Genomic DNA, 72089 nt, shown 5'->3' on the forward strand with positions numbered 1-72089 from the left:
GGTTCCAGTTAATAAAGATGCATTGAAATCATTTCTAGGAATGACTGAATATTATTCCAGATTTGTACAGGGTTATTCGCAGATCGTTCAATCCTTACGTGACCTCCTGAAGAAAAATGTTAAATTTATATGGTCTTCTGAACCGAATGATTCTTTCAATTTAATCAAAAAATCTATTGCTCTATCTCTGTTGATGTGAGTCAATCAGGTCTGGGTGCAGTTTTGTGTCAGTGGTTTGGTACATCTGAAAAGACAATAGGTTTTGCATCAAGATCCCTTTCATCAGCAGAAAGGAATTACAGCACAATAGAAAAAGAGGCACTCGCATGCTCATGGGCAGTAGAAAAATTCAAGAGTTATATTTGGGGTTTGCATTTCGTTTTACAAAGTGATCACAAACCTTTGCTGCACTTGCTGAATGGTAATGGATCAGGTAAAGCCTCAGCAAGGTTGGTACGTATTCTTTCAAAGTTACATGAGTTTAATTTCACCATTTGTTATATTAAAGGAGGACTCAATGTGAGGGCGGATTGCCTGTCCAGGCTCCCCTTGAAAGGAAATTAGCATGAAGCTAAAACTGATGAGGTTGAGTGTGTCGTGTCGTCTATTGATGATTCCATTTCACTTTTTCCTTTTCTGTCTAAATCTGATTGGCTTAAGGAGAATGAGAATGATCAAGTTCTTCAAGCTGTAAAAAATATGATTGTTTGTGGTTGGCCCAAGGAACGGTCATTGCCTGCTTCTCTTAAATCTTTTGCTCAAGTCTAAGATGATCTGTCCATTGTTAATGATGTTTTAATGCGGGGGGATCAAATTATTCCTCCATATTCCATTCGAAATAAATTAGTTGACTCTGCACATGAGGGTCATCTAGGCTTTGGCAGAACTTCTAGGAAACTCAAAAGAGGACTTCTGGTGGCCTTCTTTAGATAAAGATGTTGCCATTTGTGTTGACACATGTGATACTTGCCTTCTTTCAGATAAACGTTGGAAGTTAAACAAATTTCCCCTTCATTGTATGCCTGTGCCCCAGGAGGCATGGTTCAAAATTGCGATTGACTTTGCAGGTCCATTTGATATTCTTTCAAGCAATGAGCGCTACATTGTGGCTCTTATTGATTACCATTCGAAATGGGTTGACTTTGACTGTTGTGACTCACCTAGTTCCTTTGCCGTCATGAAATTTCTGGAGAGAGTGTTTCAAAGCGAAGGATCTCCCAGAGAAATTGTCACAGACAATGGGTCACATTTCTGCTCAACTGCCTTGCATGAGTACTTTAAAAGGTATGATATAAAACACCTCAAAGTAGCTCTCTACTCTCCTTCTGCCAATGGTCTTATTGAAAGGTTTAACAGTTTCATCAAAGAGGGTATACAGACAGCCATTGCATGTAATCTTCATGTTGAATCATTTTTAAGGAAAAAGATTTGGTCCTACTTAGTCACACCTCATTCCACAACAGGAATTTCTCCATTCAGACTTTTAAAAAAGAGAAATCCAAATGGTGTCATCTGTCCTAATTGGATTAAAGTGATGAAAAAAGAGGATTCTTCTTGCATGGCTTGTAGAGATAAACTAACTCTCAAGAGGAATGTTTTGACAAGCCAGGATATTCAAAAGAGACATTTCAATTCACCTTCTACTCTGCCCATTAAGGACTTTCAAATTGGTGATTGGGTTTTACTCAAAAATCCAAATAAGGTAAAAAAAGGTCTTTCAAAATTTTCATTACCAATTCAAGTCGTTAAAACTTCCAAAGGTTCACTTTTTCTTGAAAGGAAAGGGTGGTGGAGTCAAAGAGTAGTTGTTCAAATTTCAGATGAACAAGCAAAAAGAATGTTAATGCTCAAGTCAACTTCATGTGACCATGATTGCTCACACTTTCCTTTAGGTTCTACGTCTGGCGATGCTCACAATCCTGTTTCATCTTCTACTTTGTCAACATCTACTTCTTCACAAGTGTCACCTGTGAGTCATCCGTCAGTTTCTTCTTCAACTTCAATTTGTGATTCACATAAGTCCTCTCGCAATTGTTCTATTCCTGTGAGATTCAAAGATTACTTTATGTCTTAAAAAAAAGTGTTCATTTTAAAATCTTTTCATTTCTTTTATAGGAAGAGAGATGATGTAATGTGCTTAGTTTACATCAGTGTTATTGTAGTCTTCTTTCTATTTTTATTAATATGTCATTCAGAACCTGGTCTCGAACCAAGGTTCCTCGTGAATGTATTGTTGTATAGAGTGTATCTTCAAACATGTTTATGTTTGAAGATGCATCTCTCGTGGTGTGCACTTCTCCTGTTGGCTCAGCTGCAGACGTTGTGTCAGTTAGCGGTTGAACCTTTAGGAGAACAGCAGCACTACTGTGATATGCTGGGTTTGGATATTAAATCTTTCTACTTGGATTACCACCTGGTCAAGCTTCTTCCTTGAATTGTGTTTTCCCATGAAATCCAATACTTTACACTCTCTCTCCCACTGACCACGACCAGTTGCACATATGGCAATAGCAAAATTTCACTAACCTCACAGAAGAAGGGCCCTCCACCTCCAGTCTGTCCAGGCGGCCCCCGGTGTCACTCACTTCTCTCCGCGACGGTTGGCTACAGTAAGATATTTCATGATTCAAAGGGGGCGGTAATAACAATAGCTAGCACGTGGCGCCCGAGAAGATGAAAGCCGGCGGACGGTGCCGTAGTTATAAGCAGCGCTACCTCTAAAGATGATGACATGCTGCGCCGCCCGCAAACTATCCAGCCGCATCGAGCGCCCAAAATAAACTGCGCGCGCTTCTGCAGTGACGTCTCACCATGATGACATCAGCCTGCCAGTAAGAGCCGAGCCGGGGCAGTTACATTCAACCACGATACATTGTACTAAAGATGCCTTAGCTCAGCTGAATCCCAAGCCTGCTGGAGCTGCCACAGACTCTGTTTTAATCAGGCTTGACAGTCAGGCTTGACAGTGACAACCTCAAATACTGATAATGCACTTCGCTTTTAAATACGCTTATTTGCATGACAATCCTTTAACATGCGGTAATGCGGAAATGTAACTAAAAATGCGTTAGTGTCACACCGGATGTGTGACACTTGGCAGGGCTGCTGGTATAGGTTAACTATTAACCACACTCAGCTAGACAAATATCTATATAAATGGCTAAAACGAATAAAAGTAAATATGAAGTAATTATTACCACATTTTTACTTCTAGATAGTGTAAATAGGAAAAGCAAATTAATTGTTGCTGTTGATGCAGTTGGGGAAGGTGTTCATAAGAGGAGTAGACACCCAATCACTAGAATTTTATTCGAATTTTATGTAGACAGACAGAAGAATAGAAATGTGGGAAGGTGTGATATGAAAATAGAAAAGAGGGAATGAAATAAGAAATGGGAGGTTCAAAGAAACACCAAAACGGGGTTTGTGTCTGGCTGTAGTCTGGGTGATTCCCGGGTGTCCTGTGCTGCTGTTGGTTAGATTTAGTAACAACCTGTCTTGAATACTAAGGAATTAAATGGATTACAGAAAAAACTCTGGAAAAAAACCTGGTTGTAAGGCCAAGTGCAGTAACAGGAGTAGTCCAATGGCTGTAGCCCGTGTGAATGCTGCTTCCTGGAATGGTGTTGGTTAGACTCAGTATGTGGTCGAGGTATGGCAGGCTGCCACATCAGATAGCATTTCCAACGTGCCTTGAGTGGAGACTTCTTGGCGAATCTAGGTACTTTGGTAGGTACTTTATCGTATGCATTTTGCAGATACCTCATTTCTTTGTAATGAAAGTTCTCATAGTCTTGCCCACTCTTTTTGAAGACTTTTCTTGGGGGAGACCCCCTGAACCCCCCTTAGGTAGTTTAGGCTCACTCGCTACGCTCTCTTGCCACGCTGCGCTCCCACACAAATTTTACACGCCACAACTTTCAATTGTCACCAGCCGCCACTGAAATGCACCATAGCAAAGAAAGGGCAGTTATTTTTGTGTTTTGCCGATCTAAGCAGCGTCAATGGGCTCTTATTTTTGGACAGTATCGGGAATAAATCTGGAATCAGGTTTACTAAAGAGATAATCAAAGTTTGCTTGGCTCTTGATGGTAGAGATAACATCCCCTAATTTGTTCATGTAAAAACCCTCTTCAGCGGCAAGAGACAAAACCTCCTTCCTGGATGATCCAACAAGTATTTTACATTATAATAAAAACAACTGAAGATGCATCTTATACACTACAAGGAGTATACAATGGTTTCCAGTGGGAGTGTCAAAACAATGCTGCAGTAATATACTAGATACTATCTGTTCAATGACATACCAAGCTGCTTACCACTTGTAATTAATACATAGGAAAAGCTTTATCTTACAAGGCTATGGTTGGGTATTTTACATTTTGTAGTAGCGTTTCCAAGAATAGGTGTGTGGAAGAAGAACTTTCCTAAATGTCCCCATAATGGTACATCTGCACAATCAACTGAGCAATTTATCTTGTTTTGCAAATTTTATCAGGATATTTATCAGGAATCGATTTTAAAAGCCAGTATTTATTGCACATAAACTGTTTTAATGTAAGGATGTTTTTAATTATCTATGCACTTTAACCACAGCGAAATTATGTTTCGCAGTATCTACATTTTATTCTTATGCCATTATGAGAAGGAAAATGTCTGCTTATTTAGAAACATTGCACTACGAGTCGGAGTAATAACTCTATGCCTTCTTGCATAGTATACTATTTTGAAGTGTAATATTAAATCTCTTTGATACATATATGATTTTCCTATCACACCACTGTAATGTGGATGTCTATGTACATTATTTTATGCTTTATAATTTTTTATTTTCTTTTACATTTTATGCCTAGGACTGTATTTAATGTGTGTACCTTTTATGGATTTTTTTCCGAATAAAGATTATTTGAATTGAATTGACTTCGAATGGACTTTGTGCAGATTCAAGCGGTCCCCAAGTGGGAGTAGGTGGAAGCAGGAGTAAACTATAAATGCGATTCTGTTTTCACAACAACTACATGCTATGGTGAGTGTAAGGTTGTGTGCAGTCTAGTTGTTGGTGGGTGGAGTTAGGGGGAACACAGGAAGAGGAGGAGCGGTCACAGGAAAAGGCCAGTTAGAGTAGGGACGGGGAACAGTGAAGAAGTGCATTAAAGAGCTCGTGAACATCGAATACTGTGTAGTGTCATCATTGATAGCGCAACGCTACAGCTGGCGACGAGGGTGGGATGGCGCAGTCTGCCACTCCCTGAACCCTGACAATGAGTGACCCGTCCCCGGACAGCACGCCGAGAAAGTCGCCGACGCGACATGTGTGCTGTGCAGGAGACCGCCGCCGACAGTGTTCGGCCAGCGGTAAGCGCTCGACACTCCGCGATCAACCGATCGCGTGGAGCCCAAGCGGGAGAAGCCCAGTGAGTGAGGTGCTGGTCAGCACTGAAATTGCCCCGTCGAATTGCGCAGTCGAGCACTGGATCCTGGTGCCCCACCAAAATGCGCGAAGTCGCGTGGTGTGGATTAATAAAGAGATCGGGAGCCCACCCGATCTTACCTGCTGCTCCGAGGTCGAAGCAGCGTTTGGAGGTGCTGTCTGCTGGAGAGATCGGCGGCCGGTGAGTCCCGGTGGAAGCGTGAGCCTGTAGGAGTGAATGAGCCTAAAATCTCGTGGGAAACGAGATTTCTATAGCGGTGGCCATTTTGAAGTCAGGCGGTGAGCCTCAATCCCTATTCAAAGCATAGGGCGGCCATTTTGAAGTCAGGCAACAGCAAAAGCAAACAAACACGAGCAAAGGCAACAGTAGAAGTGAGCAAGCACGAGCCAAGACAACAGCAAAAGTGAACAAGCACGAGCCAAGGCAACAGCAAAAGTGAACAAGCACAAGCCAAGGCAACAACAAAAGAAAAACAAGCACGAGTAACTGCAAAAGAAAAGCAGACAACAAGCAAAGGTAACTACAAAGCAGAAAACAAGCACGAGCAAAGGCAAAGGGACCGAGTCAGGAATTAAAGATGGCGACGTCACCACAACGGAACGCGGCGGACACGACAGTAACCACGCCAATCACGACCAGTCTCTTGTATTTGCGTACTCCAGAACCACTGGCCCTAATAGCTGGAGGGGGCATGGGACCTAGATGGGAGGAGTGGTTGGAGGACTTTGAGGACTATATGAAAGGATCAAAGGTCACGGATGAAGAAGAAAAGTTAATTGCATTACGCAATCTGTTCGGGAAAGAAGTCAGTAAGGTGATCAAGGAATTGCCGCCTGCAGAAACTGGATCATATGTCAAGGTGCGAGATGCTCTGAACAAAAGATTTTTACATAAGAGAAATGTGGACTATGAAAGGTACATGTTTCATCAACCCCGTCAAGAAAAAGAAGAACTGACGAGTACGTTTATAATGAGACTACGACGATTGTCTCGGTATTGTGAGTTTGATACATTCTCCACAGACGATGCTATAAGATTGCGAATAATTAAAGCGTGCCCATCAGAAACCCTCAGAAGGTGGCTACTACGGAAAAGTCACAACCTTGATGAGATTGAAGAGATGACCCGATATATGATCAAGCAGAGGAACATGCTAGAAGAATGGAGGCGGGGCATGGTGAGAGGCGGGAACAAGCATATCGGGTACAAGCGAAGGACTCTCGCAGACGCTCTCGATATCGGCGGCGGACGTCGAGGCCACCGTCCCGCCAAGAGTACACAGGAAGCAGACGTCATGAGTCTGGCCGAAGAGACAAGAAGCGAGATCGCCCCCGAAAATGTTATCGGTGCGGATACGACTTTCCGTACACTGATGGCTGTCTAGCACTAGGTCAGCAATGTCGAAAATGCGGAAGGGAAAATCACTTTGAGGCTATGTGTGGAGAATATCGCAAAGAAAGGATGAAAGAGACAATGAGATCGTCTCGCCCTGCCACCAGGCGGCATCATGTGAAGGCCGTTCAGGATCGGCCGGAATCATCCTCTGGTTCCTCACGCTCCAGCAGAGAGTCTCACAGGTCTCAGTGGGAAAGAAGGTCCCCATCCAGAGGATCCAGAGGATCCAGAGGATCCAGGTCAACATCTCGTGAATCGGTGTATACTAATGAGTATGTCTGCATGGTAGCTGATCCAGATTAAGTAAAAAAAAGTTAGACATAAGTGTGGGAACTCATCCAACCAAGTTTGTAATGGATAGTGGGGCCTCACTGAACTATATCCTTGTGACTGAATACAACAAAATGAAACCGCCACCCACCTTGAGCCCGGCCTATGTCAGAGTGTTCACGTGGATGTCGAAGAAACCTCTCCGTTGCCTGGGGAAATTTGCAACCACCCTCAAGCACAAAAATACCTCTGTGCCGGCATATATCCACGTGATCGAAGGCCCAAAAGCTGATTGTCTCCTCAGTCTGCCCACTGCGGAGCGTCTCCGGCTGATTGAAATTTTGTACAGAGTAAGTGATGATCCGGACATCATACACAAGTTCCCCAAATTATTCACCGGACTTGGGAAAATGAACAAGTGCCAGATCCGGTTGCACATCAATGAACGGATACGTCCCGTCGCACAACATCATAGGCGAGTGCCCTTCCACCTTCAACAAGTGGTGGAAGATGAAATTCAAGAGTTATTACAAACGGACATTGTTGAGAGGACAGAAGGGCCCACGCCGTGGGTGTCACCAGTGGTCATCGTGCCAAAGAAGGGCACACCTGAAAGGGTGCGTTTGTGTGTGGATATGAGGCTTCCCAACACGGCCGTCGAAAGGGAGCGCCATCCAGGACCCCATTTGAGTGACAGGATTTCATCATTAAATGGCGCAAGAGTCTTCTCCAAATTAGACTTGAATAAAGGATACCACCAATTGGAATTACTTGAGAAGTCGCGATACATAACAACATTCGCCACTCATCTAGGGCTGTTCCGCTACAAACGACTTAGTTTTGGCATTTCATCTGCTGCGGAGATCTTTCAAGAAGCCATCCGCCAGACCATACATCACATACCAAATACACTAAATTATAGTGATGACATTCTGGTATATGGGTCAAATGTCCAAGAACATGACAAAGCGCTAGACCGGGTGTGCCATGCTCTTATGGAGGCCAACCTCACCCGCAACAAAGATAAGTGTGAGTTTCATCAATCCACTCTTAAATTCTTTGGTCATGTGTTTTCCGGAGCTGGGATGTAGCCTGGTCCCGAAAAGGTGATGGCCTTAAACGATACCAAAAGTCCGCAAGATGTGAGTGACATTCGTTCTTTTCTGGGCATGGCAAGCTATTTTGCCAGATATATAAAGGACTATGCCACTATCAGTCACCCGCTACGGGCCCTCACCAAACAAGGGCAGCCATTTAGCTGGACTCTCCAATGCGAGCAGGCTTTCTGAGAAATCAAACACGCCGTCGAATCAGCGGGCAACCTGGCATACTTCAGCGCCAAGAGAAATACTGAGATCACTGTTGACGCTAGCCCAGTGGGACTGGGTGCAATACTGGCTCAGTTTGACAATGAGACGGACCAGAGACACATTGTGGCCTATGCCAGCAGAAGTTTAGCGGACACAGAAAAAGCCTATTCCCAACCAGAAAAGCAGAGCCTTGCGGTTGTGTGGGCGTGCGAGCACTTCCACATTTTCATATATGGCAAGCACTTTATGCTAGTGACCAACCATCAATTACTAGCTACCATTTTCGGAAATCCCAGGGCCAAAATGCCACCTCGAATCGAGCGCTGGGGTTTGCGTCTACAAGAGTACACGTATACCATAGTGCACAAACCAGGAAAATCAGCGAATCCGGCTGATTATATGTCCAGACACCCTCAAGCATCACAGGTGTCATGTCCATCAGTGGCAGAAGAGTATATACACTTCGTAGTGGACCATGCCAGACCACTGGCAGTTCCATTGGAGGCAATATGTGAAGCCACCGCTCAAGATGACATCCTTCAAAAGGTGATGCGCCGATTGCAGACCAATCGATGGGGTCATGACAGTGAGGAGGAAGGGTGCGATCCACACGTCCGGCAAGAGATGCAGGCCTTTAGACATGTGAGCGAAGAACTATCTGCCACCTCAGAGGGGCTCCTACTGAGGGACCAACGGATTGTCATTCCGATGCAACTCCGCCAGGGTATCATCAACTTAGCCCATGAGGGTCATCGTGGAGTGGTCGCTACAAAAAGAGCACTCAGAGAGCGAGTGTGGTTCCCGCTACTTGACCAGATGGTGGAACTCACCCTAAAAGACTGCCCCCAATGCCAACTAGTCAATCAAGGAGATCCTCCAGCACCCCGACAGATGTTAAAGCTACTGAGTGGTGTATGGCAAGAACTCGCCATGGACTTTTATGGACCCATTCAGTCGGGCAAATATGTCTTAGTGATAATGGACGACTACTCCAGATTTCCGATAGCTCAGTTTGTATCCTCTACCAGTGCGGTGTTGGATGAAGTGTTTGCGGCCTGGGGTGTTCCTAAAGAACTCAAGACTGATAACGGGTCCCCTTTCAATGTGCACGAATTTGGAGAATTTGCAAAGCACCTAAATTTGATCCATATCCTGATGCAATGGCATAAATGGAGGTTAATTTCATTGTTGTAGTGCCCAATGACAATATTTTGCACAAAGTCTTTGATTCCTGATTGAAAGGGGGAAGATGGCGGCCGGCTGAAGGCGCTGGTCGCGAGCTCCGTGGAAGAAATCTCCAGGTAACTGCTATACACGCTTCCCGACCGACCCCGTAGAAGCGGAAGCAGAAGCAGAATGATCAGAATGTGAATGGCAAGGATTTAATGTATAAAGAAAACGAAAACGAGCAGCCCTAGTTTGGCAGCGTTCTGTGCCCGTTTCTTATTACTGCTACCGCCCTCTGATACTTGATTCTCCCCGCCGCCCGTTACTGGGAAATCCTTAGATAGCCTCCCCGTTACCTGCACTGCGAGAGTGAGAGCGAAGAGTCCGCCGCGGTGTGCAATCCCTGTCGCAGATGAGATGATTCACGTGTCCCCTGGAGCTGTAAATACAGAGAGGTGGAGGGGGAGCTCCCATGACAGGCTTGCGCTCGGACTTAGCGCAGATCTTGGTCCCGGTCCCGGCAGCGTTTCGGCTGCAGGCAGCTGTCACGTCAGGCGGGCTATGGAAGAGAGCTCGCGAAGCCGCCGGTGAAAGCAGAAGGAAAACCCTCACAGCACGATTCTCCTTCCGGGGCAAGAGTGGAAGAGGCGGCGGTGGCGGTAGCTGTGGCGAGCAGGGTCGCGCTGCATCAGTTTCAGTGCCTGTGGCGATCGGTTGCAGTATAACAGAGGGGAGAAGGGCTGCTGAAAAGTTTATTGAGGCAGCTCTACGAGAGACCTCTAAAGCATATATTGTTAACCACAGGACTATATCGGACATTCTTCACGACATACTCTACAACAAAGGGTATTGCTGGGGAGAAAATAAAATAAAAACAGAAAAATTTATATATTTTTGTTGGATGAATGAAAGAATCAAAGAAAGTTTCTGGCCCTTTCTAGTGGAAGAGAGAGGAGCGTACAGTTGCACAGGTGAAGCAGGTGAGGCAGAACCAGTTACACAAGAATTAGAACTAGAACCAGGACCAGAACCAGAAATTCAAGATAATAAAGCCCCACAATTCAAAAACATTGATAATATTCACAATTACCACACTACCTCAACACCAGGGATCAGTGAAAGTAACAAAAAGGAGGAACCCCCTTCGAACATCAATTATTTTACTAGATCCAGAGCGAAGAAGGGAATAGGAAATCTTCAAGGGCCTCTTTTTTCGGGACAAGAAGGATTGGAAGAGGGGAGGAAAAAATCAGCATACTGTCTCAGGAACCAAAGTTTAAGTAAACAGAGTCTATTATTGTCAACAAAGAGGAAGTGCATGACCCCTAAGAACACCAAAAAGGCTGTTCTCCCCTCACGATTAGAGGAGTTAACGGAGAGTATAAAAAGTAGAGGATCAAAAAAACGTAAAGAGAAGAGAATAAAGATTACTCCTTCGCTGAGATCATATTTTAAAGTACAGCAAGTGGTACAAGTGAGAGGTGGAAACCAAGATCAGGCTAATCACACGACTGATACAACAAATACAAAAAGCACATTAGGGACATTGCCTGTACAGTTTTCAAGTATTTCAGCAGGCACCCTGAACACTAACTACAAGCTGGGAAAAGAAGTTGGAGAGCTTGTAGGTAAGGAAGTTTTGATAGGAGGAAATATGCAGTCGGTATCTCCACCTGATCCTTTCTCAAATATGACCTTTTCAATGGATCAACCATTATTAACAACTCAACCAGCACAGCTAATTTCTTTAACTCAATCAAGTACAAGTGCCTCACCACAAATTGAAATCGAAAATGACAAAGAGTCCCAAGATCCCCAAGAGACTCACGAAGATGAGCATGAAAGCAGAGAAAGAGGTGCGACAGGAAACCTCTTAGAACTGTGTTTGGATAAAATGATGGATAAAATAATGGGGGAAATGCGAGAAAAATTCGCAATTTCTGAGTCGAATCAGAACAAAATACAAGAAGCAGTAGAAAGCCTAGATCAAAAAATAAATGACTTAGGGGTCAGAGTCACAGCAATAGAGAGCGAGTTAAGCTCACTAAATAAGAGAGTAGACAACACCCAAAGAGAGATAAGACACTTGAAGGACAACGATAAAATAGTCAAAGAGAAACTTGAATCTCTGGAAAATCAAGGACGGAGAAATAATATTCGCATTTTGAACGTCCCTGAGAACTCGGAGGGAACGGACATTAAGATCTCTACTAGAAGAATTTCTTCCGTGGACAAAAGACTACAACTTAGCGGAAGATATCCAGAGAGTACATAGAGACCCCTTTAGGAAAAGCAAAGAGAGGAAAACCCCGAGAAAAATCTTGGTAAACTTCAGAACATACACCTTGAAAGAAAAAATACTGAGCGAGGGTTTAAAAATTGGAAGTTTCAACAAAATGAGCTGGTCATTTCGCATCAGATCAGATATCTGCAAAATTACACAAGATCGGCAATGGGAACTGGGGCAGTATATGCAGGAGTTAAAAACACTTGGAGCAAATGTACAACTAAAATTCCCTGCCTCGCTCAGAATAATGTGGCGAAATAAAATGCATAACTTAAGGGACCCAAAGGAGGTAGAGAACCTTATTCAATTAATAAAAGATCAAATTGGAAGCGACAACTAAACAATGAATAATCACCAAACTAAGGGCTGACTAAAACACACTCGATATATTCGATATACTAAAATAAGAATGAACTAAAAATCATAAAGACGTAGAAAAGAAAAGACAAATAGAAAGTATATGGGGTGAAGCAACCACTAATTCAAACTCAAAGAAGAAACTACCTGGAGAAAACGGAGCACGAAAACCGGGTGAAATAACACCTGGAAGAAAAAAAGGAGGCTTCCCCGGGGAGGGAAACTGAAAAGGAATCACAAAATGCAGAACTGTAAATACACATGGGTGGGGAGCAAAATAGGGAAAAAAACAAAAAAAAAATCCTCAAAATTTGGAATATGAAAAGATTGGCAAGGGAGATATAAGATGCCTTAAATGCAAAATCAATTTAAAATGGCAAAAGAGAAATCTATAAAAATCCTAACATGGAACGTTAACGGGCTCAGAACACCATCACGAAGAAGAAGAATTATGGAATACCTCAAAGAAACAGAGAGTGAAATCATTATCTTACAAGAAACCCATTTAACAAATGAGGAATGGTCTCAATTAGTAAAAAGTCTAAACTGGATTGGAGCAAGTATACATACCACGCAAGAGTGCAATATAAAAGGGGTAGTAATTATTATAAAGAAATCTCTCAAAGCCAAAATAGAGGAGGACAAGGTGGACAGTAAAGGTAGATGGGCAATCGCTAAAGTCAGAATTGAAGATCATACATTGACTATTGTGGGATATTATGGACCCAACAGGGACGACGCGGAGCCACTCCAAAAACTTTATTCTGAGCTTTTATCGTACCCAGCTCCAATTATAATGGGAGGGGATTTTAATCTCATAGGAGATCCTAAAATTGATAGATCCCCACCAACAAAACAATGGAACCTACCAAAGATGAGGGAGTGGTTAGGGTTCTACAAAAAAGACTTATTGCTTGAAGACATGTGGAAATCAAAAGGAATAAAAAACTACTCATACACTTTCCATAATAAAAAATTAGGGCATAAATCAAGAATAGATTTTTTTCTATTAAACAAAAATTTGAGAGATAAAGTTAAAAGTATTGAACATTTACCCGCTCATTTATCGGACCATTCTGCCGTTCAATTAAATATAACATTACCGCAACTACATATGCCTAGCAGGTGGACAGTTGACCGCACAATCTTAAGAGACGACCGATGCGTGGAGGAACTTATATTAACTACTCAACAATACTTCCAAGATAATGCAAATAGCACGGCAAAAAGAATGATATGGGATGCTTATAAAGCGGTAATCAGAGGAAAATTGCTTAGTCTAGGCGCTCATAAATACAAACAAAAAAAACAGGAAATCAAAAAGTTGGAAACAGAAATCAAAGAAGATGAATTACACTTGGAATGTGATGTTCCACAAATACAAAGGGAAAATCTGGAAGAAAAACTTCGTAACTCAAAAGAAAATCTGACAGTTTATTTAGAGAATATAGTTAAAGAGAAATGGGAGAGCAGTAAATTAGCAAACCATGAGTATGGTGAAGGATGCGGAAAACTCCTAGCTTGGAAAATGAAAACAGATCAATCCAGAAACAATATATTAAATATATATAACCAAGATCAATCATCCACTCTCTCGGATGATGGTGCATTTAGAACGGAATTCTTTAATTTCTTCACCTCAATATATAAGGAAGACACAAATCCTACGGAGGAAGAAACAGGGAGGGAGAAATCAAAAATTATCTTGAGAAGATTCAACTCCCGTGTCTAACAGAAGAAGAAGCGGATTCGGTGAATTCCGAAATAACAGTAGAAGAAGTAAGGAGCGCCATAAGTCATCTAAAGAAGGGAAAAGCTGCAGGCCCAGATGCTTTGCCCAATGAATTTTATATCGCATTGGAAGAAACATTAATCGAACCTTTAACTGAAATAATTAATAAAACATATATAGAACATGAAAGGCTCCCAGACTCATGGAACGACGCTACGATAAGCATATTATTAAAACCCGGAAAAAACCCGAAGAACTGCGCTTCTTATAGACCAATATCACTCTTGAATTGTGATTACAAGATCTTCATGAATATAATAGCGAAAAGAGTATCTAAGGTTATGGCTAAATTAATTGATACGGACCAAAAAGGTTTTATTAAGGGAAGACAGATACAAGAAATTACACATGAGCTTATAGCAACAATTGATATAGCTGTACAGGAAAATCTGCCCCTTACACTCCTTACTTATGATGCTGCTAAAGCCTTCGACCGGGTTAATTGGGCTTTTCTAACCAAAAGCATAGAGAAAAGTAATTTCGGGAATAATTTTAATCACATGGTAAGTGAAATATACTCAAGCCCAAGAGCAAACGTAGCTGTTAATGGCAATCTCACGGAAAATATTGAGATCCAAAGAGGCACACGTCAGGGATGTCCCCTATCTCCGCTTCTTTTTAATTTATATATCGAACCCTTGGCATGCTCGATCAGAAATAATACTAACATTACACCTTTTAGATACTCACAATGGACAAGAAAAGTAGCGCTCTACGCAGATGATCTAATGGTGCTCACAGATAACTATAATAATTCTAATCTAGCAATTGAGGAAGAGATGAATAAATTTGGTAAAGTATCTGGATATCTGGTTAATATCGATAAAACGGAAATAATGAGCTGGAATTCACAATTAATTTCACCACTCTTGAAGGATAAAATAAAATACTTAGGAATCATCATAACACAAGATCTTGGAAAATTAGCAGAAACAAACCTTACACGCGTTATGAATGAAACGAGAAAACTCTTGAAAATCTGGTCAGGTCTACCATTAAGCTTCCTAGGTAAATCCAATATAATCAAAATGTCAATCATTCCAAAATTCACATACCTCTTTAACAACATTCCATTAGAATTTAAAAAGGAAGCCCTAAAAAAGATACAAGGAGAAATAGCCAGCTTTATTTGGGCATCCAAGAGCACAAGAATCTCATGGAATAAACTTAGGAGAAAGAAGGAACAAGGGGGCATTGCAAGTCCGGATATACATGAATATTACAGATCCTTTCAATTCAAAAACATCAGAGTCTTACTAAAAGCACATCAAGCATATCCAACATATTTGTTTCATTTGACAAAGGGGGAGGATTATTTCCTCTTCAAATTCGGCCATCCGAAATTTTTCAAAAAAGTCAAACTAAAGGTTCTGAACAATGCTGTTAAGATCTGGAACCAAATAAGATCAATCACACAGATCCCATACTATAGTAACTTGGCTCCAATATGGGAGTCCCCAGGCACTCCTGACTGTTTAAAAGATTCCTTATCAAAACCTATTAGGCAAGCTGGAATTGAAAAATGGGGACAACTTCTATCTGGGAATTCCTTGTTATCATGGGACCACTTGCAAATAATCGCAGATCATAAAATTTCGAGGTTTAAATATTACCAATTGAGTAGTTGGGCAAGCACCATTCCAAAAGGAGATTTAGACCCGGAGAATTTAGAATCAGAAATGATTAGCGAAACGGCAATAAAGAAAGAAGTATCAAAATGGTATTGGGCATTAATTGAAACAGAAAAAGAAGACCATACAACTGTTGAAAAGATATGGAAGAAAGACTTGCAAAATGAAGTTTCAGATCTTTGCCAACTTTGGAACAAATCAGTAGAAAAATGTTGGTCATGTGTAAAAGCCGCTCCATTAAAAAGAAACCACCTTTTCTCCATACATAGAGCGTACTGGACTCCTAAAAAGCTGTCAAAATTCAGAGGAGCTACAGTAAAATCATGCAGTAAATGTGGAGAGGAAAAAGCGGATGATATACATATGTTCGGTGGGTGCCCTGCGCTTATACCATATTGGCAAGAAATTGGTAAGACTCTAACTACAATGCTGGCAACTCCAATAACTGTGAGTATTATTTTAATTATTTTTGGGATACACTGTAATACTCAATTTAACCAGACAATGCTAGATAAACATCAAGAAAATTTATTATTTGTCATGATTCTCTTAGCACGTAGAGAGATATGTATTAACTGGATAAAACCATCTCCCCCAACACATGAAAGCTGGTTAAACACTGCAATAAGAATTAGTAACCTAGATAGAAAAAGGAAACAAAACAAAAATATGAAATATTGGGAGATCTTGGAAAAGTATATCGAATCTAGACAATAACTCATTTTTCTTTACCAGAGGCCCCTTAGCTGTGTTTTCCTTTGTTCTTTTGCTCTTTTTTTTTTTTTTTTTTCTTTTTTCATTTTTTTTCATTCTTTTTTCTTTTTGATTCCAATGATTAAGCGGACAATAATTCCTGGCATGACTGGAAGTCTGCCAATTATCTAATGGGTCAAAGTTCTACCGAAACGATGGAATTATTGAATAAGATGGAGGTATGCAGTGGAGAACGGATCAGACCATGTATGAGGCCTACCCCTTGAACCCCCCGTTAGACGATCGGGGGCGGCCCAATTTATAAAACTTGGCTCGTTGGATGCTGGTCTCCCAAATGCCTGTCATTCTTTCACTTCAACCGCAATATTTATTTATTTATTTATAATTGCATTTATCAAGCGCACAGCTACCCGGAGGTTTCCCGGCGCTAAGCAAACTGAGCAGAATAAGCAGAATGAGGGAGCGGGGAATATCAGACCAGGAGGGTTAAAGATTAAAAAGCCAAGTTTTAATTCCTTTCCGGAATTTCAGAAAACAAAGTTCAGAGCGCAGAGATTGGGGTAGGGAGTTCCACAGCGAGGGTGCACGCAGGGAAAACGAGCGTCCTCCCATTTTGGCTCTGGTGACACGAGGAATCCTACATTTGTTCTGAGTAGAGGACCTAAGTGTACGGGGGGGGATGTATTGCTGAACCAGAGCAGAAAGATAATGAGGGGCTCTACCTGTCATGATCTTGTGCATATAGCAGAGTGCTTTAAATTTAATTCTACTCTCGATGCATAACCAGTGCAGTTTACGCCTATGCAGTGAGACCGAGGATCTCGCAGGGAGGTGACAGATAAGGCGGACTGCCATATTCTGTACCACCTGAAGCCTCCTGGTCACCTCCTTGCAAGCACCGAGGAGTAGGATATTCCCATAGTCCAGGCGTGAGGTGACAAGAGCCTGGACTACAGATCTCAGGGTGTCGGCCGGCAACATCCACGTAATTTTCCTCAGCCACCTGATGATGGTGGTACAGGTGGCTGAGACTTTCACCACGTGTTGTTTAAAAGATAGCTGGTTATCGACGATCACCCCTAGATTACGAGCAGACACGGTGGGAGTAGGTAAAGGTCCCATCTCCGGTGGCCAATGTTGTGGGCCCCAGAGCGCGGTGTCTGAACCAAACAGGAGCAGTTCGGTCTTGTCCCCGTTTAATTTTAATTTGTGCTTCAGCATCCACTCGGATATTTGTTTCAGCCCGGATTGAAGAGAAGAAGAGGGAAGATTTTTATTGGTAGACAGTGAGTAGATGACTTGAGTGTCATCAGCATAAGAGTAAATTGTGAGACCAGCTTGTTCTGCCAAAAAAAGCAAGAGGTCTCACATACAGGTTAAAGAAAAGGGGACTAAGGATAGACCCTTGGGGAACACCGTGAGAGGAAGGGAGTATGGATGAAACAGAGGAAGAAGAGAAAACTTGAAACGTGCGATCAGAAAGAAAATTAGCAATCCAGGCCAGGGCGGAACCTCCAACGCCAATAGCCTTCAGGGTGGACAACAAGATGGAATGGGAGACGGTGTCAAATGCGGCACTCAAATCAAGCAAGATGAGGATAAAAAAAAAAAAGAACTCGCCATGGACTTTTATGGACCCATTCAGTCGGGCAAATATGTCTTAGTGATAATGGACGACTACTCCAGATTTCCGATAGCTCAGTTTGTATCCTCTACCAGTGCCACCAGCACTATTGCGGTGTTGGATGAAGTGTTTGCGGCCTGGGGTGTTCCTAAAGAACTCAAGACTGATAACGGGTCCCCTTTCAATGTGCACGAATTTGGAGAATTTGCAAAGCACCTAAATTTCAGGCATCGCAAGATCACTCCCCTATGGCCTCAGGCATGTTGGAGCGATTTATGGCGACTTTAAAAAAGACATTCCAGCAAGCCACCAGTGACAAGAAGGACTTACAAGTGGCTCTCAACGAAGTTTTGAGAGCATATCGAACGACACCTCATGCCACTACAGGGAAATGTCCTGCCACTCTCATGTTGGGACGACCGATCCGAACACGGATACCGATGTGGGAAGGGGCCCTGCGACCGGTGTCACCGACAAGAACACATGAGGAGCTAGTGGTGGCTGACCGAGGGCGCAAGAACAAAATGAAATCCTACGCTGACACTCGGAGGAGAGCCAGATCTTCATCTCTGCAAGAAGGGGACTGTGTTCTGGTCAAGCAAGAACAGCAGAGAAAGACAGATTCCAAGTTCAGAGCTGAACCTTTGATGATCACTCAACAGAAGGGTACAATGTTAACAGCTGAATCAGAGAACAGGAGAATTACCAGGAATGGGTCACACTTTCAAAGATGCACCCCTACTGTCAAGGATGCCCTCCACAAAATGACCGAGAGACTGGACACAGAGGAATCTGGTAGTGCAGCTGCAGTACAGATAGCTGGGACTCTGGCCGAAGCTGAATCTGAAGGGGGTGTGGTCCTACGACCCAGACAAGATATTCAACGACCTGTGCGGCTGATTGAAGAGCTATAACCAAGTCAGACTTTTTGCTAACAAAGGGGGAGATGTAAGGTTGTGTGCAGTCTAGTTGTTGGTGGGTGGAGTTAGGGGGAACACAGGAAGAGGAGGAGCGGTCACAGGAAAAGGCCAGTTAGAGTAGGGAAGGGGAACAGTGAAGAAGTGCATTAAAGAGCTCGTGAACATCGAATACTGTGTAGTGTCATCATTGATAGCGCAACGCTACAGCGAGGAGCCCAACAAAGATGAACAAGAAGAAAGAAGAGGGTATTTGGACAACGTGGCACACTTTTTGAGCAAAAAGACGAGGAAATCTATGTAATGCATACGTTTAGCAGGTAGATTTTACTTGACAAAATAGATAAACTAAACCGAATTTTGGGCAGAAGTCAGGCGAAGTCAGGCTATGCCTACTCATGTCCAGGCCATGTGCTTGTTGCATCTACTTCCCTCAGGAAGCCTCCTGGGCAGAGTAGCAGTAGCTGGAGTAATATCACAAAGTGCTCTTTTACTTGTGGTTTTAATTGCACCTTTTGCCCAGTTAACATTGAGCCCTTCAAAGAGAGAACATCTTGTGCAGAAGGTACTGCCCCATAACTTCCCTGGGAGCATCTTGCACTACCAGCTGCCCTTCATCTTTGTAAGAGAGTTAAAGCAGAGAAATGGTAGCCGGAGGAATGCCAGGTCTTGCAGATTCTGATTTCCGTAGGTCTTGGTAATCTTGGTCAGTGCCGGACTAAACCCTGTGAAGGCCCCTAGGCTGTCGAAATTTCAGGGTCCCCCCAAGCAAATTATCTTCTTATACCCAATGCACCAGATTTTTTTTCACAAACTGACAGCTGCCAGAAGATGAGCTTTTAAGAGACAACCTGTTATGTGAATCTGATGTCTCTGGTTTATGTACTTTAAGTTGTTAATGGGTACATTACATTAATACAGTATTTTCTCTATAGAGACTTTAATGTAACGTTTTCGTTTCTTTGAGTTGATTCATTTTTTTCTATCTTTTGGAAACAATATATAAGAAAGCTTGATTGTAATTTTCTTTAAAGATCAAATCAATATTATTTTGATCTGTTGTTGCAGGCCTCTAAAAGGAGTGGCGCCCATAGGCCGGTGCCTACTTTGCCTATTTGGTAATCCAGTACTGATCTTGGTGTCTGGCAACCTCTGGCTGGCAGTGGTGCAAGTGGAGGGCTGAATGCTGCTGGCAGAGATGGTACAGTGCCTGGCTCTCTTCCAACTCTATAGCACCTACCTCTTCAACCTCTCCTGCTGTGGGCTCTGTACAAAACCATGGTTTACTATATTTACTTGAATTAAGAGATGTAACAATTCTAGTTTTACAGTTAAAACTTTAACTCCCAGAATGCAATATCCCAGTCACATTAAATCTGAACTAAAATGCTTTGAACATTTGTGAATCAGTAAATATGCAATATATATATATAAATAAATATCATAATTAAAAGACTTGTTTTGCCTATTAAAATGGATTAAAAACCTTTTCAGAGTGTGGGGACTTTTCAGATTCCTGTAGGTGTTGGTTGTGTTGTAGATTTATCTATGGGCATCTTTCTTCGGCTGGCAAGCTTCTCTCTGGTGTGAGAGTTCAGATCATACCAGTACTTACGAATTCCCTCTGTACTGCCCTGGTAAACTCCAACGGTACATTTTCCTTTTTATTACCTTTGGCACCGACAATGATGAGCTACCAACTATTCTACCATTGTCCACCACACATTTGTGTATCAAAATTTCTAATTCAGTACCTGAATTTTTTTTTTCTTTTTTGCCACCATCGTCTTTTCTAGACTCCTGGCTGGTCATGTGACATTTGTTTCGAAATGGATGGTGACCAAAAACACAACAAATAGAGTCAAGGCCATATTTAACAAAAAATAATGCAGCGCCACACATCACTTTGCTGCGCTGTGCTGCGTTACAGGGAAAGGGCAGGAATGTGCTGTACTTATCACAATCCGGCACATTCCTGCCCTTTCCCAGCGCTGGTGCACAATGGGCTATCTAGCACCAATGCAGGCACCCTTGCACCGTGGTGCAAAGGTACCTGCGTTGCATGCATGATTGTTTTTCTATACAAAGGGACACCTTCCTGCACAAAAGGAATACCTTGAGGCATTTTCCTCTTTCTACGTGTGCTGCAGAATGCATCTGGGGAGGCAGAGCATTTTGGCGCATTCCTGGTCTACCAGTAATAGAAAATCTGTGAATTCACCAGAATCCATGGGTGCTGCATGGGGACATCAATGCAACACCCATGGAACTCCCTCCCAAGCAGAATAACGCAATGCAGCAATTTAAGCTGTGTGGCACTACTCCTGATTTATCAAGCCAGTGAGTGCCACGCAAAATGGCATTACGTGGCTTGATAAATCGCATTTTGAAGTTGCTTCACGCATGCACCATGTTGCGTGGTGCAAAAGCGACACAACACCTACATTGTTAGGGCCCTTAGGTTCTATAGGCTCTCCCTTTCTTTCTACTCTGCAGCCGGCTATAAACAATGCAGCTGTAGTACTTCCTGGTTCTGATGTCATCAATTAGTGCCTGCATGCAACATTCTGTATTCACACAATTATAATGATTCCTTATTAGTGAATCAGTGTTTTGTGACTGCTATTTTTACTGAATCACTATTTGGAATCAGTTTGTCTTAGTGTATAAGAAATAGGGATTTTTAAATAGCGACTTCTGAAAATGTGCAATTTGGGGATCAATATTAGTATGGTTTGCCACCTGTGCTTTTAGCATCAGGAAACGATTTGCTGGCAGGGCACTCTACAAAAACCAAACATAACACAAATCTTCAAAAACTACTTGTGTAGCAAGAATAGCTACCAACCATCCTGTGCAGCTCATCTTACCAGAAGGACCTTCTTTCCCTTTTGAGAATTTAGCATCTGCTTGCATATGGTAATTGATCTCAGCTTTAGCATTTAAGGAAACGTGCTGGGTTTTTATCAGCCAATCTGGCTTATTAGAAATGTTTTCTGCAGGAAAGCTGAGAAAAACTGCAAAATGTCAGATTTGTTTGGCCCTTTTGTAACTAACGATAATTTCACAGGCCTCAGCTGCTGGTACCCTGAATTGTTCTTGGAAGAAGGCGTAGATGAAACAGAGGGGGGTGATAATAATACAGTCATCTTTATGAATGAGTTCTACATGTCCAGGGATTGGAACTCTCTCTACTGCTGGCAGCAGTCATCAGAAGAAACCTACCATGAATATCTCATCCAGATGGGTTAAGGGCACATGCATGACTAATAACACAGCTGAAGATAAGCATAACTTATCATGTAGATGTTAAAAATTTCCCAACCTTGCATACATTCTCTCCATGAAGTGTTTTTTACACAGCATGTAGCCTATGATATAAATATAGCTATCTGAAAAAACCCTGAAATGCCAGCCAATTTCCTCTCTCCTGGGTCAGTATTTTTTCCCCTCCTTATTTTACTGCCCCTTGTTCAGCCCATGTTCTCTCATCTAACTGAGCAATTATCCTTGTTCTATTATTCAGACATTTTCCTATCTATTTGTTCATTTTTCTGCCCCTTGTTGTTCAGCCATTTTATTTGTTCTCTTATTCGGCCTTCTTCCTGCCCATTTGTTCAACATTTCATGTTCCTTTTTAAGCTATTTTTCTAAAGCCTTTGATCAGCTACTTACCTGTAACATGGCTCAGTCACTGTCATGCACCATGTTTAGCCCCTGTCCCCTTATAGGCTATCTTCATGTCCATTTGGTCAGTCATTTTACTGTCCCCATGTCCAGAAATATTCTTGTCTCCTCATTCCATCATTTCCTGACCCCTTCTCCAGCCACTTTCTTCGGCCATTTCTCTAGATCCTTGTTGATTTCCCTGCAACTTGTTCAACCACTTTCCTGTCCTTTTATTCGGCTCTCTTCCTGCCAATCTTTTAAGATATTTTCCTGATCCCTTGTTTAGCAACTGCTTTCCTTTCTTCTGGTTCAGTCATTTCCCATCCCTATATGTATGGTGGACTTGTGGGACAACCCGCGCCGCACGGCCACCAGCTGCTGTGTGTGCCCCCTGCCTGCCCTCTGCCTCGCTGCTGCCTCGTTTGCCGGCTGCCGCCGCTGCGAGTGTCTTTTGCCTTGTTTTGACGGTATATTGTGCTTGCTTAGTTTAACCTTCTTTTTCCCCTGTTTAACGCTTATTTTGTGCCTGTTTTATTGTATTCTCCGTGTTTGCTCTCCTTCCTTGTTGTCCGCCTACCTCGTCGCCCCCCGCCCTCCCTTCCCGCCACCGCCGCTTGTCCCCGCCCCTTTTGTCTTCTGTAACCCTCCCCGCTCCCGCCTCCCAGCTGCCCCGCCCACCCGCGCACTTGGCCTTAAATGGCGACCGTGCGACGCAGGTGAGTGTGACCCACTTGTGGGACACCCCCGCGCCGCACGGCCACCAGCTGCTGTGTGTGCCCCCTGCCTGCCCTCTGCCTCGCTGCTGCCTCGTTTGCCGGCTGCCGCCGCTGCGAGTGTCTTTTGCCTTGTTTTGACGGTATATTGTGCTTGCTTAGTTTAACCTTCTTTTTCCCCTGTTTAACGCTTATTTTGTGCCTGTTTTATTGTATTCTCCGTGTTTGCTCTCCTTCCTTGTTGTCCGCCTACCTCGTCGCCCCCCGCCCTCCCTTCCCGCCACCGCCGCTTGTCCCCGCCCCTTTTGTCTTCTGTAACCCTCCCCGCTCCCGCCTCCCAGCTGCCCCGCCCACCCGCGCACTTGGCCTTAAATGGCGACCGTGCGAACGCGCAGCGTTGACGCGCAGCGGGCGCGCCGATTGTGCGCCGAAGGCGCGCCAAAGGTAAGCCCGTCTGCGCCCGTCCGCGACCGGATCGCGACCAGCGGCAGGACCCCTGGCCCCCGAAGAGCCCGACCGACCCGCCTGACGTACTCAGCCGCCACCCTCTTCGCTCTCAACACCGGCCGACTTCCAGAATGCCACCAAGCCACTCCAAGACGCACCCACGGACCCTTCAGCTGCCACGCCTGCAAGTTCACCTGCATCCGGACCTGCCTCGCACCAGCACCCGCCAAGCCAAACACCAGCAGCAGCCACCTCAAGTGCATCCTGCTCAACACCCGCTCCGTCCACAGACACGCCATCGAACTCTGGAACCTCCTCGACACCACAGCTCCAGACGTTGCCTTCCTCACGGAGACCTGGATGAACGCCTCTTCAGCTCCCGACATCGCCATCGCCATCCCAGAGGGCTACAAGATCGTCCGGAGGGACCGAAACGCCAACCAGATGGGAGGAGGCATCGCCATCATCCACAGGAGCACCATCCGTCTCACGACCAGCACCGACAACACCCTGACCAGCGCCGAACACCTACATTTCCAGATCCACACCAACCCGAACACCACCCTCAGAGGCACCCTGATCTACCGACCCCCTGGACCACGCACGCAATTCAGCGAGGACATCGCCGACTTTATCAGCCCGCATGCCCTCCCCTCCGCCGACTACATCCTCCTGGGAGACCTCAACTTCCATCTGGAGAACAACAACGACCACAACACCAGCACCCTGCTCGACAACCTCGCCAACCTGGGACTCAAGCAACTGGTGTCCACCCCCACCCACCTCGCCGGACACACACTCGACGCAGTCTTCTCATCCAGCACAGACATCGACTTCAGCCACGCCACAGAGCTTCAATGGACGGACCACAGCTGCGTCCACTTCACCTTCAAGAGAACAACGTCCCACCATCACCAGCAACAGGCCGCCCGCAGAAGCTGGAACAAGATCACAGCAGACCAGCTCGCCACCTCCCTGAGCCAGCACCCTCCTGCCAGCTCAGCGAACCCCAGCCAGGCCGCCGACAACCTCACGAAGTGGATCAGCAACTGCGCGGACGAACTCGCCCCGCTGAGGACCCCGCCTAGCAGACCCGGCAGCAAGAAGGCCCCATGGTTCACCGACGAACTCAAGAGCTCCAAGAAGAACTGCCGAGCCCTCGAGAAAGTCTGGAAAAGGGAACCGACACCGGACAACAGGACCTCCCACAAACTTGCCACCCGGAAACACCACCAGCTGATCCGCGCCGCCAAGAAAACAGCATTCAAGGACCGGTTGGACAACAACGCACACAACTGCAAGGAACTCTTCAACATCGTGAAAGAGCTTTCCAACCCCAGCGCAGGAAACAACGACATCACCCCATCGCAAGAACTCTGCAACTCCCTCGCCTCATACTTCCACAACAAGATCACGGACATACACAGCAGCTTCAACAACCAACCAACGCACACCATGACCGACCAACCACCCCCCCCCCACCACCACCCTCCACGCCTGGACCCCGATCAGCACCGAAGACACCATCCGCACGATGAACTCCATCCACTCCGGATCACCGACCGACCCCTGCCCTCACCACGTCTTCAACAGGGCCGACGCTGTCATCGCACCCCACCTGCGAGACATCATCAACACCTCCTTCGACACCGCCATCTTCCCTGAGAGCTGGAAACACGCCGAACTCAGCGCTCTACTCAAGAAACCAACAGCGGACCCCACCGACCTCAAGAATTACCGCCCCATCTCGCTTCTCCCGTTTCCAGCCAAAGTCATCGAGAAGACCGTCAACAAGGAGATGGCCGCCTTCCTCGAGACGAACGGATCCCTCGACCCCTCACAGTCCGGCTTCCGAGCCAAACACAGCACCGAGACCGCCCTCATCGCCGCCACCGATGACATCCGAGCCCTGATGGACAATGGAGAAACAGCGGCCCTCATCCTCCTAGACCTCTCCGCGGCCTTCGACACGGTCTGCCACCGCACCCTAGTTCGGCGCCTCAGCAACATCGGAATCCAGGACAAGGCGCTGGAATGGATCATCTCCTTCCTCGACGGAAGAACACAGAGAGTCCGCCTACCACCGTACAAGTCAGAGGCTTCCGAAGTCATCTGCGGCGTCCCCCAAGGATCATCCCTGAGCCCCACCCTCTTCAACGTCTACATGAGCCCCCTCGCGGCCATCGTACGCAAACACCACCTCAGCATAATCTCCTACGCCGACGACACCCAGCTGATCCTCTCCCTGACCAACGACCCCACCGCCGCCAGAGCCAACCTGCACGAAGGGATGAAAGAGGTAGCTGAGTGGATGACGACCAGCCGCCTGAAACTGAACTCGGACAAGACGGAGGTCCTCATCCTGGGCTCCTCACCCTCCGCCTGGGACGACTCCTGGTGGCCTCCCGCCCTGGGCACCGCACCCAAACCGACAGACCATGCACGAAACCTGGGCTTCATCCTGGACTCCTCCCTCTCCATGACCAGACAAGTCAACACCGTCTCCTCGGCGTGCTTCAACATCCTACGCATGCTACGGAAGATCTTCTGGTGGATCCCCACAGAGACCAGGAAGACCGTCACCCAGGCCCTCGTCACCAGCCGACTGGACTACGGTAACGCCCTCTACGCCGGTACCACCGCCAAGCTCCAGAAGAGACTCCAGCGGATCCAAAACGCCTCAGCCAGACTCATCCTCGACATCCCACGATCCAGCCACATCTCCGGACATCTGAGAGACCTTCACTGGCTCCCCGTCAACAAGAGAATCACCTTCCGCCTCCTCACCCACGCACACAAAGCCCTGCACGACCAAGGCCCGAGCTACCTCAACAGCCGAGTCAACTTCTACGCTCCCAGACGCCACCTCCGATCAGCCAACCACGCCCTCGCCGCCGTCCCCCGCATCCGAAGAGCGACTACAGGAGGAAGGTCCTTCTCCTACCTGGCCGCCAAGACCTGGAACTCCCTCCCGTCCGACCTGCGCCTGACCGAAGACCACCTCTCCTTCAGAAAGAAGCTGAAGACCTGGCTGTTCGAGCAGTAGCGGCACCCCCCCCCCCCAGCGCCTTGAGACCCTACGGGTATGTAGCGCGCTCTATAAGTGTCACTGATTGATAAGGAGCTTTACGTGTGTAAAGCTTTTATGGAACTGTCTTACTTTCTGACTTGATGGCACTTTTCCTAGAGGTGACCAAGCGGAAGTACGCCGGCTAGAAGGGATAAGCCTTTGCATGACAAGAGCCTTCCCCCAAAACCTTTTGTACCTCAATGGGAGCATAGAGAGAGAGAGGAGAACCTTCTGAGAAGCCAGTTTTAGGGGTATTGTGGAATGGAAGCAGCAACCTAGATTGGTACTCTGGAGTGCCTTACAAGAAAGAGGAGCATATTTACTAATATTTCATGCAACCCAACACACCAACCAAAGTTGCTCTACTGCGTTGAATGAGAGGAAGAGAGCAGAACAGCATTATATCTACAAAAATATGGACGTGCTGCTCTCTTCCCAAGCGAAGGCACGGCTTCAGCCTGCCTGGCGGCACACATACTTTTTTGCACCATACGGTAAATGTGTGTGTGTGATGTCTGTTGTGTGTGTGATGTTTAGCATAGAAATTCGTACTGGAAGTTTGTTCGTCTAGTACAAAATACTATGCGCAGACATACTTGAAAACGTTTCCAACTTTGCATGTGTGCTGTACAGTGCAGCACACATGCATAGTTTGAAAGGTTTGCGAAAAAAAGGTTTTCTCGTGCTCTGCGCATGAAGAGGCGTATTTGTTCAGTCCAAAGCTCTGGCTACAATTTTTATTTTTAGTAGATATGGCTTTGCATCAAAACCCACGAGAGAGCTGCATAGGAACAACCATGTGCCACCCAAAGAACGCTCCTTGATGCAAAGTAAAGTAAAGTAGTACACAAAGCACATTTGCACTGAAATATAAATCATTTATTAAGACTTTGCACAGGATTTTGCAATTTTGCACTGCCACAAACTGTTGACAAATTTGCCCCTAAGTGTTCTGAATTTGATCCTTTACTTAAGTGACAGGCATTGGAATGACATCAGTGCTCGTCCGATGTGATCAGTTCATAAACTGAGTCTGAGGATGGCAGCAAAGATTTGTTTTTGGAGACTTCTCATTGATTTGGAGAGGAGACCTTTGTAGGCTCCATGCAGTAATCAATTTGCGAAACTGTAAATACAAGGGCTAGGGCATTTGTGTGGGCTGTCAGCAGTAGCAGGATCCCACAGTGACTTTGAAATTTGGTAAACACATCCTCAACCTTTTCGTTAATTTTCTGCATTGATGATGACTCTCTGTCGAAGATGGTCTGAAGGGGTCAGAGCAAGCCTGAAGGTGGTAGGAGTGGGCACCTAAGGCAGCAAGGCAATGAAATGTAAGCACCAAAAAAGTTCTGGATCATAGCAGGATGATCCCAGTTTTTGCTCTGTTGAGGCAGCGTGAGTTATGACTTGCCCAGTGTTGAAATCCGGGAGGCCAAATCCTTAGGATCCTAACATGGATTTCGGTGGAGTTGGTTTAAATCAGATAGCCAGTACTGGGACTTCCAAGGATGGGCTCTCATCACAGCCATGTAAGCATTGAAGCGGACCAAAGATAAGTTACTGCCAATCTCTACCCCTGCAGTGCTGTCCCCTCAATTCCACAGGAGGTCTCCAACTCAACGAGAAGGATCTCAAAATCCAAGGGTTAGAGGAGGAAGACTTGGACACAGTCCTGGACACTTATGGGGGGTGTTTCTTCTGTAGTATTCATTAAGGTGATTTCAATACATTGCGTTGGTCTGAATCCTGACTTCAAGCCACTGAGAAGGTTATTAATTTCAAGGTCACCACAAGGTCGCGATGTGATCACAGTTTGAGAATCTCTGCAATAGATGGGGGCCAGAGACCTAAAGTTGGAACATCAGCTAGACAGAGGTGAGTAATGTCTGGTGCCCCCAGTCTTCAAGACACAAAAGAGGTAAGACGTGGGAACTGGGAGGCCCTTGTATTACGTGGCGAAGTAATAGGAGTGGAGTTGGAGTAAGGTGCATGATGTTGACGGTTCAAGGAACAGGCAGCATATTTGAATTGAGGCAGGCATTTTATTCATAAATACATTTATTTTACGTGTCTCTGTCGCAACTACGACCAACCACTGTCACAAATAGCTCTACATACTACTTCGTGAGACTAGGCAAGGAGCAAAAAGAGTCACAGAATCAAAGTACAATGTTACATATCAGGACATTAAAGGTAAGATAATAAAGCAATGAAAATACACGTGTATACAGTTTTAACACATAAATATCCATATGTTAAATACAATGCCGAATTATTGCCTGTAAAGTGCTTACTCCTAATCAGGGGATCATTATGAAGAAAGTAAAACACCAGGAGGGACCATCGGTGGGTTGTCGCTGGTACAGCAAACATTTCAGTACTCTTTTGCTGTGGTTAATTAAAAAAAGAAATAAGTACATGAAACCGAAGACCATCCTTGAAGCCCTTCACGGTGCTGCCGAAAGCGAGGTTGCCGAATACTGAGACTGTCTAGTCTTAATTCCGCCTCTCCGTCTCACACCTCTTTCCTCTGCGACCATACACATCCTGTCTCTCTATCTCACTCTTGCACGTTTTTGAATCCCTGTTTCTGCCTTTGTCACTGTCTTCATATATATCTTTTCTTCCTTTTCTGCCTTTTTCTCACTTGTCCAGGGTCAAATTCTGATTATGAAAGGTGAGTCCTGATCCCCAAAAATGAGTGTGGATGCTCACCAATGGGGCATGGCTAGCAGAAATACAGCAGGGGCAGTGGCACCAGGGGACAGGGTTCTGAAGAGCTCTTTGCATTCCAGCTATGGCTGTTTTTTTAACTTCCAGAGCATTTTTCTGGTTAGCATTAAGCTGCTTGGTACACTCGCCACACCCAATAAATCACATTAACATAACATAACAGCGCTGCCCACTACCTGCAAACATCTGTACAATTTAATTTTAATAGCACTCTTTTGACTAGAGGTAATATTTGATGTCTATGGGATTACGGTCAGGATTTAAAGATTGGCAGACGGGTTACTCCATGACAAACTTGCCGGACATCCCGTCTGCCATATTACAAGTTGTGATGGATACCCTGTCTGCTGTATAAGTGCATTGAATCCAATGGCACTTGTAATACGGCGGACGGATATCCGGCATGTTTGTGATGGAGTAGCCCGTTCTCTGAACTTTAAATCAGGCCCTAAATTCCCAGGCAGAATAGTTTTAGGTGCATAGATCAAATCCCTGGTATTCCTTGCCAGTTCAGGAAAAAAATTCCCCTCTCCTACCACAGGCAGGGTGGCTCCTCAGCAATTGAAGAGGAGCGTCACCCCACTGGCTCAGAGCCAGCAGGTGAAAAATAAAACCATACTCTATCATCTTTTTATTTTTCACCTGCAGGCTGAGCCAGCGTGCATAGGGAGGGGCGGGGCTAGGGACCTGGGAGGGGGGGAGAATTGGTTTGTGAACTTCTAAGTGCGCATGTGTGTTAGGCCGGTCGTCTTAGGCCGGCCAAACACACATGCGCACTCGCACTGAGGTATCTCCAACTCAGCTGTTGAATTGAGAAACAGCACATACTCCCTGTCCTGAGCAGAGAATCAAACCAGCCCGTTCAGGCCACTCCCTGCGCTGCTCTCATAGCATGAGAGCAGCGCTGGGATTGCACAGGGAGTCTGTGATGCTGTCCCAGTATTTGCTGGGACCAGGAAGAATAATACCGAAGTGCGACACGGAGGTGGTTGGCAGCTTCAGGTAAGTCTTCCTTTTAAAAATATTATTCATTCATTCATTCGATAACTTTATTTCGGTCACAGGGGACCATAAAGGTGCAGATAAAATACATACATAACACACGATAAAAGAATTAAATATCATATGTACAATACAAAATGAGTGCAAATCTTCAGTGTACACATTAATCACAAAATTAGAACTCCAACGTTGTCCTATCACATCATAAAAACAGATTAAACATCGAGTAGTTATCGAATCATACAATTAACTATAGTGACCTATTGTAGATAAACAAATGAGAACAAGTTCTTAATCAACTTGTGTACCTGGGCACAAGTGTATGCTGTAAACCAGCAAGAATTTCAAGAAACGGTTTATAACTTCTTCATTAGAATAGTTTCATTTATTTATATTCCATGGTTCATAACGACATCCAAAATGTTAATTCACATCTAATGTCTTGGTCGTAAAGTTAACAGTCTGATGACATAGATTTAATTGGCAAATCTCTGGCCTCCCATGGCCTCCCAATGCATTTCGGCGCAAGCCAGCGCCTTTGTCAAGGGATCTGTAAATTACAAATGGCGGTGATTAATACTACGTCATGAGCGACCAACAAAACTACATACGAGCTACGATTGCTAGCAGGTATATAAACTAAACACCATAAGTTGCAAATGGCTATATATCAAATGTTCACGGTATATACCGCAAACTATACAAACGCTAGATACATGGTAAAACGGCCAGTAGTCCTGTAGTTTAAATTAAACACGGTGCTGGAAATTAAACTGGCTTCGTAATGGCTAATAGATGGGGCGTGGTTAACAAGTAGACTAATACAGGAGGAGTGATAACAAGTGCACAAATGCCTGCTACAGGTATGTAGAGGGCATAGCGGTCTAGGATATGGGTTTACAAATCCGCTCGAATCTCTGTAAATGTCGAGTTAACGCGCTAAGGAACGCAACGCTTAAACAAGCCGTGCATCAACTACGCTTACCAGGAAAAGCGAAGAGCCGCTCTCAGGGGTCCGCTACGCTCCGGTTCAAACATCACGGAGTGGCGGAAGGTGTATAAAGGAAATGGATGGGAGGGGTTTGTATCTACGCGCTGCGCTAAGGATTGTGGTACTTGTATGCTATCAGTGCAATGTACGATACAATAAATCAAAGGACATCATGCGAGAGACATGTAAAGTGGGTACTCAATACATTTACAAATAACAGAGGAATTCCACCCTTTCATTAAGGCCCCACGGTTTCAAAGTTTTAAGGCGATATATCCAGTGGTTCTCTCTTTTTAAGAGTTGTGTTTTGTTGTTGGTGCCTTCGTGTTTATCCACTACTTCCAAAATTCGTGCTTTGAGTTCAGTTATATCATGTTTAGCTTCCATGAAATGTGTGGCAACGGTAGATTTGAGCGTTTTTGTTCGAATGTTGCTCTTGTGTTCATTAAGCCGGATTTTTAATTTACGCTCAGTGTGACCAACGTAATGTAATTTACAAGGACAGCTCAGTATGTAGATAACGCTCATGGTATCACATGTACCGTTTACTTGCAAGTTAATGGTATCTTTGAACTCTGGTGGAGATAGCTTGTTGCCTTTCATAATATTGCCACAGTTATTACAATTCATACATGGCAAAGTTCCTTTGGATATAGAGTATGGGTTGATCTTGGGTCTAGATTTCAAAAGTTGTCCCATGTTTTTTGAACGGGTATGTGCGAACAATGGTTCTTGCTCAAACGCTCCCTTGAAGTCTGATTCTATCCGTAATATCGACCAATGTTTTCTTATGATGTTTTTAAAAGATTGGCTGGCTTTACTCACACAAGTTATACGTTGCTCATTGGAAGCTGGTTTATTGGTAAACAAAGTTTCTCTGGACATGTTTTTGATTCTTTGTGTGGCTTCATTCAAAATCGATGGTGGGTAGCCTCTTTTCTGAAATCGTGTGGACATTTCAATCATTTGAATTTCTGCTTTTTGCGGTTCCGAGACAACTCGTTTCACCCTCATGAGTTGTGAAAATGGTAGGTGTCTTTTTAGGGCTGGAGGATGAAAACTATCATAACTCAATAAGTTATTCCGGTCATTGTTTTTTCTGTATAGAGTTGTGTCAAAATTAGACTCTCCTCGGATGACATTAACATCCAGAAAATTGATGTTTTTTTCTTGGATATCCCAGGTGAACTGAATACGTTCATCTATCAAATTCAGTTTAGAGATTTCTAATGATAAGGTTTCTTTGGCACCTTCCCAAACAATAAAAATGTCATCAATGAAACGGACATAGAGTTTGATGTGTTCTTTCCATGTGTTTTGACTCAGAATGTTGGTCTCTTCATAGTTCCTCATGAAGATATTAGCGTAGGACGGAGCAGCCGAATTGCCCATGGATGTACCACTCTTTTGGATATACCACCGTTCGCCATGTTTAAAATAGCTGTGCATTAAAGTGAACTCTAGAAGTTCCATCAAAAAGATTTTCATAGTTTCTTCATAGCTACTGTGTAACAGCACTTTTTCTACTGCCTCTATGCCTGATAGATGAGGTATAGACGTGTATAACGCTTTGACGTCTATGGTCGCCATGACAATGGGTTGTTCTTTGGTGATTCTGATAGTAGCCAATTTTTTCAAAAAGTCTGTGGTGTCTTTAATATAAGACTGGGCTTCCACTGCAAATGGTTGGAGGTACTTGTCAAGGAATTTTCCCACGGGTTCGTGGATGCTCTTAGACGTGGACACTATGGGTCTGCATGGTGGTTTAAGCAAGTTTTTGTGGATTTTTGGTGTCATATAAAATGACGGGCTCCGTGGATCCATTTGTGTTAAATATTGTTTGGTTTTTTCTTGAATGGTGCCGTTGTCTGTTGCTTTTTTCAAAATCTGAGCAAGGATATCCTGAATTTCTCTGGTAGGGTTATATGAGATACTCATATATAGGTTGGTGTCGTCCAAGTGTTCACTGATTTGTGATTCATAGTATGACCGGTCCATAATGACTAGAGCTCCGCCCTTATCTGCTTTCTGACATAGTATGGATTCATCATAACTAATGTTTTTGATAATCTTCAATTCGCCCGATGATATATTGGTGTGTTTCTTGTGGCGAAGGTTAATTGATTGTAAATCCTGTTTGCAAAGAGTTTCAAATAAATCTATGGCCTTATGGCTTACAGGTGCCATATAGTTACTCTGAACTCTGAGACCCTTAAGCTGATCTGGTTCTTCTCCTCTGACGTCTGTCACAATATTATCAAAAAAGTTTCTGAGTCGCAATTTCCGAGTAAGTTTGAACAAACTCACTTCCAATTCAAGGACATCAGTTTCCGTGGTAGGTATAAAGGACATACCTTTCTGCAATGTGGTCATTTCTTTTTTGGTGAGGGATTTGTGTGATATGTTAATGACTAGATTGTCCTCATTCATTGCTGCAATTGTTATTTCCTCCTCTTGGGTTTTTCTTTCGTAGTTGGTGGATCTTTCTCTTTTTCTGTGTTTGTGTCCCCTCCTGGGTCTACCCTTCTGTTTGGGCCTGACTCTAAAAAAGGCGTCTGTCCAGAAGTTGTTGGGGTTTCCTTAGATCTCTGTATCTGTGTGTTTTGAAATCTAGTTTGTGCAGATGTATCACTCCCTGTGGAAGAGGTATCTGTTTGTGAGGTTTGACCTTTGTTTTGCCTTCTTTTAGCATAGACTTCCGCCCATGAATAGACTTCCTCCAATTTATAATCGAGGGTATCTCGACGGTACTTTCTAATTTTACGCTCGTTAACTTCTTGAGTGTGTTTTATTAGTTGTTGGTTGATGTCTTCTAATGTTTTGGTAATTTCTTCAGGGCTCATGAATTTATTCAGTTCTTCTTTTACTCCCACGATTTCCGTGTTCAGTTCTTTTAGTATTTTTGATAGTTCCTCGATGATCAACAGGATTAAATCGAGACTACACTTGTTTAGAATGGCATACCATTTGTCGACAAATTGTTTGCTATTTTTGCATAATGAAGGTTTCAGAGGGATTCTGAGTCCTATTGGAATCCGTTGAGATTTATGGTACCTAATCAAGGTACTCGCATGGAGTCTTTGGTTTATTGTTTTTCTCGTTAGATATAGCAGTTGCTTAATGTGTTGTTCTTTAGTTTTGTTGGTGGCAAACTCGGTGGTATCTTCTTGTATCAAAGAGTATATGCGTGTGCTAGCTTCTGCATCAAATGCGAACGTGTCTGCTTTACTGTCAGTCATCTGGGTGATCTCTTCATATTGCATGATTATTTTAATGGCGTGCTTCGAACCTAATGAGTAGATACAATTGAAAACCAAGAAATTGAATAGTTCGAGCACTGCAAGATGCTGTGGAGTTTTGAAAGGATAACTGTGCTCCAGGAACACCCTCTACTCCGGGGTGAAAAGTACTATGAACAAATGAGAACAAGTTCTTAATCAACTTGTGTACCTGGGCACAAGTGTATGCTGTAAACCAGCAAGAATTTCAAGAAACGGTTTATAACTTCTTCATTAGAATAGTTTCATTTATTTATATTCCATGGTTCATAACAACATCCAAAATGTTAATTCACATCTAATGTCTTGGTTGTAAAGTTAACAGTCTGATGACATAGATTTAATTGGCAAATCTCTGGCCTCCCATGGCCTCCCAATGCATTTCGGCGCAAGCCAGCGCCTTTGACAAGGGATCTGTAAATTACAAATGGCGGTGATTAATACTACGTCATGAGCGACCAACAAAACTACATACGAGCTACGATTGCTAGCAGGTATATAAACTAAACACCATAAGTTGCAAATGGCTATATATCAAATGTTCACGGTATATACCGCAAACTATACAAACGCTAGATACATGGTAAAACGGCCAGTAGTCCTGTAGTTTAAATTAAACACGGTGCTGGAAATTAAACTGGCTTCGTAATGGCTAATAGATGGGGCGTGGTTAACAAGTAGACTAATACAGGAGGAGTGATAACAAGTGCACAAATGCCTGCTACAGGTATGTAGAGGGCATAGCGGTCTAGGATATGGGTTTACAAATCCGCTCGAATCTCTGTAAATGTCGAGTTAACGCGCTAAGGAACGCAACGCTTAAACAAGCCGTGCATCAACTACGCTTACCAGGAAAAGCGAAGAGCCGCTCTCAGGGGTCCGCTACGCTCCGGTTCAAACATCACGGAGTGGCGGAAGATACATGTGATACCATGAACGTTATCTACATACTGAGCTGTCCTTGTAAATTACATTACGTTGGTCACACTGAGCGTAAATTAAAAATCCGGCTTAATGAACACAAGAGCAACATTCGAACAAAAACGCTCAAATCTACCGTTGCCACACATTTCATGGAAGCTAAACATGATATAACTGAACTCAAAGCACGAATTTTGGAAGTAGTGGATAAACACGAAGGCACCAACAACAAAACACAACTCTTAAAAAGAGAGAACCACTGGATATATCGCCTTAAAACTTTGAAACCGTGGGGCCTTAATGAAAGGGTGGAATTCCTCTGTTATTTGTAAATGTATTGAGTACCCACTTTACATGTCCCTCGCATGATGTCCTTTGATTTATTGTATCGTACATTGCACTGATAGCATACAAGTACCACAATCCTTAGCGCAGCGCGTAGATACAAACCCCTCCCACCCATTTCCTTTATACACCTTCCGCCACTCCGTGATGTTTGAACCGGAGCGTAGCGGACCCCTGAGAGCGGCTCTTCACTTTTCCTGGTAAGCGTAGTTGATGCACGGCTTGTTTAAGCGTTGCGTTCCTTAGCGCGTTAACTCGACATTTACAGAGATTCGAGCGGATTTGTAAACCCATATCCTAGACCGCTATGCCCTCTACATACCTGTAGCAGGCATTTGTGCACTTGTTATCACTCCTCCTGTATTGGTCTACTTGTTAACCACGCCCCATCTATTAGCCATTACGAAGCCAGTTTAATTTCCAGCACCGTGTTTAATTTAAACTACAGGACCACTGGCCGTTTTACCATGTATCTAGCGTTTGTATAGTTTGCGGTATATACCGTGAACATTTGATATATAGCCATTTGCAACTTATGGTGTTTAGTTTATATACCTGCTAGCAATCGTAGCTCGTATGTAGTTTTGTTGGTCGCTCATGACGTAGCATTAATCACCGCCATTTGTAATTTACAGATCCCTTGACAAAGGCGCTGGCTTGCGCCGAAATGCATTGGGAGGCCATGGGAGGCCAGAGATTTGCCAATTAAATCTATGTCATCAGACTGTTAACTTTACGACCAAGACATTAGATGTGAATTAACATTTTGGATGTCGTTATGAACCATGGAATATAAATAAATGAAACTATTCTAATGGAGAAGTTATAAACCGTTTCTTGATATTCTTGCTGGTTTACAGCATACACTTGTGCCCAGGTACACAAGTTGATTAAGAACTTGTTCTCATTTGTTCATAGTACTTTTCACCCCGGAGTAGAGGGTGTTCCTGGAGCACAGTTATCCTTTCAAAACTCCACAGCATCTTGCAGTGCTCGAACTATTCAATTTCTTGGTTTTCTATTGTAGATTAAGTCATTAAAAAAGAAATGACCTACGTCTATGCCACATACCATTTAAAAAACGCGAAACAGCAAAGACGATGGGTGTTGTATTTTACAACTCTAAAGGCTGTAGCACATTGCCTGAAACCTAAGTTTCTGCAAACTGGTATCAACCAGGTTTTCCGTGTGGCCTGATAAGCAGGGCAGAAAAAAGGACATGAATTTGATCTTCACTGTTAGATATTATTAAACTGCCCCCCGAGCTCCTCCTCCCGTGCTAATCCCCCGTTTTTCCTCCACCCGCCCACCACTTTTTGTTTTGTGGCGGTCGCCACTGACCAGAGGGAACATGCAAATTCCATTCTCGTGTCAATTTTCATAGTTTAACTATTCTAATACCAATGATGGGGCAATACCAATGTGACTGCAGGCGTTCACTGATAGCTTCACAAAAGGAGCATTGCAAAACAGAAGTAAGTGTTAATGAAAAACAGCACACATGCACGCTGCAAACAATTAGCAAAGAAAAGACTTTGCCTGCCAGGAAAAAAACCATATTTTGCGTTAAATACAAGCAGACTTCGAATACCCATGAGGGCCTTCTTTTTGCAGATTTATACAGCGTAAACTCGAGCCGAAGGTGTTGGGCGCTTACAATACACAATGTCACATTTAGGATTTATTTTTTAGGCACCGGAGGATTCAGTGAATTCTGCTGTCCCACCCCTGTTACCCCTCCATCCACTGGTTAACTGAATCCTTGCCTTTGACTCTGTAGAGAGCTTTTGGGTAGCTTTGTGCAGCTCAAATGCCATTCCTCAATTTAGGAGGTGCCTACCCGGGCGATAGACCGTCAAGAAAACACAAGCATATCTAGGTCCTAAATGTTTAGAAAGGAATATTTTTCATAAAACACTGCATGCTTTGATTCTCCTCCTATAATAAAAACTTTTGTCTGTAAACTGCTCCCTGGAACTTGGTCAGAGCTACATGAAATACCTAAAATTAAATTAAAACAATTCATGTTCGTTTTCTTTAGTTCTAGTTTCTGTTTATTTGTAAGAGCTAATGAGTGCTCATTTCTGTTTCTTAGAGAGTCAAAGTTGTCTCTACTTAGACTGCACCACTCACTGCAACTCCCATCAATTTATCTTGTGCATATTTGTGTGTCTTTTACTTTGTTATAAGTGCCAGGATGTTAATTTCTAGCGCTTAGAGTGGGGACAGATTAGAGAATGAGACGTTACCGCCAGAGATGGCGACTTTGGAACTGGGGAACAAGATTTGAGGCTCGGCGTTGGCTCAACATCCCGCAAATTACTTCACCCCCCTACGCCCAAAAATTGAATGTGACCTTGTGTAATGCAACTGGTGCACACGTACAATGCTGTATTCCTGCACCGCAATTTAGGATGCGACCGCCACCCCGGCGGTCGCATCCCGCATCTTTGACATTGCGGTGGGCGGTGCTGTAAGCTGCACCCGCCGCAATGCCATGCGGTGCCTGCCACCTTGTACATGGCAATGAAGGGGGGTACCCCCAGTGCAGCCATCCACCCTCTACCCTACCGGGGGACCCTAACAGGCCCTCAAAGTCATTCTCCGCACGCCTTTCCATGGCGGACTTTCCGCCATGTAAAGGCATGCCCACCGCAGTCATCATAATATGGATGGCGGTGCCTGGAAGTCACCGCCACCATATTGTGGGCCTTTTCTGCCCGGCAGGCAATCGTGACGATTGCCTGCCGACCGTCCGCCGCAGTACCCCCACCATGGTAATATGGCAAGGGGGTAAATGGCGGTCGGGCGGGGAGTTATGGCGTGCGGATTGCCCACACGCCATCATCATTGCCCCCTTACAGTTTGGTGGACGGATTACTCCATTGCCACTCCCTTCCCCTTAGTACAAGTGCATTATATACTCCGGCACTTGTGGTTTGGTGGGCGAATATCTGCCATATTTGTGACTGAGTCCCTTACCGCCAAACTCTAAATCAGGCCCTGAGTGATTGTTGTGGTCAACAGGCCTCTTGATCAATTGAAGATCACATTTTTGTGAGGTCTTTTCCAGTTTTCTATGTCCTATTCCGATTGGGAGGCACCCCCGAAAGACTGATGTCCTTCAAGACAGACTGTTTGCATAAATCTCTTGAGTATCTCTCTAATCACCTCACATCTATTACAGTTTTTGAGGCATCCAATTAATTACAGGCCTGCTATCAAACACAGAATAGAGGATGCTAATTCCTTCCTAGATCATGATCTACATCTTATGTTTCTGACAGAATTTTGGCTTGATTAATACTTGCAACTGGCAATGGATCTCTGGACTACAATATAATACGCTGGGACAGAAAAGTCAAAGTTGGTGCTAGTGTTCCCATCATCAATAAGAAATCCATAATTTATAAACGGATGGAGCCAGACTTCCTTCCCACCTTGTAATGCCTCACTGTCGATCTGAAGTCGGACTTCGAAAAACCCTGTATAACACCAACCACCAGGAGATAACAAGTTATTTGAGTAGCAAAGCATTGAGTTCATCACCTATATAATGACATATATAATGTCCTTCTCTCACCTCGCCACCAAGACATGGAACGCCCCCCCCTGAGCCTACGACAGACCCAAGACCTGCTGACCTTCAGGAGGGTACTCAAGACCTGGCTGTTCGATCAGTAGCGCTCCCCCTCTCCCCCCAGCGCCTTGAGACCCTCGCGGGTATGTAGTGCGCTTTACAAATGATTGATTGATTGATTGAATCACAATCCTATGATTCTCAGTGATTTCAACCTCCACTATGGTGATGCTGTGGACAAGGTACACTTAACCATTTTCTCGTTCCTAATATACAATTGTCTTACCCAACACCATCAGTAACCATAATAATCCACATTTGTAAAGCGCACAATCACCCGTAAGGGTCTCTAGGCGCTGGGGGCCGTCGGGAAGATTAAGCAAGCTATTGCCCAGAGTCACATGGTGCTGGACTAATCTGCCGCCGGGCCCGGGGATCGAACCGTGATCCCCAGATTCCGGAGTCAGTCGCCCTGGCCGTGGCGCCACACCTCTTCCTTTTGAAGGAGCCACCCTCGGTTTAATTATCGCAGCAAAACGTCTGATACTCACTGATGATCCTGTTGCCTTATACTGGAAAGATCACCTCCACATTCCCTTCAAACTCCTCTTCTCCAAATCTAGGACCTATCGCCACCCCTACAAAGAGCAGTCGTTGAGTGTATAATACCTTGATAAGTTGTAAAAATACCTCTCCTACAACCATCAGCCGCAACACTGCCTGCAAAGAACTCCAATCCATAGAATCTAATGCTTTTTCAGCATACATGAAGAGTGTAACATCACATACCTCAGGTTCCAACCGTTGCACTATACCAAAAAAACGTTCTGAGATTGGAAGCTGGGTGCGTCCAGGAACAAATCCGGACTGCTCAGTCCCCACCAAATCTGGAAGTATCAGACCTAAACGACTCACGAGAATTTTGGCATGCAGTTTAGAAGTCTACATTTAAGAAAGAAAGTGATCGATATGATAAACAACATTCGGTGTCTTACCCAGTTTCAGAAGGGTAACTAGGAGGGCCTCTCTCATAGTAGTGGGCATCTGTCCCACCACAGCCATTTCTTTGTAACAAATTGCCAATTGGGGGATCAGAAGATCCTAATAAACCTTGTAGAAAGCCACCATGAGGCTGTCAGTGCCAGGCGCCTTCCCTAATGGCACTCCTGAATCTCCCCTGGCTCTAATGGCACCATCAGTCTCTCTCTTTGCTCATTTATAAGCCACTTTATTGCAATATGTGCAAGATAGTTTGTGGTAGAACACTCATCTGCAATGGGCCATGCCATGCATAAATCAATATGTTATCTCCGAAAACAGTTGGCTATATCTTTGGTGGTTTGCACTGGCTGCCCCCATTCATCCAACACCTCCAGTATCAAATCTGCATCTCTATGAGGATGGGGAAACGTCATTTACAACACGGTGTTTACACCGCACGACCTTTTCCACGCAGCTATTACAACGCAAGTCGTTACTACGACTTGCGCTGGATGGCGCTGTGGGATAAGGAATGTTGTAATTTTATATTCCAACACCTTCCCTACTGTTACGGGGACTGGTGTTGGAATATAAAATTATAAAATTCCTAAATCCGCGCCCTCCAACGCAAGTCGTTGTAAAGACTTGCCTTGTAAAATCTGTGATGTCAAGTACCGCAATCTAAAAGATCGCGTTGTACTGACATACATCCCCAGGGTGGCACCAGGATGCTCACCCTCTCCATATACACAAGCCACTGCATACTTCCACAGATGATGGATCTCACTCTGTGCCACCTCGTGATACTCATCAATCTTAAACTTAATATTAGCTAAGATAGATCTTTCACCAGTCTCCTTATGTTGTCTTTCCAACTCAGCAAGCTCTAGTTCGAGTTATGTCAGTCTATTGTGAATAGAACGAAGGACCCCGGCATCTTTGGACAAGGTAACTGCTCTAATATAAACTTTGAACGCTTCCCATACTGTGGAAAACTTGCCTACTGAACCAACATTTATATGGAAATATTCTTATATAACTTGGGATAGTTCTTTCAGAAAGACAGAATCTAGCAGTGAATATGGAGGGAAGCGCCATGTAAATGGGACTCTACGCAGGGGCTGCACCGGGGAATGGTCTGAGTACATGCGGGGGAGTAGTCCACAATGCCAGACCTGTGGGATTCACAAGATAGCAGTCAGAAATCGATACATGAATGGATATCATACACAGTAGAGTAGTGAGCATAACCGGGATCAACTAAGGAATAGTGATGTCACACATCAAAAAGCCCAAACAGTGTCACTATATCTATCACTGTATGTGCTGCCACCAATGGACATTGCAGTGGACCCTTGGAACGATCCAGTTCTGGGTTAAGTGCACAATTGAAATCCCTACCCCATAATTGAGGTATGCCTGCTCATCGGGCCAGCCGTGCTTTTAAAGTATAATTAATTCATCATAATTAGGCCCATTGACACCATTCAGTAAAAGCATCAAATCATCTTTACTGCATCATACAACATGGAATCCACATATATCTTTTGTAGCTTGAACCCCGAACCTCTACAAGCTCAGATAAGGACACCCCTAGCGGGTGTAGTGAACCCTGCAGCCCAACATTGGCCCTGCATTCCTGCTGAATGTTAACAGTCTGGTCCCCGTTGCCAAATGCGTTTCTTGCAGGATAACAACATCTATAGTGTGGCGCTTGAGGTAAGTTACTATCTTGCAAAGTTTCCTGCAGTCATTTAAACCTCTTACGCTCCATGTGAGGAAATGAACCAGGGATGGAACACCAGAGCCCATTTCCTGTCCCTGTGTGCATTCACCCGCCATCCCACCATCCTGATTGTCTATTAAGCTTTGTCCAAAAACTTAACCCCTGTTGTTTGTGTTTTCTGCATATCAACAACTGCCGCCTTAAACACCTCCCACCCCAACCCACATTGTGCCTTTCACCAGCTGACACAATGAGCTGCCACCCTACCAAGTCCCACCCATACCCCATCATTTTCCTCTGTGATGCACAATGAGTGGTAAACACTTGGGGGGCTTTGCAATTGCCATACCTAGTGACCAAGTATCGACATCGCCGGCCAAACTGCAAATTAAGTGAATTACTCGCAATTAAGGATAAAAATTCAATACAGTAAAACTGTAAACAAATCATGTACCTGTTCATTTTGCAAATAATCTAATTTCTGCATAAAAAATACAATGATCCCCAAATCTGTCACAGGAGCCAATCACAAAAACCCTCCCGCAATCTAGTTTTCCCTCCTTACCCCTGACCCTTCCTGACATTGACCAGTGCTCAACAGCGACAAACAGAGTAAACAACGTACTCAACATGTATCAAAGACACTATCAATCTCATTTGTAAGGGGCGGTCTTAACGTTCACCTTCACAGCCCGAGCCTCAAGTTCCAGAGTTCTATCCAATAACATTGAGGGGAGGGAGAAAATCTCATTCTTTCTAATCTTGCCTGTCATCTTCGGTATCAGCAATGGGCCTGGGAGACTTGCGTTGTGAATTTCTGGAGTCCCAACCCCTCAGGAACGGCTGAAATACTTTTGGATCAGTGAATATAGTTGTTTTACCATCAACCATGACTCCAAGCTTTTCTGGATATAACATATTGTACTCAAGCTGCAGCTCCGGCAATTTGTCTTTAGGTGGGGCAAATTATTTTCATGCATTCTGCACTTGTTGAGTACAAATCTGTGTCTTCATTTTAAAAGGACCTTGAGTACCTTTGCCTTTCGAAGTGCAGTGTCTCTATACCTATAATTCAATAATCTTTTTCTGTTCCGGGGATCGGACGTGATGCCAATGAACGGTGAGCCCTTTCCACCACTAACATTTCAGAAAATGTTTCACATCCCAGCAGATCTGAGAGAAGCTGTTCCACAAAAAGCTCCATATTTTCTATATTAGTGCTTTCTACCAGACCCACTATTCTTAAATTATTCCTCCTAGCCTGTGCTTTTAAATCTTCAGCCGTTGCTTGTAGTGTGAGGAGGAGTTTGTCTACCTTCTTCTGGGCTGCAGTCCTGACCTGCTTATCTTCAACTTCCGAGATTCTTCGCTCTGCCATATCTAAGCATTCGTGTGCTTATCCAATCTTTCCATCTACGATCCATTTGGAATACTAACACATTGGGCTTACCATCAATCTTTGTTAGACTTTGTTGCATCACCTTAAAAATCTGTTTCAAATCTTCATCAACTTCTGCGCTGGAGCCTGCATCCCAATCGCTGGATGAAGCAACCTCTTCATCTCGATGCTTTGGTGTCTTCCTGGGGTCAAAGTGCAGTTTCGACTGTTTTTTTGCCCATCACTGCAGGGAGGTGTTCACCCCCACTCGCCCCTCTCCCGCCACTATGAAAAGTTCAACTGATGGGGTCCGATAGATTGCAAACCAAAAGTTGGCGTGGTCTCCCTTTACCCATATGCCTCTGCACTGCACTGTCTCTCCACTCAAGGAAAAGTGCCACCAGCACAGTTCGGTATACAGAAAGCCACCAGCAGGCTAGTGCGGGTCGGATCTTCTGCACACCCAGGTGCCACACACCTGGCGGACAAAGCCCTCACCAAAGGGCTGCAATCGTCACTGCACACACAGTGGCACCTTTTGTTTCACAAGGTGGCCCACCGACGCAGTAGGGGCACCCTGCAAGAGCCACCACACACACAGCTCTAACCAGGGGCCATACAGTTAGTTCGCAGCAGAGCCACATGAAGAGTAAAGTCCAGTAAAACTCATAAGTGGGCAATCAAGCACACTTAAATATGAGCAATTTTGGACCTGTGATGAGTACTGTAGTATGCCGCTCACTCTTCTACCAAGTGGGGGGGCGAGGGAGGGGACTGTTCGCCATTCACAAAAACCATCCGGCCTCTCAGATGCTCTCAACACTCTCAGGGAGGCGGGGCAGGGGCCACTGGCTCAGGCCTCCGTTTCTGTACAATGGGCAGTACTAATCAATGGCCCAGGAGATGCATTATAGTGCCTCCATTTAGTATCAAATAGGTCAACAATTGCATGTGGAGTCTCCATCACAATGTCCCTGGAACTTTATTGCGTGCAGATATGTGCTGAGTAGTGGCTGCCAGCGGTCAAGAGTCTCCCTCTGTCACAGCGGTTCCTGGTGCACGCCAGTCTCGGGAGAGCGCCCTCCCTTCACCACTTCATGTCCGCTGTGCCGGGGGGATTGATCCTGAGGCACACCCCTCTAGCCCTTGGCACACGCAGAATGCCGTTAACGCTCAGGCACCCTCAACGCTCACCCCAACAACGAAGATGCCCCAGGCAACATGCCTCCAATCTAAGCCTCGGGCAGGCAGCGCAGCCGCGGCCTCTGGTGGTATCTGGTCCCTGTCCGGATTACAACTCGTCTCTACATCAGCCACAGGTCAGAGGGACTCAAGGGACAGGAGGCTTTCAAGCCTGCACACATCTCTGCAATGTTGGGGGCGAAGAGACACCACGGTGCCTCTCCTCAATGTCTGCTGCAGGTGCGACAGACAGCTCTGCCATGATATGTGGCTTGCTACGACACCAGCAGCGCTGTCCTAGCCCTCAGGTGAACAATAAGGGTCCGTTTCAGGATTCTGCTCTCAAGTTATCGGGGGGTAGTTCACAAATAGACATGGCCAGTAGCAGTCCCCATGCGCCATAGGATTATTGCAGTGTTGATATGCAGCTGGCGGAGCACCTCTACTGTGCGTCCATTTGCAAGCACGGCAAGCTCCGCCCCCAGTTAACAGAGTTCTACACACAGCAGAAATAGGACCAAAATCAAGGGACACACATTACAAAAGATGGTAATTTCCTACACATTTATTTAAATATATATCCATGTGGATTTGTGGAGGGTCTTTGCGTTAGCTCTGTTCTACCATTGGTCTTTCAGCATAATGAAATGGTAACGGTTCAGTCCACAACAGTCATTGGCTCTTTGCCCTATAAATGACAGAATTTTCTGATCACATGTGTACATCCACCTGAAAATGAGTGCACGTCAGAGTCAGTGCCAGTTTGCCAGTCGTTTCGTTTCCAATTTTCTCCTTTAATTGATCCCCTTCCATTACTTTGCTTCTACTCTTTTTATTTGAATGTTTCTTACGAGGACACTACTGTTCTCCGGACAGTGCTAATGGGTTGCTTGCTTGCACCTAATTTAATCTGCGGTGTGCTGCATCCCACCGCTTCCTCTAAACCAGGAGACTAATATAGAATGCTGTTCTTTATAGTATCTCAATGTTTTACCATTCCAAGATGGCCAATATGTTTGTTCTAAATGTGGCGGCCATGCTGGAACTATAAAACAACATTAGGCTATTTAGCTGCATTAAGACAACATGTTTTCTTTTTCATACTTGCATTCTTTTAATTTATCTTGCATATTTTTGGGTGTTTGTGTTTTATAGCAGCTGTGACAGACGGTGAGTGCAAGAATGAGACATTTGATGGATGAATGGATGCATGAGTGAAAAGATGAGTGACAGAGTGCATGTATGATGACTTATTTAGTGTCTAAATTCATCAGTGGCACGAAAGGCACATTAATTCATAAGTCAGACCTGTTGGCATTGCCAATGCTTGTTTCATTATAGTGCCTTTCCCCACCCCAGATTGAAATTGTAACACCAGATGTGCGCAGAGAGCATCTCTTCTTGCTCAGTCTGCTGTTCTCCAATCTACACTAGCTTTAATTTACTTATAGCACCTACTCTCTCAGGTATGACATTTTTTTAGCGCCTGCTTCTTAATGCTATTAATGACTTCCAGGTCTGTGACTCATCAAAAAGTGAGAGAGGCACTCTCTCAACATGTCCTCATCAAGATGTGGCCTCTGTTCTGTAGTTTCACTGTTACATGGAAATGATGCAGCTAATTGCTCATTAGTGATTTCATGTGCAGAGCCAATACTCTTCAACAAAGGTACTCTTAGAAGTAATGAAGAATCGTTATTGTGGTTTGTAGGTTGCTGGGCAAGTGGTTGGTACAGCAGTTTTCCATTCTTAGTCAGATATGATAAAAGGAAAATAATTAACGTAAATTCAAAGTACCAGTGATTTGCTCTAATGACTTCAAAAAGTGCCTTGATTGTGAAAACATTCTTTTAAAGATTGGACCTCTGCAAAACATCCCTAAACAGCAGATTCTTTCTCCAGTTTTTTTGTAACTATCGTTTTCTTGCCTTGAGAACAAAATATGGAGGCAGTCGAGATCAGCATCCTTCTTCTGGAAGACAGTCATCTTAAAAAAGACAAGCATAAGCTACTTAAAGACAATAATTCCTTCAAAGAGAGTCATTCTGAGGTCATTATTTATTTATATTTGAAAGCACTAAATAGCTCTTTAGGTTCCATTGTGCTCTAGATACTTAAACAATCATATTAGTTTGTTTATGGAACTGTCCTTGCTAGCACAGTGCGGCAGCTATATCTAGTATAGTGGCTAGTTTTTCTTCAATGTCCAGTGTTCTATGGGATTCTCAGTGTTAGTGCTTAGTCTGTTTTAATGCTCAGATATGAGGAAGTGGGACATGCAGGGCCTAATTCATAAAGTCGTAGGGGAGTCTCCACCATCGGGGTGGAATCCCCACAATCAGAATTCTCCTTGCAGAGATTCCGCCCTAGTGCGGACACTTCCCCATGAGCGCGAGGCCTTCGCCACGAGTGCAGAGGCCCTTTGTGACTCAGGCCCAAAGTGAATAAGTCAATATCACATAATGTGATCCAATGGGAAGGCAGAACTAGAATCACGCTCTCCTTGCTATGCATAGAAAAATAGCCACAACATGAAAATGACCTTGGTGGGACTCCCAAGTCAGTAAGTGCTGGAATGGGAGCACTTTGCTTTTCTTATCTGCACCTTATTACAAGAGGCGCTTCAAATGCATTTCCTGCTGGAAATTGACCTGCATAAGTGTGGATGACTCATTCATCACTGAAACCCTCCAAGGGCCTAATATTAATTATGATGCTTGGGTGGGGAGTCAGCTATTTGTGCAACCTACTACTCTGCTATTTTACTAATGGATAGGGTTTCATGCCGCTTCCAGGTGGGGGCAGTATCAATCTTTCATTAGGCTGGCCAGTCACTGTGTTCCTCTGGCCTTTCTTATCTCTCCAGAAATGTCAGCCCCACTAGCTATCAAGCCCTACCACTGGCACCAGGAGCACCTATTCTGGTATATGATGGGTCTTCTGAACCAGAGCCCTGTAAGCACCTGTATCCCTCAGGGCAGGAGCCTTCCTCCCATTGAAACTTGCTTCCAACACAAATTCTATGGTATTTGGATCTCCATAGCTATTATCATAGAGCCCTATTGAATCTTTTCAACCATACTCAACACACTTCCTACAATGAGTGCAGCTGGTACTGGGTCTGTCAGTCTCTTTTGTAATGCCTTCCCGGAAACACCTATAGCAAGTAACCACTTTGGGCATGGAGGGTCTTACTTGTTTACGTCCTCCTTCTGTTCCTGACTAGGAACCCGATTCCTTTTCTGCCTATGTCCGATGCTGGACCCTTGGGCATTACCCTGGCCCTGATGCTTCAGCTTGGAGCCAGTCTCCTGAGAGTTCCTCTCTCCTATTGGCTTATACGTATGCTGCTACAGCCCTTTGTCAACCCTGTTAGCTAACCCATTGTCAGCAAGTGTTCTAGATCTTTCTCTGTCAAGTCTGACACATATGGCCTGAGTGGGGCAAAGGACTCCGTTCTTAGCCTCTCTGCTACCATCGACTGGTTAAGGTCATGAAAATCCTTGGCTCGCATCTCTCTCACCCACTCATTTCAATTGTGCAAAAAAACATGAATAATCTAAGTTTCAAACAGAAACTTCCTGCGTTCATTAATAGTTAATCTTTTCAGGTAAAGGCATTTTCCTAATGACTACAGCACCTTCTATTGGCAAGCGACTAATTAAAGCTGCATCATTCAAAGTCTATTCTCTACAAACAACCATGAAAACCACAAACTATACCAAAATAGCCTGGTCATGTGCACAACCTCTTCTGGAACCATCGCAGGAAGTTCTGCAGAGCTGGAGCGGGGATTGCCAACGAAGTAGCTGTCTCTGCTTCCATCATGAGTTTCTTTTTCTCCAAGGCAATCCTCTCTCTCCAGTTCTCTTTCCTTTTTTCTCTTTCCTTTCCTTTCCTTTCTGTTTCAGTTTCTTTCTTCTCTCACTGATTTTTTCTCTGACTTTTATACCCATTCCTCCTGTTTCTCTGTCTCTTTTCCTCTTGTTCCTGGTGAGTTAATCTCAACTTCTCCTCTCATACTCTTTGGCCTTCTCTTCTCCAGCAACTGAAGTGCCAACTTTAAGTTTAGGGTTGCCATTAGACTTAACCCTCCAAGGATAATGACTCATGGAGTCTGTGACATCTGGACGCTTGTAATCAGGTATTGGGGAAGAAAATGGTTTGAGAAAACAAGGAAAAGTAAATTTGTGAACACCTGTCGTGATTCTGAAGAAGACCTGTGCTACTGGGCAGAAAGAACCCAAAACTAGAGCGCTCCCTTCCAGAGTTCCTATTATGATACACTCCCAAGAGTACATAGCAGATTCTTCCCTACCTCCCAATTTCTCTAACAGGTCTTTAATAAATTCCACAAGGATCTACCTATCGTTGTTACTGGGAGCCCTCTTTTTACAGACAACTCCCTTTACTGATCAAATGTACTGATTTAAATACAGGGTGTCAACATCTTTTCCCATCAAGCTTGTATCTGCCATTTCAATGTGTGGATGATGCAGTGCTAAAGCTGAATTTAGTGTTCTGTTGAAGACTATGGTACTTGAACCTGAGGTCCTGCACACGGCTGGCCGACAATTGCCAAACTCTGTTCAGAGGCCATAGAGCAGATAGAGCTACTGAGCTGCAACCGTGGTGGTTGGAGTCAGTTCATTCTGGTGTCCATCCTGCTATGGCTCTGCAAACTGCACCAAGTATCCCCCTTCCGCATGTGACTCTTAGCGTAGTGAGGGTGAACAGTTAAAGTCTATTCTGGGAGGTAATGTCTGTGGCAGAGGCTCAGAACTCAGCTGTCAACCAATAGATACAATAGTTCGCTGTCCACCCTCATGCTTGTCTCAATAAAAACAGAACTTCAATGTCACACAAAAAACGAAATACTACACGCATATTCATGAGGATTCAGTTACAGGTCCTACAATTTCATCTATGGGTTCTAGTCAAGTCTCCCCCTCTTTACAATGCACTCTCCCATCTCCTGTGGTGCTCCAGATATCTACAATGTCTAGCAACAATAATACTACATAGACTACAATAAGGCACTGATGCAAGTTCTCTAAGCAACCACATGTTAGGCAACCCTTAGGTCAGTTTGATCTTTAACCCCTTGGCTGCGGCGGTAATGCCGCTGCAGCGCTAGGGGGTTGGGGTGCCGCGCGGCGCCGCCATGCTCGTGATGGAACCACTCCATCACGAGCCTCAGGCGCGCTGTGCTTGTGATGGAGTGGTTCCATCACGGCCCTGCCCGCTCAATGGAACAATGGTTACAAAAAGGGGGTGGTGATGGACAGAGTATCTGAGTTAATCAGAACACTCCTACCCAGTCAACAGATCAGGGCTTGATCCATCACCGTTTTTTAGCTCACTGCACCATCCCAGTTCAGAACCTGGCTATATGCAAATTAGTCTGTCCCTGGCCCAGTGCATCATGGGAACAGGGCAGACCAAACTAACAAGCCAATTCTTCACTGGAAAGGAAACAAGCTTCCGGGGACCGGTTTCTGGCATTACAGCCGTCTTCGGCCCGGCTTGCTTGAATCCTGATGGTGCAATGAGCAAGGGACTCATGTCTGAGCATACCCTTCCACACTCATGGTGGCCAAAATAATTACAAAAAGGGGGTGGTGATGGACAGAGTATCTGAGTTAATCAGAACACTCCTACCCAGTCAACAGATCAGGGCTTGATCCATCACCGTTTTTTAGCTCACTGCACCATCCCAGTTCAGAACCTGGCTATATGCAAATTAGTCTGTCCCTGGCCCAGTGCATCATGGGAACAGGGCAGACCAAACTACCAAGCCAATTCTTCACTGGAAAGGAAACAAGCTTCCGGGGACCGGTTTCTGGCATTACAGCCGTCTTCGGCCCGGCTTGCTTGAATCCTGATGGTGCAATGAGCAAGGGACTCATGTCTGAGCATACCCTTCCACACTCATGGTGTCCAAAATAATTACAAAAAGGGGGTGGTGATGGACAGAGTATCTGAGTTAATCAGAACACTCCTACCCAGTCAACAGATCAGGGCTTGATCCATCACCGTTTTTTAGCTCACTGCACCATCCCAGTTCAGAACCTGGCTATATGCAAATTAGTCTGTCCCTGGCCCAGTGCATCATGGGAACAGGGCAGACCAAACTACCAAGCCAATTCTTCACTGGAAAGGAAACAAGCTTCCGGGGACCGGTTTCTGGCATTACAGCCGTCTTCGGCCCGGCTTGCTTGAATCCTGATGGTGCAATGAGCAAGGGACTCATGTCTGAGCATACCCTTCCACACTCATGGTGGCCAAAATAATTACAAAAAGGGGGTGGTGATGGACAGAGTATCTGAGTTAATCAGAACACTCCTACCCAGTCAACAGATCAGGGCTTGATCCATCACCGTTTTTTAGCTCACTGCACCATCCCAGTTCAGAACCTGGCTATATGCAAATTAGTCTGTCCCTGGCCCAGTGCATCATGGGAACAGGGCAGACCAAACTACCAAGCCAATTCTTCACTGGAAAGGAAACAAGCTTCCGGGGACCGGTTTCTGGCATTACAGCCGTCTTCGGCCCGGCTTGCTTGAATCCTGATGGTGCAATGAGCAAGGGACTCATGTCTGAGCATACCCTTCCACACTCATGGTGGCCAAAATAATTACAAAAAGGGGGTGGTGATGGACAGAGTATCTGAGTTAATCAGAACACTCCTACCCAGTCAACAGATCAGGGCTTGATCCATCACCGTTTTTTAGCTCACTGCACCATCCCAGTTCAGAACCTGGCTATATGCAAATTAGTCTGTCCCTGGCCCAGTGCATCATGGGAACAGGGCAGACCAAACTACCAAGCCAATTCTTCACTGGAAAGGAAACAAGCTTCCGGGGACCGGTTTCTGGCATTACAGCCGTCTTCGGCCCGGCTTGCTTGAATCCTGATGGTGCAATGAGCAAGGGACTCATGTCTGAGCATACCCTTCCACACTCATGGTGGCCAAAATAATTACAAAAAGGGGGTGGTGATGGACAGAGTATCTGAGTTAATCAGAACACTCCTACCCAGTCAACAGATCAGGGCTTGATCCATCACCGTTTTTTAGCTCACTGCACCATCCCAGTTCAGAACCTGGCTATATGCAAATTAGTCTGTCCCTGGCCCAGTGCATCATGGGAACAGGGCAGACCAAACTACCAAGCCAATTCTTCACTGGAAAGGAAACAAGCTTCATTTTGAACAGTTAAAGTCTATTCTGGGAGGTAATGTCTGTGGCAGAGGCTCAGAACTCAGCTGTCAACCAATAGATACAATAGTTCGCTGTCCACCCTCATGCTTGTCTCAATAAAAACAGAACTTCAATGTCACACAAAAAACGAAATACTACACGCATATTCATGAGGATTCAGTTACAGGTCCTACAATTTCATCTATGGGTTCTAGTCAAGTCTCCCCCTCTTTACAATGCACTCTCCCATCTCCTGTGGTGCTCCAGATATCTACAATGTCTAGCAACAATAATACTACATAGACTACAATAAGGCACTGATGCAAGTTCTCTAAGCAACCACATGTTAGGCAACCCTTAGGTCAGTTTGATCTTTAACCCCTTGGCTGCGGCGGTAATGCCGCTGCAGCGCTAGGGGGTTGGGGTGCCGCGCGGCGCCGCCATGCTCGTGATGGAACCACTCCATCACGAGCCTCAGGCGCGCTGTGCTTGTGATGGAGTGGTTCCATCACGGCCCTGCCCGCTCAATGGAACAATGGAGCAGGCGCAAAATCGCTGCCGCGCAGGCGTGGTGGCCGGGCCCGGACGGAACCACTCCGTCATTAGCACAGCCGGTCCGAGGCTGGTGATGGAGTGGTTCCGTCACCAGCACCCAACGGGTTAAGCAACGCGCTCGTGCTGGCCAACGTTAATTTCTTAATGGAAGGCTTATTTTAAAGAATTCAGGATACCGTCTCTCCTTCTTTTGATCTCAGGCCATGTGTTAACTGCTGTGGCTTGGTGTGGCATTGTTGCATTAGCACCCCTGGCATCTTCGTCAGTGGCGAAGGAACCCTAACGGAGATCTTGGTCCACAATCAGACCGCTGAGATGAGCAGTACAGCAAACCTGGTCAGTGGGTGCTCACCTTCAGCAGGTGCGGCCTCTGGGCCAGGAGCAGATCCTCCAAGTTGGTGGTGACAATGGTTCTTGCAAGATTTATCAAATGGTGGCCATCCATTCAAGATGAAGGAGTGCCAGAAGACACTCTGTCATTCTGGCTTACAATTTCTTCTCAGAGATCACCACATGGACTATGCAAGCTGACCAGGTGACCATTCATCACTTGAGTCTGTGAGAGCTTCAATCTCAAAGTGAGTCACATTCTTTTGGGTGTTCTGCATACCAGGATCAAGGCTGATCTTCTCTTCCTGGACGATTTCTACCCTCTTGCAGGGCCAGGCTCTTTCCTTCCCTTTCTAAGCAGAGAGGCAGGGTTCTTCTATGTGCTAGGCAAGCCAAAAGATTCTCCAACAAGTTGTGCAGACTTCAAAAAATGTTCTTTTGCTTTTCGGAAACTGATTGTCAGATCAATATCAACTTGGTCTCAAAACAACTCTTTGAGTACTCTGGGGGGCCCTTTCATCCTTGGTGAAGGAGAGCTTGAAACTGGCACAAATTAGAATGCTTTGGGTCCAACATTTATACTCATTTTCCAAGACTTGGAATGTGGCTCCACTGTCTAGGATCCTGTAACTGGTTTGGGGTGGTCCTCTTTCAAATGTAATTTTCTGGCAGTAGTGCAGATGCTGCCTTTATGCAAGGGGGTGGCTCTCACATCAGGTAGTGATGATGCTGGCTTCAAGCCAAAACAAATGCACTATAAAGTGTGAAGACTCTGCATCTGGCGGCTGTCCACCTTCCTTACGTAGCAATCAGGAAAGACAAAAAAAGACAGGCCCTGCCTAAAAACGTCCATAACCTTACAACTGAAAATGCTGACTCACCCATCTCCCCCTTACCATCCACCAAATGGCAGTGCTCAGGAAAACCTAATCACCAGCCCCCTGCTAAAGGTCATCATAGTATTTCTAAGGATGACCCTGTCTCTGTCGGGGTCTTCACCCTCCAGCATTAGAAATGCAAGCAAGACACATCCTCTGTCCGGTGAAGATGTATTTATTTTCTATCTTTTGCCATGCTAAACCAGGGGCAATCCAAAATGAATGGCACTTTCCGAGCAATTATACTGTCATCATACTTTTGCTATTATATACTTACCATACATTCAGCATGCATACCTGTACTTTTTTCTCTCTTTCTTTCTCTTTCTCTCTCTCTACCAGGACCTGGGTGTTTTATCTGAGTGGAACTTTACAAGAGTAGGGCTGGCAGGCTGCACGCTCCATGAAACATAAAAAAAGGTCTGCTCAGGACTATCAATCCACAAAAATGGATACACTGCCAGCACTGCTTCGTGTCAACAAGGCAGGACATGTAAGGTATTCATGTGTCGTTAAAGAGGGCACACTCAGTGCATCCTTCCAGGTCAAAGAACAGGTACTGGACCTTGGCTGTCCCTCCTAGTGTGACTAGGTCTTGAAAATCAAAAACTGAGACATTACTGAAACATAAATGTAGGACGAGTTTGAATCAACCCATAATTAATTACCATTTACCAGTGATCACATACATAGAGAATACAGACAATACAGACAATGAGGAACTAAAGGGAATTCAATGCACCTTTTGCTGGGAGATGGAGAGCAGCTAGCTGGTTCAATCTTGTTTTTTAGGTGTGGAGTAAGCTAAGACCTTTTAATTTTACAAAAATGATATATATAATATACTTATAGGTGCTTTCAACCAGTCTTCTTTATCCATTGTTCCTGTGTAGTCTCATCTACATTGTATTCCTTCTACTACAGATACAGCCTGGGGCAATGGGTGAGTCCACTTCATCCATTGGTGAACTTCATTGTGAGTGACAGCATTCTGCTCTTTCCCAGCAAGTACATCCACAAATTTCAGATCAAGTTCTAAAAGCTTTTTCCTCACAGCAAAAGGGATTTTCTACTCCTCTGGAACATGCCCTGATTCTCAGTAGGTGTGTGAAGTATCTATGTAGCCCACGAATACCCTAGTCTTTTTTTCTTTTACAGTTAACTTGAGAATTGGTTAAACGCGATAATCAAATCCACCTCTTTTTGTGACCTTTTTTGTGAGGTGCATTTTCCAAACCGTCCTCCTACCTGGAGGTTTTGAGTAGCCACCTCATCTCCACAAGCTGGCTTTTCAGAAGAATCCACAAGAACCAGCTCATCTGGCTCTCAAACCCTGCAATGGCATCCAGTAAAACACAACTGGCTTGCCTCGACCAATCAAATCAGTGTTCCGGGAACAAAGTTTGTTATTTCTTTAAAAATCAAGAGAGCTGCCTGTATCATTCCAGATATTTTGGGCCTTGTAACCGCAGCTGTTACCTCACTTTTTCCCATATTAAAAGTGACGCACCGGCAGTGCAAGGGTCTGGTAAATAAGGCCCTTTGTTTTTAATATTTTCAAACACACTCAGTCCCAAACATCAATACAAAAACACATATATGTGGCAGGGTCACACTCATTTAACTTTCACATTAACCAACACAAACCATTACTAAACTACACATGTAACAAACCTCCTCTAACCATACACTCAGAGCGCTCAAGTTTGCCCGACCTATAGGTGACAGGACTTAAGCAGCAAAGGTTTCTGCTTCTGCATGTTTGGACTTCTGTCCTGTTTAGCCGATTACACAATCTAAACTACAAGTCCCAGAATGCCAAGCAAAACTCTGCATTGGATGAGCTACTCGCCCATGGACCTGGGAAATTTGACTGCCCTAAATACTGAGGGAGCCTTAGGAAAAAGCGCCCTAAATACTGAGGGAGCAAAAGGAAAAAGGCGCTCAGCAGAGCTTAATTTGAGCTGGTGGCTGCAGGTGTAGCCCACTGGCACTTATTTTTGTGGACTGGCACTTATTTTTTCTCATCAGGTTTTGACCCACAACAAGAGAGAGAAAAACACCAAAGGGGGGAGAAATGAGGTGCAAAAAGTCGGAAAACAGGGTAAAAAAAGAATGCAAGTATGAAAAAGCACCTGAAAGAGTGAAATACCATGTTAATGTTAGAAAGAGATTCGCAAATTCTTCTCACGCAACTGTCCAGATTTACACAAAACCTCATTCCAAGAATTTTAAGTTTTGCCAAGCCATGAGTTCCTAACCTTAGTATCTCAGTGGGAAAGACAATAGTTGGAACCCTGCCTAAACTTTGATCTGATTGGTCAAATGGAGCCAAAGTTATTTCACAAATTTGAAGTAAAACACTCGCATACCACACGTGGCAATGTTTCTGTTGTTAAACGGACACGAACGTTGCATACACTTAAACCTCATTGCGACGAGCACTGATCAAATTAAACCCTTTCCCCACAAACACAAGAGGCATCTCTGACATAAGAATACCTGCCCTCCCACCCAACCAGCTGCAAGAAACATTCATATTATGGCACCAAATGAGCAGCACCATATGGAGAAAGGAATTTTACGACCGCCCCTAAGACATGACCCTCCAATAAAACGTGCATTATCCAACATTCAGATGAGATAACGGCAGAAAAATGTAATTTTCTCCAGGAGTAACCTAATCCCTTGCAGCTGCGGCCTGGGCCTCTCTCCAAGTCTCCAAACTTCTGTTCTCCGCTGAAAACGTCAACATTCTCCAAGAAGTCGTGTTTCCAGCAGGGGCGGCTTCTTTTAGAGGAAAAGGAGCTGGCGAGGAGGCAGGGACTGTTTCTAACATTCTTCTTAGCAATTTTTTATTGGGATAATGTGGTGCGGAGAAATATGTTTTCCTTGACTCTGAAACAAGGGCTGCTAGCTGTCCTTTGCGAGGCTGCGCCTGCCTCACTCAGCCACCTTATTTTACAAATGCACCCGCTGTGTATTTGGTTTTCCACTCACAGGGTCTGAGTTACCAAGCCTATGGTGCCCTTAGGGACACATAAGAAGTGGAAAAAATGCTTTGCGACCACCGTTCTTTAATAGGAGCGAGGTTCTTTGGTCCATGCGTGATGTGCTGCTTCAGCCAGGTTTTTTTCTTTGAATTATGGGACTTGTAGTCTTGTTTATTCCATTATGAAATAGAATTCAAAGAAAAAAATCCTGGACTAGAGCAGCTCATGCCAATGGAAACTTGGCTGCTATACACGTATGACTAGTTAGTTTTTCTAAGAATTCTGGATCCAGTGTATACACAGGACTACAAGTGACAGAATTCTAAGAAAAAACTAGAACTGGTCTAAAATGTCATGCACGGACCTGGGAAACTTGGCAGCAAATGTCACAAATCTTGATTCAGTGAATCTGAGCCCCCAAATTCCACTTTGTACAGTGGAAACTGCATGGGTCTGCCACGTCACTCTCTGTGAGCAGCACACCATGTTCTCTGCCTGTTTTACAAATTATTATCTCGAGTAGTTACTCTGATTGATTCAATGTGAGCAGGTTGTGAGGACCTGGGACCTTGTTGCAGTAACCCCTCCTCCCCCCCCCCCGCCACCACACCTTTTGCCTGTTTTTTGATGCAACTTTGACTGAGGTGTACTGGGTCCCTGACAACCAGGCTCCCAGTACCAGTGTTCTTTCCCTAAAAATATACCACAATTCGCACCACTTCAGCAACCCCTATAAATCCCTAGTGAATGGTACCTGAGGCATTAGGACTGAAGAGGGCCCACTAGGGCTGGGGCACAAACTGTGCCACCCCAGAGACCATTCACCAACTCCATACAAACTACCATTGCAGGCTGTGTGTCTTGGTGCAGGGAAAACCGAAGAGTCGACATGACACACAGCCCTGTGTGCCATGCCCACATACACTGCATGAGGTATAGGTAAATGAATCCACGGCAGGCCTTACAGCCCTAAAGCAGGGTGCACTATTTCCCATGTGTGGACATACCTGCATGAGCAGATATGACCCTACAATATGAAGTCCATTCTTGGATATTGTAAGGGCACAGGGTAGCCATAGAAAGTACATGGGCTGGATACTTGTCATTACGAGTTTCCTAGCTGCATGACGGCTTCACTGTACCCTAAGATCTTTGGCAAAAAACATCTTGTCCTGATAAATACGCACTGATGACAGGGGAGACCAGTTAGAGGGTCCCCTGAAAACCTACCAAGCACTGGTGTGGTCTCTGACTAGTCTTAGCCAACCTGCCACCATGAGACATGTGTCTAAGCTTATGGGGTTAGGACCAGCGCTCTTAGTGGCCAGGAACAATGCCGGCTATGGGCAAGGGTGCTTCACACCTCCCCAAGGATGAGATGGCCTTCCAAGGCGGAAAGCTTCAAAGGTAATGCTGCCTTTGAAATGCGACCCAGGCAGCTCCAGCTAGTGGAGGATAGGCTGGAAAATTAGGTATATAAGGAGGTAGGTCCCCTTTCAGCCAGCACCACCCCTAAGGTGGGGCAGGCGATGTGGGCCCCACTTTTCATTTCCCTCCATCTTGGTTTGAGGAGGGATTAGCAAATTAGGGTCAGTGTAGTGCCCCTTCTGCCAGGAAGTGGTCCCTTAGAGGGTGTAGATACCCTGAAGGTAGGTAGCCCATTGGTCACTACCAGTATCTCCCTTTAACGCCCCTAAATGTAGTATTTAGGTGGCATCCCTGGACCATGAACTCAAATTCCTTAGACACAGAGATGAAAAGGACAAAGAAGAGCTGCTTACCCAAGGACTGAAGCCCTGCTGCAGAAAATTGGCGCCCAACCCTGCCTGCTGCCTTAAGGACTTGACAATAGTGGCGTGCTGTTTTGATTTGCAGCTGTGAGGCCTCCAAGAACCCCGGAGCTCCTCCAATCTACTACAAATCACCAAAGAACTCCTTTGGAGTGGAGGTACTGCCCCCCTGCAGCTGCAGGTACCGAATCGCAGAATTTGGGGGAATATTATCAAGACAGGCGATAAAATGATCGCAGTTTTAGTGGCAGACATCTGCCGCTAAAACGGCGATAATGGGCTTGATAATATGCTCTATGGAATTCCATTTGAAGCCCATGTTAAATGTCCTTCACATTTAACATGGGCTTCAATTGGAATTCCATAGAGCATATTATCAAGCCCATTATCGCCGTTTTAGCGGCAGTTTTCTGTCACTAAAACAGCGATAATTTTATTGCCTGTCTTGATAATATGCCCCTTGGTTTTACCGACTTGCTGCCCCCTGGCGACTCCAATGCAGCACTCAAACCAAAAATGATACACTCGCTCCAGAGGGTCAGATCTGTCTTCCCACCAAGTTTGGAGACACTAGGACCTACCGAACCTGTGCAGCACCAATACCCAGGGTATCCGACCCTCTGCAGCATTCACCAAGACGAAGAGTCCAATCAGGACTCCAACTACCCAAAAAGCAAGCACCCATTGTGGGACTCCGAGACCCCTGAGATCCACTTTGGCCCAGCTATACCAGAATCGCTTTCCAAGCTGCCTGTCCCTGACCGAGAGGACAACTGGACACGCACCGCCCGGCTGACCTGTCTGCTATGCACCTGGCCCGACTGACCCTAGGAACAACCATACAGCTGTGCTCCCTTGGTCCTGAGGCCTTTGTGACCTGATCCCTCGAGTGGGACCCCTCGGACTTACTATTAAGTCCCTTGGTGCAGTGTGTTTTCAAGTACCTCCCTTCTTCATAGAGCACCAGCTACCAACGACCTCATTACCCTGGTGGAACATTGGGCCTGACCTTGCTACTCACTTAAATCCCAAAGGTGAACTTTGAAATACAACTGTATGATTTTATGTGCAAATTTCTCTTTTCTCCCATTCACTTCAATGGTGTATAATTGCGCACAAAAGTGATTTATTTTGCGAACTTGAACAATTAATATCTTAAAAAGTACTTACTGTAGAATAAAGTTCTTGGTCTGAAAAATGACATAAAAATTGGTGTTATTTTTATAAATTAGTCTCGGATTTATTTGTGTGTGTCTCATTTATATATATATAAATGCTAGCACTACACTCTTATAAGCAAACTGCTCGTCCACAGTACCACAAATAGAGCATTAGTATTATCTATTATCTAGAATTGCCCCCAAATATCTTTTGGACATGGTCCACCGTTACCAACCTTCCCGTCCACTGAGATCTTCTTTGCTTACTCAGTTCATTGTACAAAATTCCGTCTGTCCTGCATGTAAGGCCGCTCTTTCTTCTAATTAGGACCGCAACTGTGGAATTCCCTGCCAGCTTTTCTGAGAGACTTGAGGTCCCTTCTGGCGTTCTGTAGGGGTTTAAAGACCTGGCTCTTCTAACTCACTATTCAGATCTCCTTTTGATTTCCCCCTACATCTGCTCTGCGCCTGGAAACCTCCAGGGGTAGCTGTGCGCACTATAAGTCTCTTAACAATAATTATCTACTTTCGCCTCTGTATACTGATCTGGGTCTGACTGGGTCTGACTGGTCTGACTGGACTCTCTGCACAGCGTACTTCATTTTAGTGCAATATATAGAGAGCCATCATCCTACAAAGGTCATGACTACAAGTTCCAGAATGCATTAGGGTTTTACATGAAAGTCCAGGACTGGCAATTTGGGGAAGATGAACCCCTGATTATTATGTTGCCTGTACAAAAAGCTGCTTTATTAGGAAGCAAGTGGAGCTCACAATGCACAAACCTTTGGCTCGGCCTCGCATATTAAATGTCCATAACCTCCTTAAAATAAACTCAAGATCTACCCCTCCTCTAAATCTTACCCACTCCTGAAGACCCTAATTCCCACTCCCGTTCCCTAAATGCAACACTATTAACATATCAAACCATTAACCTCCTACTCTTTAAAGGAAACACTGCATCAACTTCCTGCTCAACCTGCCCGCACTAAGACAATGCTGCCTACAAATTCATACTATGAAATATTCTTTACCTCTTCTTTACTACTCTTAACCTTCCCTGCCATCACCTTAGCTTAAGCTGGTCACCATCTTGATGCCACCAGAAAAGCGGTCCCCCAAGATGCTCTATCATGCTCTATTACCAGATAGCAGGACCATCTCCTTCAGGTTATTACAGACACTATTTCCAGTCCTGGACTTCGTGTAAAAGCCTAATGTATTCTGGATGTTACAGTCTTGCTTTGCTTTTATTGGACTAATTAGACTAACAAACCTAAAATCAATGATTTGTAGTTTTAAATTCAAGACTGGAAACATTCCATAATGACTTGCAGTGAAGTTGATATAGAGTTGGCGGGCGGCAAACTAACGCGGTAGCACATCATGCCCAAAGAACTGTATCACACGTTAGTCCCTGGCTTACTGCCTTGGCCACACCTGGCCTAGCCCTTTTTATTTCTTTTGTGACGCTACCCTGGGCGAGACCAACCAGCCTAGCTGACATAGGGGAACCAGGTAAATTACCCTCTCCTGGGAGCGCAAGTGGCACCATCCCCTAAACACATTTTTTCTCCCAACCTGTAAACAAAACACAAAAAGAACAGAATGAAAACATACACAACTTCAACAAATCTCACAGAGCAATCTTTGAGATGTTCTTTTCTCACCTCTTCGTCTGTTTTTTCCAGGTTAGCCACTACTTATTTGGTCACAAAGTCTTGATACCGTTGGAACAGTTTCGGTTAGATCTCACGTCGTGCCTTTGGGATCTTCCTTGTTGGCTCAGTGATTCGACTGGGGATGCATCAGAGTTATTTTGATAGGGGACGATAACTTCCAACACTGGCATGGCTCTTGATGGCACTGGTGCACCCGGTTCTACCAGGCAGGATCCATGGATTAGGTGCTGACGTGTTCCTTGTATTCCATGTCTTGTATTCCTTCAAGTCCGGGGCCATTAGCCTTGGCGCACTCACCGTACTGGTCATTCAGTGGGCTCCAGAATTTCTCGAAGAACAAGATGGTTCTCGTAATGACTTTTTACCCTTTACACACTACATCACTGTCCATGGCCTTCTGGTGATTGTCTTGGGCTAGGTTCAAAAGGCAGTGTGAACTTGATTGTGGGATGCCTGTGTTATACTGGCCTTACCAAAAAATAGGAGAATGGTCCTCCACACCAAAGGGACAGGACACAATACTGACACCAAGTCAAAGAAAATTCCCTTTGGGACTACTTAATAGCATACAATAAGTCCTCAAACCTCAATCATACCTCACTCATATATAAACTGTTGAAATTGCCAAAGAGTAGTATACAAAATGTTTTATTCACCAAGTGAATGCATTAAAAAGCTCAATTTTATATCTAGCAAGATATCACAGGCTAACATATAAGTCACACATGTGGCACTATCACAAAAACATATACAAACAAATGTTAAAAATTATTTTGCAAAGCACATAAAGTGGATGACTGTTTCACAGTTCAACATTATCATCAATTAACATTCGAGTTTAATTCACAATTAAAAACATATCCTATGTGTAAACATTTCATATAAAAACATCATAAGAGAATCATAACAGGTAGATACAAAATGACCAAAGGCAACGCGTTTCAGTGGTAGTAACTGGTCCAAACCACCTTCTTCAGGCTTTCTTATAAAAATGTGTCCAGAGATCCTATTATTGTTATGTAAGAAAGTGTGGATATGATGACTTCACTCTCTATCTCCTCCTGCTAGTACCAAAACAACCATTTGGCAACAGATTTGTTACCATAACGGGAATCTCGCACGTTTGAAACTGGACAGTCTGAACACTCGGTGGTCGCAAAATGATCCTACTCGAATGTCCTTCCAGCGTGCATATTCAAATTTTTTTTTTTAAAGACCTTTATTTTACCACAGCACTCTTACACAGCATCAGGCCTACAACCCGTGGGGCCGGCCGCGTCAGTTTCAAGTATGCGTATATGTTCAGAATCACACAGCCCATACGCCGACATCCCGGGGATACGGCGGCGCCATAGATCAACATGTGTAATCAGTTCTTTTTTCTTATACTAGGTTTCAGAGGTCTGTTTTGTATTTTACAACGTAACCAAGTTTAACAAGAAGATACCACATTAGGTCATAGGTCCTAGAAATGACAGGTGTAATTCCCCCAATCCAATTTACCTTGTTCGAACGACTAACCTAAGGGAGCAGTGTCTAGGCCCACTAGTTCATCGTCATCATATCGTGCAGGTTAGTGTGGCAGTCAAGATTCAGAAATCATGATTCACCCCGCCCACCCTTCTCCCCCCTTCTCATCTTACCCTTGATAAGGCCCTGGTTCCTTCCACTTTCCCCTTCCTGTCATGGTCCTACGTCTTCACCCCCCTCTTCATCTGATGTCAATGCGCCATCCTCCTCTAATGGTTCACATATGTCTCCCCTATATACGTTCCAGTGGGACCATAACTTATTCCATTTTCGTGGGCATGCTCTGGTGGTGTATACTGTCCTCTCTATTATCATGACCCTGTCCATATTTGTGCTCCAATGCGACAGTGTGGGGGTATCTACCGCTCCCCATTTTTGTGCTATATCGCGTTTTGCTATTATCATGCCTATCGTGGCCCACTGCTGATCGTACCTGGAAAGATCGTTGAGTCCCCATATATTTAGCAAGCACATCCGAGGTTCAGGGACCAAGGATACCTCCAATGCTTGTGACATAGTACGCATTACTTGCCTCCAAAATTCCTGTATGTGAGGGCACGCCCAGATCGTGTGAAATAGTGTTCCCACCTCTCCGCAGCCACAAAGGCAGTACGGATGTTGCGCCCTCTGTATTGTATGAAGCATCTTCCTCGTGTAATACACCCTGTGTAAAATTTTAAGCTGGACAAGCCTCAATTTAGATGATATGCCCACCTCCTTAGGGGATGCCAGCGCTGCATTCCAGTCGGACTCGTCCATTTCTCCTATGTCCTCCCCCCACTTGTCTCTCAGTGTTACTGTCGGGTCTGGTAGATTATTCAGTAATTTACGATAAGTGAGTGATGTTGCCCTGTCCGACATGTAATCTGTGAGGAGACGATCTTCCAGGGGAGATGCTTCTGCAAGTGATGTGTCACGCGGAATGGCCGTTAACAGAGCGTGTCGCACTTGTACATAGCGGTATAATTCCGTTTGTCGCAACTCATACCGTTGTCTCAGCTGGTCAAAGGGAATTACCGTGTCTTTTTTCCACAGATCTCCTATTGTGGATATTCCAATGGTATCCCAGAGCGTGAACCCCTTACTGTGTCTCAGATTGCCTAGCGCCCTCGCGTCCCACAGTGGGGTGAGTCTAGTGAGTTTCCCCCTCCAGCCTAGTTTTGATTGTGCCGTGTGCCATACTGATACGGTACGTTTCGTTGGTCCAGTGAGCGTACGTATTTTCCGCCTATCGTAAAGGGGCGCCAGCATGGTGCTTGTACCCAGTTGCGCCCTGTCCGCCCTGTAAGCCGGGTTGTCCTGTGGCACATGGAGCCATTGATTAATGGGCTTCAGCTGGGCGGCCCAGTAATACAACTGCAGGTTCGGTAGTGCTATTCCACCATCGTACCACCCTCTGTGCAGTTTCGCTTGTGCAATGCGCGCCGGTCGATTGTTCCACATAAGGCCGGCTATCAGCGCCGCTACTCGCTTAAAATATCCCGGCGCTACAGGGTACGGCGCATTTTCTAGGATATACAAAAACCGGGGCAAGGACATCATCTTATAAAGTGCTGCCCTTCCTAACAATGTCAGCGGTAGCGCTGCCCAAAATTTAACATCCTGTTTCAGTCGTTCCAGAGGTGGTTTCAGGTTCTTCTGGAAAAACTAATTTGCATCTTTAGTGACATGGACCCCCAGGTATCAAAATGAGGACCCTGCCATCCTGAGGGGGGCAGTCCTCGCATAGTGTGGGGGGCGGGCCGTGTAGGACATATATCTCCGATTTCGCCCAATTGAAAGTGTACCCTGATATTCTACCCTGGTCATCACACAGCGCCAACAGCGCTGGTATGCTGCTCTCTGGTTCCGACAGGTACACCAGCATATCGTCCGCGTAGAGGGACAGGCGGTCTTCCCAGGTGATCCCTTTCAATAACGGAGTGGAGCGTATTAGAGTCGCCAACGGTTCCAATGCGATCGCAAAGAGCAGCGGCGACAGCGGACAACCCTGTCGGGTCCCTCGCTTTAGCTGGAATAGTCGAGAAAGATGTCCATTTGCCACCACCTGCGCCACGGGTTTAGTGTACAGAAGCCGGACCCATGAGATGAATTTTGGGCCAAATCCCATGTGTGTCAGGACCTCGAATAGGTAGTGCCACTCCACCATATCGAACACCATTTTCGCGTCAAGGGCCAGTATGACCGCCGGGTCCTGCAAGGAGGTAGCCCTAGCTAACACACCATGCGCCCTACATAGGTTGAGGGCCGTATTCCTGTGCGGCATAAAACCCGATTGATCGGGGTGTATAAGGTGCGGAAGGTGTGCTATCAGCCGGGTGGCAAGAAGCTTAGCCAAGATTGTAACCTCGGCGTTCAGCAGTGAGATAGGGCGATACGATGTGCACTCCGGTGGTTTTCCGGGCTTAGGGATCGCAGCAATAGTTGCCGTCCGCTGATCTAACGGGAGTTCAGTCCTTTCCAGACTGTCAGCATACATGGCCATTAAGGGTCCACTAAGTCTCTCCGCCGCGGCCTGGTACCATTCTATCGGGATACCATTTGGTCCAGTTGCCTTACCCGGTTTCAAGGCGTGGATTGCTCTTTGTATTTCCTCCTCCATGAGGTCCACTTCCAGTTCCGCGGTCGCTTCCGGTGTAAGCGTCTGAATGGGGATGTGACCCTGGGATGCACGTGCCATCTCTGCCGACACCTCAGTAGTAGGAGTGTACACCCCCTGGAAATGCATATTCAATTTTTAAAACGAAAAGTGAGAAAGAAACTTTCACTTATCTTTTAGGCAAATGAGGTGCTTACCTAGCATCGGCGTGCATTAGGATGTTGTCACTAACGTTCAGTACTCCTGGGAGATAAGCTAGTTCTCCCTGTATGATGTTCTGGAAGACCTCTACTACATTCAAGATGCCGAAGTTGAGGTGTTTGTATCGGGGCAGTCTGCGATAGGTCGAAGAACGTGGTGACATGCCAGGACTCTGGTGCCAGTTGTATCTGTTGGTACCCTGACCGTAGTTCCATCTTTGAGAATCAGCATGACCCATTCGCTGACTATGTTATCAACCGTTGGAGTTAGTTGTCTCTCTCTCACTCTTAATGGCTAGGTTCCGAATGCCCATGTTGATGCAGAGCCATACTTTTCTAGGTTTCTTTGGCTTCCGGGCCACCAGAATCGGTGACACCCATGGGGTGACCTTTTGACCTTTCCAAATATGTCTGACTCTTCCAGGTTTCAGAGTTCTTCCTCCACTTTTGGGCGGAGGTGGAAGACCGCTCTTCGGTGATGCAGGGCAACAGGCTAGAAGGACACGATGATGCGAAGGTGCACCATTTTTTCCTTTGAGGCACCCTTTGACTGGGTATAGCAGTGAGAAATGCTCAGTCCCGGCCGGATGTATGACGTTACAACGCATACTTTTACAACGCATACAATTACAACGAATTTTTTACAACGCAAAAACTATTACAACGCATGTATTTACAACGCATGTTTTTACAACGCAGGTACCTTTACAACGCATACCATTACAACGTAAGTATTGGTAAGTATATATTAATTTTTTTATTTTAAATTATTTGAAATTAATATAATTTAATTTAATTTAATTTAATTTAATTTAAGTTAATTTAATTTAATTTAATTAATTTAATTTAAATGTAATTTAAATAATTTAATTTAAATTTAATTTTATTTTATTTTTACCCTGTACCCCTGTACCCCAAAAACCCAAAACTGACCCTTAACCCTAAAAATACCCCTGTACCCCAAAAACCCATTTAAATAAATTTAATTTAAATAATTTAATTTAAATTTAATTTTATTTTATTTTTACCCTGTACCCCTATACCCCAAAAAACCACAAAACTGACCCTGAACCCTAAAAATACCCCTGTACCCCAAAAACTCAAAACTGACCCTGAACCCTAAAAATACCCCTTTACCCAAAAACCCAAAACTGACCCTGAACCCTAAAAATACCCTTTTACCCAAAAACCCAAAACTGACCCTAAACCCTAAAAATACCCCTTTACCCAAAAACCCAAAACTGACCCTAAACCCTAAAAATACCCCTTTACCCAAAAACCGAAAACTGACCCTGAACCCTAAAAATACCCCTTTACCAAAAAACTGAAAACTGACCCTGAACCCTAAAAATACCCTTTTACCCAAAAACTGAAAACTGACCCTGAACCCTAAAAATACCCCTTTACCCAAAAACTGAAAACTGACCCTGAACCCCAAAAATACCCCTTTACCCAAAAACTGAAAACTGACCCTGAACCCTAAAAATACCCCTTTACCCAAAAACTGAAAACTGACCCTGAACCCTAAAAATACCCTTTTACCCCAAAACTGAAAACTGACCCTGAACCCTAAAAATACCCCTTTACCCCAAAACTGAAAACTGACCCTGAACCCTAAAAATACCCCTTACTCAAAAACTGAAAACTGACCCTGAACCCTAAAAATACCCCTTTACCCAAAAACTGAAAACTGACCCTGAACCCTAAAAATACCCCTTTACTCAAAAACTGAAAACTGACCCTGAACCCTAAAAATACCCCTTAAAAAAAACCAAACATATAACATTTTAAATATAATTATATACTTACCAATACTTACGTTGTAATGGTATGCGTTGTAAAGGTACTTGCGTTGTAAAAACATGCGTTGTAAATACATGCGTTGTAATAGTTTTTGCGTTGTAAAAGTTTCGTTGTAATGGTAATGCGTTGTAAAAGTTGCGTTGTAAAGGTTGTTTCCCGTCCCGGCCATGTGCACACTGTAGGCAAATTGTACCAACTGGAGGTGTTCTGCTGTTTTGCAAATTAATAGCATACCAGCACCCACTTTCCTAATATAGATTTTGGCACTTGTGGAGTGGTCTTGGTGGCTGTGAACACCCTGGCAAGTGGAAGGGGTGTGTCTTTTCTGAATGCATACACCCTGACCTGGGTTGGTCATATCTTTTGTTTTGCCACCCATGTCTCGTACATTGCTTGCGTCATGATGTTGATTGATGCCCCTGTGTCGATGAGGGTTGTTGCAGCTGTCCTTCTATGTGCAGACAGCATTTTGGGGGTTTTCTGGCTTGGTTGCGGGCTGGCTTGGGTGACATGTATGGCCACTTCTTTGTCGTCAACATCCTTATCACTAACTTCCACTGTTTCTGCCAGGTATTCAAAAGCATTTACAACCTTCTATTGGCAGGTCCGTGGGGTCAGAACAGAGACCGACAGACCTTAGATCAATGATTTTGCTTTCCGCATGCTGAGCATTTTTTTTAGTATGTTGGGCATTCCCTGGTGTGTGGGAATGGTACACCGCACCAGTGACAGCTCTTGCTTGTTGTTTGGAGTTTATTTCTGTCCTTTTTTCTCATTGGGGCATTTTGGGATACCAGGTTAACCGGCTCTTGTATGATAGGTCGTTGCAGTGCCACCTTCATATCGGATGCACACGATTCGGACAGTTCTTTGGCTCGCCCCACTGTGAGGACGTCTTGCATGTTTTTTCCTGGGACTTGCAGGTTCTGTTCCAGCAGTTTGCCAAATTCACAGCCCTGAATGAATTGTGCTCACATTTCATCCCGCTCATCTGGCAGCGGGAACTTGCTTGCTAATTCTGTAAATCTTGCATAGATCATGTCCACTGATTGTTTGGGGCTTTGGTGGGCTTCATGTTGGAGGAAATATTCATAAACTGGGTTGGCAAGTGGTTTGAAATGTACAGTCAGAGCTGCCTTCAGCATGAATTAATAAGTTTTGTAGAGCGCGAACTTAGCCCAGGGGCATCAAGGCGAATGGCATAAGTGAATGTCGGGAATGCATGTGTTATATTTTTGGAGAGTTTGTAGATGTCTTCCCCTGCTAGGTGGCGGTGTAACAGGCGCTTTCTGTCTTCATTGATGGCCAGTGTGGCGATGAACATCTCTAGCTGTTCCACCCATATGTGCCATCTGGCCACTTGGGCTGCAGAGGGACTCTCTCCATGGGAAGAATTTAGGCCATGATGGCAACTGTGATGCTGCAGGTGCTGAACATTTTGCAGCTTGTGTATGCGACAAGCAATCTAGCATCTAAAATGGTTAGCTCTGTGTGTTGCCCACTGACAAGCATTGCAGTCTGAGCCCTTGAAGTCTTTAAGGCTTTGTGGTGGGCACATAGGTGGCACGCATGCAGGGTGGGTGTTGACGTTCCTGCTGGCGCTCATTAGTGATCTGGCCAGGTGTGTTAGTGGCTGGGCATAGACAGAGAGAAGATCACTTCTTTCAGCCGCCTGGCAATGCGTGACTAAGACCTGATCATCAGGCGTTGAGTCTTCTGCGAGAGGGTAGTGGTCAGACTAATGCGGGCAGCAGGTATGTAGCAAAGCAGCCACAGCTCAATTGCATTCACCGCAGCAAGGTCCAGTCTTGGCCAAAGGTTTCTGCCCCACTGGGGCAGCTTGGTGCTGCAGGAAATGTTGAGTCCCTCATTAGCAGGCCGGTGACGGGTCCTATAGCTATGCCCGTCTACTCGCCATTTCAGTGTTCATGGTAGCACAGCTCATGTAAAGGACTGCACCACATGTTGGCCACTGGCGCACTGACTTGACCACACCCGGCCTCAGTCCGTTCATATCTTTTGTGACATTACCCAGGGTGGGGCCAGCAAGCATAGTTGACATGGCATGAATCATGGAAACTGTCCTCTACTAGGAGCGCAATTGGCTCCTTTCCCTAAACATCACAGTGACCACCCTACTACCAGATCACTCTGTCTTAACCCATCATTCTTCCGGTACCTCCCTTACATCATCAAATATATCCTGTTCCCAGCAGGGATAAATGCACTCCACCATGCACGAACAGCTCCTTGTATCCACTGTCTGCATGCCTCACTACCCCTCTGCCCTGCACATTGCAAAAGTGTGGAAAAGTAAATTTTGCCATGTTATATGTGCCTACGTGTTCCCCATCCTATGCTATATGTGCATGATCGATATGCATGTATCCCCCTATGATCGATTAAAGACGCAATCATAGTTGTGTCCAACTCTAGTATGCCAGTTTCCAGTCCTCGTGAAAGCAACGAGTATTAGGCCTATGTTGCCACATTTTACAGTGTGCACGTTAATTCATCGCATTGTCCCCGTTTCTAGGCCTCAAAAGGGCCCGGACACCAGATTCAGCTCCAGTCTTCTGAACCCACTCCGAGGAGCGATACAGCCCCCACCTGCATCCCTGACCCTTCACTTACTTCCTGCCTCGCAGTGCCCGGCCCGGCCTGGCTCTGCCTGCCTGTCTGCCAAGAGTATGTTATGCTTCTAGTTATCAGTCCAGCCCTCCTTCTCTGCATTCCTAAGCTACTGAATCGCATCAATAGTTTCAGCCATGGTCTAGCCTTTCTGTCTCCATGTAAGAGAAATACTGTATTAATATTCATAGAATATTCCTCGCACACGCAATACATGTAGAATTATGCATGCACCAGTCTTAGTGTCAAGTAGCCTTTGCCCTGATAACTTTTGGATTCTATCAACATGTACTCCAAACACCAGACGCCTTATATGCCATAGGTACATGTCGTACTGACACCGCAGACTTTAGTCTCCTCTTCTAGCGCAGAAGTCATAGCCCCCAGTTCCTCCTGGTAACACGTCATTGCCCGTTTGCGCGCACCACTAGGTGAAAGGTCCCAGCTGCTCAGGTAGCCCCCTCCATGTTTCCGCCCCATTCATGACACTTCTGTGACGTTTACATCACATGTCTATGTATACGCCCTGTACACGCCTTCTTGTTACATCATTTTGTCCTTATCTTTCGCGACTGCTACGAGTTACGCCTACTGCTACGCCTACTGTATTGAATGTAATGTACTTGTTTTAGTATATATATACTGTGTACTGTTACTGAAAGTTACCCCTCTATCCCTTACCCCCTTACCCATTCCCCGGCAGCTGCCATCCAGTCTATTTCCGTGCAGGCTATCCCGTTCCTGTCCCTTCCCTTATGCATGATTAAAGCCTGTAAGACTCAAGATACCTCGAATCCTGTCTCTTATTTATTGAGCTATCTGTTTTATTCACTGTATTCAAAAATAGTACCGGTAATTAATTATTTATTTACCACATAATGGCGCCCGAATAGGGACTTGCCCTTTCCCCACACGCCGGCGAAGCCACGCAGGCCCCCTGATCCTCTGCAGCCGTGACGGAACTCTACTGCGCACCGGCAGATATTTCTGCTTCAAGTATCCCTCAGGCCCACGGAGGAGACGGAGGTTGCGGTCCAGCATCCAGACGAGGCGGTGAGGAACGCGGCGAGTCCCGACCAGAGCCCAAGCCGAGTGTACAAGGTCCGAGGTATCCGGAGGCCCACCTGTAACTGAAGTCCGAAGTTTGTAGTCCGACGTCGTAGCAGTCCAGTCCAGTCCGAGGCTTTCTGTTCTTGCTGCCCGGTGAGTACCGTTGCTGGGGTAGTATCTAGACAGGGTCAATTAATTTGTCTCTGGTCCAGTGGGTTTGGGTACACAGATCCTGTCCGAAGTGTTCACCTAGGTGGACACGGGTCCTGACGTGTCTCTTTATGGGACCGGTATGTTTCGTACTGTTTTAGCAGTGCATCTAGTAATCCTAGTAAGTTCCGTTCTCGAGAAATTCATGTCTCTGTTTTCAGTATACCAGGTAATATTTCTGTCCGAACTGTTATTTTAAATGTTATTTAATGTGTTTTCAATGTCGTGGTATGAGTGATTTGTTTTTCTAGTCATTATTGTGTTTATCGTGTATTGTATTGTGTTCGGATTCAAGTCTAAGCATGCCTTTGTTCTCCAAGTTATGTCAGTTAAAAACCCGAAAAGGGTTACTCGAGGAAGCAGTTCCTGTCCCGCCTAGGGACAGTCCAGGACATTTTATGTATCATAAGCATGGCTTAGGTGCCATATTATATCTAGACTTATGGGTGGACTATACCAAGGAGTTAGAAGAGAAATATAGATGGCCCATATCAGGTACATGGGATGCCGAGTGCATCATGCGAGTAGAAGAAGCATTATGGAAAAAGAAAGCCAGACAGTCCCA

This window comes from Lissotriton helveticus, chromosome 11 (genome assembly GCF_964261635.1).
Source record: "Lissotriton helveticus chromosome 11, aLisHel1.1, whole genome shotgun sequence".
In the NCBI taxonomy this organism is placed as follows: domain Eukaryota; kingdom Metazoa; phylum Chordata; class Amphibia; order Caudata; family Salamandridae; genus Lissotriton; species Lissotriton helveticus.